Source organism: Cervus elaphus, chromosome 19 (assembly GCF_910594005.1).
Source record: "Cervus elaphus chromosome 19, mCerEla1.1, whole genome shotgun sequence".
Classification (NCBI taxonomy): Eukaryota; Metazoa; Chordata; class Mammalia; order Artiodactyla; family Cervidae; genus Cervus; species Cervus elaphus.
The window spans coordinates 14,465,725-14,537,813 of NC_057833.1; the positions used below are offsets into that span (position 1 = coordinate 14,465,725).

Sequence of the window (72,089 nt, forward strand, 5' to 3'; positions counted from 1 at the left end):
TGGAAGTTCTTTATGTCCAGTAGAAATCTCTCCTATTTTAAACCCACTTTTTCTCATTCGATCTTCTGTACTATAGACTTATTGGAAAAGACCCTGATGCTGGGAAAGATTGAAGGCGGGAGGAGAAGGGGACTACAGAGGATGAGATGGTTGGATAGCATCACCGATTCAATAGACATGAACTTGGGCAAATTCTGGAAGACAGTGAGGGAGAGGGAGGCCTGGAATGCTGCAGTCCATGAGCTTGCAAAGAGTTGGACACGACTTAGCAACTGAATAACCACAACACTATAGACAAAACAAAACAAAGCCAATTCTTTCAAAACCCCTTTAGCCTTTAAGAAATGGTAAAGGATCCTTTATCAAGGCATTTGAACACCGGTAACATCCAAACAACAGAACAGTGATGATGATTTCCTCTGCCAGTGTTGGCCCAGTGGTCCAGGTCACTCAGTGCAGACAGGACAGTGCTGATTATAACAGGAAGATAGAAAATAACCTTGTCAGTAGCTATTTCAGGTGAAAGAAGAGCATACATTTTACAAAATAAAGATCAGTTACTACTGAGAAAAAAAACACAACTACCGTTATAGAGGCTGAAACAGACGTTTGGAAATGAAAAGGACTGCAAAAGCAAGCAGACATTGATGAATCTGTCCCAATGAGTGTTGTTCATGTCTCTTTTAGTTTTGCCCAATTTCAATAAATCCTGTTAGCAATTTTCTCACACTTCTCTCTACAGATCATCAGAATTTCACAATAAGTAAATGTGATTTGCTTTTTTATTATTTCATACTGCTTTGGGAAGGACTATTTTAATAAAATTAACATGCATCACAAATTCTAGTTTTTTATAACGTGAGAATTGAAATGCATAACCTATTTGTTGTTTTTAAGATCATTAAATATTTAGACATTTTCACAATGTGCTACATTTCTGTTGTTATTACTTTCAGGTAAACCCAGATAGCTTTACTTGATAAAAAAATGACAATAAATCCTTAATCCATGCTTTGCTTGATTTACTTGTATTAGATTAAAATGTTTTATAATCATACAAGACTTTCAAACTTATATATTTATTTTGATCATTGAATATATCCCATTTTTGATACCACTGTGTATTAATCAGGTTTTGGTTAGGCTAGGCTATCTATGTCATAACAGCAAATTAACTCTCAAATCTCAGTGGCCTCACCTAATAATTTTATTTCTTGCTCATGTTAACTGTGCTCTCTGGGTCAGTGGTGGGCTCTCTTCCACACAGTCTTTTAAGCACCTGGACTGATGGAGAATCCAATATCTTATTGTTGCATCATTAGAACATGAGATTCCATGGCTGCTGCAGCAGAAGAGAGAGCTGCAGGTTCTCACACCAATTCTTAGATGCTCTGCCCAGAAATGCCATTCATGACTTTTATCTGCTGAAAAGGTCTTTTATTTGATCTCAATGTATTGTTTTGTTTTTGTTTTTGGTCGTTCTGTGTAGCATGTGGGATATTGGTTCCCTGACCAGGGATCAAACCTGTGCCCCCCTGCACAGGGAATAGGAGTCTTAACCAGTGGACCGCCAGGGAAGTCTGATCATAATGTTCTTTTGAAGTTCAGAATAATCTTGTCTTTAATTATGTCACCCCTCCTTATTCTTTTCTTGTGAACTCTATTTTTGTTAACCTCCTCTAACTGTTAGCATTCTTAAGTGTAGACAAAGAATTGAGTCTAGGTTATTAATGAGAAGGGATTTATGAAGGGAGATTAGAAAGCCCAGATAATCATCAGAAAGGCTGAAGGAACAGGTTTGAGGCCAAGTACCAGCAGTCCCAGAACCCAGCAGTCTTTTTTGCAATGGGGAAGACACTGTTCCCACTGCTGACCCCAGAGCCATGACGCTGAAGCCAACTGTGCCAGCAGAATGGATGTCTGGGCCCTGTCTGCTCTAAAGGTGTTTTCTAACCAGCACACGGAGAGGCAGAAATTAAGGTTTAGGACCTCACCTTAGAGTCAGAGGCTAGGGAGATTACAAAATGTTTAATTTAAGAATTTACTCTGGGATAATAGAATTCTGGGATAAAACAATGTGGGGAGCTGTTAATATAAGATGTAGGGTGGTTTTTCAGCAGATTTGAGGCTGCCATGTATAACAGATATTTACTATACTTTCTTTTACAGAACTCGTTTTCTTTGCCCTTGTAAATTTGTTTTCTGTTACAGAAATAATACAACTAGACAACTAGAAATAAGACAACTAGACATAAGAAAGAAGGACAGAGACGGCCTGACACCACCTTAACATAGACACTGTTATTATTTTGGCATATTTCCTTTTTGCTCCTTTTCTATGCAGAATTCTCTTCTATAAAATTATCTGACAATGAATACTGATTTCCTGGTGAAATATTAGAACACAAACATTTCCCCCCATGTTGTCACATTATCTTCAAGATCACGGATTCTAGTGGCTGTGCAATACTGCAAAGGTTGGAATGGCTTTTCTATGTAATTTACCACGTAAATATAATACTGTGATGCAAGTCAATAGGTATAACTTCTAGAACTGATTACAACTGTATGCTTATTTGTTCATTTATTCTGTGGTTGTATCAACATCTTGATGGTTTCCTTATTTTACAGTTTTCATCAAGATGCACGACCTCAGAGAGACACAAAGACTCAAAGCAGATAAGGAAGGAAATGTGAAATTTTTAGGCAATTGGTTAAGTACATAAAACATAATCTTCACTCTTTATTTATTTATTTCTGGCAGTACCGCAAGGCATGCGGGATCTTAGTCCTCTGACCTGGGGAACCTGTGCTCCATGCGCTGGAAGTATGGAATCTTAACCACTGGACTGCCAGGGAATTCCCAATCTTCATTCTTTAGAAAAAAGGGACTTTTAGTATCATCCATGCTAGTAGTGATACCGAAAGCTTGACCTCTGTATAGCAGCGCCAAATCAAATCTTGGAGACAGAGTTTTGGGTGAAGTACGAAAGAGTAAATTTATTGCTTTGCCAGGCAAAGGGGGAAATACAGAGGGCTCCTGTGTCCCTCAAAGCTCTGTGTCCCAAGCCAGGAGGATTTGATGAGGAGTTTTATAGTAACAGTTCAATGGTGGGGTTGCTGATAAAATTAAGATGTGTGTGCAGGGCCAGCATTCTCTCATCTCAGTTGGTCTCCTAATTTTGATGAGATTTTCTGAACCTCTGATGAGGTTCCTTTAATCTTGTCTCAGGTGGTTTCTTGGCTGCTCCTCCCTTGATTAACAACTGTTCAAATCTGACCTTTGGAATTGAAGGAAGATCATGAAGGCTAGAGTCCATTCCCTACAAACAAGGAATGGGGGACAGAAAGGCTTTCATGCCCAGGAGCCCCTCAGGGTCCTGCTTGGCTTCAGTAGCCAGGTAATTTTAAAAAATTCCAGACAACTGTTCCATTATTCATTTGCTTATGTCATCATAAATTTGATGTCATTTCTGACCATTATATACAGCAAATTCCAATTATGTTGAACTATCCCTCCCCTTCAAAAGAGAAAAAGTCACACACACTAATAACCTTAAGAAAGATCCACTAATTTTTTTTTTTTTAAGATCCATTAATTTTTGTATTGAGCACTCACTATTCCAAATAACTCTGCTAGGCCCAGTGTGAACACGAAGATGTATCACATATACTGCCTGCCAAGGAGACATTTAAAATCTCTGGGAACTTTAGTTTAAAAAGCAGCAGTGTGTTATATTAAATTTTATTTAAAGGCACTAAGCAAAAATTTTTTCTATTTCTTTACTTTCATGTCTATTTTTTGTCTATTTCTTTAATTTAATGTCTACATGACATGCTGGATTTTCACTAAACTTATTTGATAATAATTTTATGATGTGTGCAAGTCAAATTATTATACTGTATACCTCAATATAACTAGAAAAAAAAACCCAAGTGTTTATTTTGCCAATAGTTCTAGGTTTGGGAATATAAAGAATGATAAAATACTCCCTGAAAAGATTATAGAAAGTAGAGTAGTTTAGGAAGTAAAGAGACAAAAGAAAAAAAATCACTAAATATTATTTTATAATTAAGCACAGGGTGCCTCTTGGTATATAAAATCAAAACTAACTGAGTTTTGTTTTAGACAAAGAAAGATAGGGGAAAATAAGTTTACGGGCTGTGGGAGCATAGAAAAGACATAAATGAGAGATTCTGTGTCACTCTTTAGGAAACTATACATAGTTAGTACTAATAGAGCAAAATATTTATCCATCTATGCTGTATGTATATATATGTATGTGTATATATATAATAGATAATATAATCAAATTTCTGTTGACTTAAAAAAGATGCAGAACATGAGAGTTGCGAGTCAAGTTTTATTTGGGGCAAAATGAGGACTGCAGCCTGGGAGACAGCACCTCGGAGGGCTCTGAGAGACTGCCCCAAAAAGGTACTGGGGGAAGGCCTATACATGTGATTTTGGTGAAGGGGGAGTTCACATTCAACCAAGCACTAATCTTACAAAAGGTTTCCTGCTAGTCACGAGGAGCTGATGTCACCATGAAGGGATTGACTGGTTTTCTAGATATGAGGAGATGCAAGGATTGGGATCATGAAATCAGTTTCTAAAAATATCTAACTATCTAAAGACCTGTTCCCCCAGTTTTCCTGGAGCACAGAGTGCCTCACTCTCCACCCTAACTCCCTTCAGGGCATGTTGAAGGTCAATAGCTACAGCAACCCAGGATTCAATCTCCTCAGAGGCAGATGGCAAATGCCCTCCGCAAGCTACAATTTGTAGCTGACATTTCTAATTAAAATATATAATACAATATCATTTATCTTAAGAAGATGTAAGGTATTTGTTTGAGACTTTCCAATAGTTTTTGAGAGCTGACTGTGGGGAGTGAAATAGGGAGTGAAATAATGTATACTTACATTTTATTTTACATACACTATAACTTTAAAATTGTAAAAAAAAAGGAATTAATAATCATAAACATGCATTCTTTAATTACAAAATGCTAGAGGCTATGGCAAATAGTTTAAGGATGGTGAGTGGTATGTTTATGATTATATCTATTATGGTAGACATGTAGATTGTATGCATTTGTCAGAAGTCATCAATTTATATACTTAAAATTGGGGAATGATATATAAATCACATCTCAATAAGCATAAAAAAAAACTAAAAAATAAAGGCACTAGAAGAATTGGATTTATAGTCAAGGGATATGAGTTTTATTCCTAATTCTAGCACTGTGTTATTTTTGACAAGTTTTTCAAACTCTCTGGACCTCAGTTTCCTCATTGGTAAAGAGAAGTTGTTAGACTGGGTGAGAGTTCAAATGTCTCATCCCTAACATCCTGAAAATACAGGATATATCCTACAGGCTGTCAGTGGTTTTCTATCAAAAAAGAATAATAAACATATATATGTGTGTATTTATTATACGTGTATATATTTACATGTTCTTGTTCAGTTGCTAAGTTATGTCTGAATCTTTGCGACCCCATGGACCGCAGCACTCTAGGCCTCCTTGTCTCTCACCATCTCCCGGAGTTCACCCAAGTTTAGGTCTATTGAATCGGTGATGCTATCCAACAAAAGACTTTTGAGAATCCCTTGGACGGCAAGGAGATCAGACCAGTCAATCTTAAGGGAAATCAATCCTGAAAACTCACTGGAAGGACTGATGCTGAAGCTGAAACTCCAGTATCTTTGGTCAGCTGATATGAACAGCTGACTCTTTGGAAATGTTCCTGATGCTGGGAAGGATTGAAGGCAGAAGGAGAAGAGGGCAGCAGAGGACAGATGGCTGGATGGCATCACTGAAACAATGGGCATGGACTTGGGCAATCTTCAGGAGATGGTGAGGGACAGGAAGGCCAGGCATGCTGAAGCCCATGGGGTCACAGTCAGACATGACTGGGCAACTGAACAAAAGTAACTCTGCACATAAGTTAAATAAACAAGGTGACAGTATACAGTCTTGACACACCCCTTTCCCAATTTTGAACCAGTCAGCTGATCTGTGTAAGGTTCTAATTGTTGCTTCTTGACCTGCATACAGGTTTCTCAGGAGACAGATAAGATGGTTTGCTATTCCCACCTCTTTAAGAATTTTCCAGTTTGTTGTGATACACAGAGTCAAAGCCTTTTGTATAGTTAATGAAACAGAAGTAAATGTTTTTCTGGAATTCACATACAAATAACATTTGCTTTGAAAAACTTATAAAATGGGTATCCTGTATAAAATTCATTAAGTACTAGTAGAACCTTAAAATTGATCATGAAAAGAATAATTATCCCTTAAGAGTTTTCTATAGCACTTGGAGTTATGAAAATCTTGACCTGCTTCTGTCCTGTATAAGTGCTAATGAACCTCTGGACAAGACGATCTCAGACAGGATCATTTAGGTGCATGTTTAAGTATAGGATTCAAAACAAAAATTGTTATTGTTTACAAGTACATAATGGACAGGCAGGCTCTGAATATGTAAGGTGCTTTTCGAATGTAATCTCATCTAACCCTCACAGCAGCCCTAAGAAGGAGGTATTATTACAGCATTTGTTTTACAGACAAGGAAACTGAGATTCAGGAGGTTATGTAGTTTGTCCAAAGCTAGCAAGCAGCAGAGCCAGTTTTCCAACCCAGGTCTGCCTGACTCCAAAGTCCATGCTCCTTTCATCCCAACCTATCTTGTAGACCTTTCTCACTGATTTAATTAATATTGATATTCCTATTAGGATAATGATCCTAACTTAACTAATTTCTCATATCCCAATGTAGTCAAAACCAGCAAAATCTCTTAGAGAATGAAGGTGATTTTTCAGAAAAGTTTAAAAATACAGTCTTACTTAAAATATAGTCTTTTAAAAAATATATTTTTATATAAATATATATGAATATGCACTGGCATTAGTAGAAAGCATCACTATTGGGATATAAATAACTTCCTTTCCATTTTGTCTTTTCCAAGAATTCTCTAAAAATGGCTGAAGAAGAACTTCCTCCGCTGTGTCCCTGGCTGCTCAAGAACATTTGAGTCAAAGTTTCTTTCTGAATCTCCATCATTTTTGCGTGTGAGCATGTGTGCTAAGTCACTTCAGTCATGTCCTACTTTTTGTGACCCCATGGACTGTAGCCCCCCAGGATCCTCTGTCCATGGGCTTTTCCAGGCAAGAATATTGGAGTGGATTGCCATGCCCTCCTCCAGAGGATCTTCCTGACCCAGAGATCAAACTATCATTTTAGAGGAACCCCAAAGTAGTTTTGTTTATCCCTTAAATTTTTTTTGAAGGATACTTCATTCATAACCATTTTTACTTAACATGCAACCTGTATATCAGGATGGCAAAGCCTTTTACAATTACTAATACATTCTTCCAGCAACTTCTGGGGAAACCAACATTTTACAGAAAAGCAAAATGAGATGTAGATATCTACATTTACTTGGCCAGAGTGACGCAGTGACTTTCTATGCTTAGAGCCAAGGGAAACCCAGCTCCTTGAATGATAACATTTTACAGTTACACTGAAACTATAATCACAGAAAGCCCACTTTTTAAATGATTCAGTGATAGAGATGCCTTAAAAAAAATCTAGAGTTCCCAATTTACTTCTCGGAACTGATTCTCCTTTTGATCTTTCAGTTATCCTCCCTTGAGTTAATTGATAAAAGTTTTTAGCTCTTCATTTTTGCACTGATTTCAAAATGAAAAACACAATGCTATTTTATGTCCAACAGACTTCCTTGCCACCATTTGGCTTGCTCTTTTACATTTTTGTATTAGCATAAAGCTTGATGCTAAATAAGAGAAGTTGCAGCTCTCCCCATAAACAGAAGCCCTCCTATATTTGATTTCTAGCCATAGCCACCTGAACATTGGTCCTTGTTATTAAATCAATATTTTTTTGATTCATTATACTGTTCATTCTTGGCAAGAGGAACTTCCATCTTTTAACCTTTCTCATGACTAAGCTGAATGTGTCTTTGGTTTGAATGAAAAATATACCATTAAGAGAAGGTAGTAAATCTTTGTTATATGGCTAATAAATAAGACCATGGTATTTTATATTTGATTTCATAATACTTTGAATTTGTAGTTAATAAGCAGACTCTCCAGCATCATATTATACATGAAATGCCAACTTCATTTAAAATTTTATGTTAGGTCATATGATAACTTGACAATTATTTTGATAGCTACAAAGGAAATAAAACACCAGCAGAATATATTTAAGAAGCTGTGTCATCATGTACACTTAGAATCAGAAAAATAAAACTCCAATAACGGAAGCACTACTATGTTTTATTAAGTAAAATCTGAACAATAATCTTTAGATAGATTATTAATAATTTTATAGATATCTTTATATATAAATATAGATATATTTATTTTTCTGAAGTATAATTTAGAAATTATAATAGAGAGAAGTCAATTGAAGACTGAACAAATGAACACAATGACTGAACAAATGAACACAATTTCATTACTTGACAAAGACTGGCAGACCCGTTAGCAGTTGATTTTATTCTGAACCAAACTTTAAGGATGTTTTCTTAAAATTAACTATGGTTATATTTTAACTAGTTTTATCTGATGTTTTGAATTAAATTACCTCTTTAAAATATTTATGTAAAGTGAGGTTTCTTGAGAAATCCAGAATAAGTGGAAATAAACTTATGCAGCTGACAAACTTAACATATATATCTAATATATATATAAACTCAAACATTTCTATTGGATGAGTACAGTGTGATATAGTCTTTATAGAATTAATTGAGAAAATTTGAATTAGTAAAGATGTTTATGCCATCAGATTAATTAATTGACTCATCTCTTGGCAGCGAAAGCGAGGCTGTCCACATGAAGTAGTCACTGGCCTGGAGACCCAGATGACTGTACAAATCCTGGCTCTCTCGATGATGAGTCACTGATGTCTCTGTATCAGATCCTTACTCATAAAATATTATTAATGGTATTTTTAGACTTAGGTGGATGGTGAAAAGTATTTTATCAAGTGCTCATAAATGCTTTGAAGGTTAGAAGTCCGGAATGTTATTAGATCACAATATACAGAGTAGAAAGATATTAAAAATGGCTCACTCATTACTGTCATGTTTGAATGGATTTCTCAGGATTAAGAAACTTACTTAGCTAAATATAGAGCTCAGTTGCTGGTGTTTAGAGGGAAATGCTATGTTAGACTCACTTAGCAATGACAGGCTGTCAGTCTCTAATGAGTGTGGATATAGAATTACATACTCTAGTAGCTGACTTTACTTATTTTAGTGTTGTTCAAACTGGTCCTCTAGGGATTTCATAATTTTACCTTCAAATTTGTTATTTTAATATTGCTTTTGGTCCCATCCAATCCTTAAGGGCATATCTGCTTGAACTCAATCATTCTATTACATATGGGTCTAGCTATGACTCTCTTGTTGAGTTGCTACATCATGTCTGACTCTTTTGTGACCTATGGACTATAGCCTGCCAGCTCCTCTGCTCATGGGATTTCCCAGGCAAGAATAGTGGAGTGGGTTGCCATTTCCTTCTATAGGGGATCTTCCCAACCCAGGGATCAAACCCCAGTCTCTTGCGCCTCCTGCATTAGCAGGTGGATTCTTTACCACTGAGCCACCAGGGAAGCCCCTAACTCTCTTGTTACCAGTGCTCTGATTATTGTGTCACTTCTGGGAGCTCCAGATTTTGAGCTGACCCGGATTTTACTATCTTCTCAACAGGTGACAATCCTGGGAATGACTTTTCGTCTCTAAGCTACTTGTTACAAAAATACCTTAATTAATAGCCCTTTGAGAATTTCCAAAATAAAATGAACCAATAAACAAATATAAAGTCTCAAAATCCTGAATATTAGCAGGCACATAAAATTACATGATTGTTAAAGTCTCTTCTAGGTCCAAAATGCTGTAATTCTAAAAGGAAAAAACAGTGGGGTGATATATACCCACCCAGTGGGTGATATACAGGACTGACCGCCTGCTGCTTTGCGATTGCTTCACTGTTGCACAAGATGTGGGTGGAACGGAGACCTGGGGCACTGAGACGCCAACAGCAAGGCTGCCCACAAAGGCAGACCACAGGAGGGGCTGGGCAGGAAGCAGTTTTACTTCCTGGTAGGAGAAAGCCACAGGGCCTAGGCTGGGCCGAGGCAGCGAGGTACCTTGGGTGACAAGTTTAAGGAGGCCTCTGCTCTCATGGGCAGTGTAAGTAAGGGTGTATTTGGTACTCCAGGAGTCCAGCCCTGGGAAAAAGGCTTAACAAGATCTGTGCCAGGGAACAAAGACAGGGCCACAAACCTGGGAATCTGGAAGCCAGAGTTGGAGAAGCCAGTCAAATCCATTGACAGCTAAACTGTGAAGTCCTTTGTTTTCTGTTGTCTTCCCTCTCTGGCTCAGGGCAATAAATTCCAACAGTTTCACAGCCCTAACTTCCTGCTCTCCTAGGAACACCAACTTAGAGGAAGGGACAGTTAATTCTGGGGAATCAATACACGGGACAACAGGGAAGAAATAAGGTGTGGAAAAAAAAAAAAAAGAAAGATGATCAGAATAAAATACCTCCACAAAGTGACCTGGGGCTCCTCCTGAGCCTACACTCCCTCTGCTGGGCTGGGCTTGGGGCCTTGACAGAGGCCTCCCTGCTAGACGGCTTTAAAGCCCTGGTTGCGCTTTGAGGGACTCTTTCACCTTTTGGTAATTACTGCTCCCCTTTGCACAGAGGCTGGAGTAGCCAGGGCTATGTTTTCATTTCACAAAACTGAACGTAAAAAGTGATCACTGAACTTGCTATTTCAAGCTTCTCTTCTGCCTGATAGTGGAAATATAGCTCAGAAGATTGTAGATAAGTTGACTTCTGAGTTTTTTTCATCATGTCTGGTAAATCCCATGAATTCAGAACTCCAACCCCCATCTCCCCAGAGTGGCATCTAAGTTCTAGGTGCCACAAAGGTGAAGCACCCGGTTCACCAATGCCCCTTTAGGCTGACATTCACTGCTCACGTCCATGCTCCTGTGATCCCCAGTCATCAGTCCTGCTATAGCAGCTCCTTATCTTTTTTAAAAATTTCAATTTATCTATGCTCTCCTGTATGTTTATTTTTGATTTATTTTCATTTACCTATTTGGCTGCAGTAGGTCTTAGTTGTGACATGCGGGATCTTTAGTTGCAGCATATGAACTCTTGAGGCATGTGGGATCTAGTTCCCTCACCAGGGATCGAACCCGGGCCCCCTGCCTTGGGAGTGCAGAGTCTTAGCCCCTGGACCACTGGGGAAGTCCCAGAAGCTCCTCATCTTGACTGAGGTGATTCTTCTGAGTCATGTCTTCACTTCTCTTAGGGACTGGGAAACTTGGATGTCCTCCGGCGCCATCCTGGAGACTTGCGGGGCTGTCTTAGACACATCTGGTTGCTACTTCTACCCACTCCTGCTTACCTTGGTCTCACCTGAGAAGTGAACACAGGTCCCTCTGCTCTCAGATCCCCAAAACTTTCTGAGGATTCTAACAGTCATCCTGACTCCTCCCCACCTGACTGCCTCTGGGCCTCAGTCTTATCTTGAGTCACTCTCCCTTGCTCTCTTATATTTGACTCTCTCTCTCTCCTCCTTGGAGATTATGTAACACTACAGTATGTACTAGTCATGTGTAGCTACTGAGCTCTTACAATGTGGCTGCTCCAAAATGAGATGGACAGAATGCACACTAATTTTAAAGACTTATTTGAAAAGAATATTCTAAAATATCTCATTACTATTTTTTCCCCATTTATTTTTATTAGTTGGAGGCTAATTACTTTACAATATTGTAGTGGTTTTTGCCATACATTTCATTACTATTTTTAATATAGCTTACATGCATGTTGAAATGATAATACTTTGGGTATGTTGAATTAAATGTAAAATAGTATTACAATTCATTTCATTTTTTTTCTTTTTACTTGAAAAAATGTAGCTACTAGAAAATTTAAATTGCATTGTATTTCTTTAGGACAGAGCTCATCTAACAAATTTAAGGAAGTGTTGTGGACTGAATTGTGACTCTCCCCACTGCCAAACTCATATTTGTAGCCCTAACCCCCAATGTAACTGTATTGGAAGATAAGACCTTTAAGGGGGTAATTAGTGTTTAATGAGGTCATAAGGGTGGGGCCTACTGGATTAGAGCCATATAAAAAGGGAAGAGACACAGACAGAAGAAAGACCATGTGCAGACACAGTGAGAAGGCATCAGTTTACAGGCCAGGAAGAAAGGCCTCATCAGAAACTAACACTGCTGACACCTTGATCTTGGACTTTCAGCTTCCAGAACTGTGGGGATACCAGTTTCTGTCTTTAATATTCTGTTATCTGGTACCTAGTCCACGGTATTCTGTTATGGCTGCCCTTGCAGACTAATAGAGGAAGGACAACTCATTCTGACATCATGTCTTCTTTTAAAACCAAATGTCAGTGGCACTGGTTTTAGCTTTTGAGCCTTAAAAACCCTTCCTCTTAATCAACTGTCTGTGCCAGAAATTTTAAAAATCTGGTTTGAAACTCAAGAGTTGAGTGAAAATGGAGGCTTTGATTTTCTGTTATGACCTTCCTTCCCCAAGGTCTTAGAAGGAGTTACCCTCTGCTGCCTGAAGTTGAGGGAGAGATCATAGAACAAACAGGAAGTATGGGGGGAAATGGTTACTACCATAAGATTAGTCTGCTACAGCAGTTAGTTTCTCTCTTTCCCATTTTATCAAATTTCAGGAGCATCTGACTTTATTTATTTGGTCATCCATTAATTTGTTCCTTATTTGTGGCCTACAGATTGATATGTATATTTTAGTGTGGATAGCTTTCAGAGAGCATTTTCACTAAAAATTTCAGGTCTTTAATAATGAAAGATACTATAAGCTGTTAAAGAAATTGAAAATATCACAGTAAGTGCATGGTAATGGTAGAGAGAGATGGGTAAAGGTACTAAAATCCGGTTGTTCATGTCATTAGAGAGTTTTGTTAGCTATGGAGGAGATCTTGTTGTCCACCCTTAGCACAGATCTTACTTTGCTAGAAGTCCTACAATTCCTGATGTAATGCACAGGGCACACACAGGGTCAGTCTTGGCTTCCAACCATGGCAGCGGTCACTTGGAGACAGTGGAAGGCCAGAAAGCCAATTCTTGTGCTTGGATGGGCATGGGGAGGCTCTCCCATCTTTTGTACTTTTCTTATTCACTAAGCATAGCTAGGTCTTCCTGCTCACCTCACTGCACCATCAATCTGTATTTACTTCTCTGTGAACCCTGAATATTCCTTTACTCAATACCTAGTATATAGTTAATGTACAATGGAAGTTTGGGGAATGAAACTAAATGAATGCATGAATCCAACGAGTTCTGCCCTCAAATCCTCACTTCAGACTTTCTCTTACCTCTTTGATAGCCTGGACATGGATTAAGCATCTCCCTCCATCTTCTTTAACCTCAACCAACCTCTCCTTTATAAAAACAAATTATTTTTAAAAGTTGCCTAATTACCCAAGTACTCTATGAAGATATTATCAATATACCATGATAAAATAATACAAAGAGATTGAGAACTCCCTGGCAGTTCACTGGAGTGAGCCTGGGTTTGGGGAACTAAGATCCTGCAAGCCATAAGGCACAGCCAAAACAAACAAAAACACAAAAAAACAAACAAAAAAGAGATGGCAGAAGCCCATTACAACTCCATGGCAATCTCCTTCATTTCACAGCAGTGTGGGAATAGCTTCTACCCCCCTTTATATACGTGTTATGTACCTACTAAAATAGACATAAATGTGTATACTAATACATTATTGCCACCATATTATATATGTTAATATACATATTATACATATTTAACCTAAATAATTTTATGCTGCTGTGTACTGTTTAACAACTTGCTTTTTTTTCCCCGCTAAATTACTTGATACCCTTTTATGTCACTGTCCATTCATCTCCCTTGTTCTTGTTTTAGTTGCTGTAAGTATTCTGTAGCACAGAGGAAAGAAAATACATTTAAAATATATTTAACTTCATCTTTATTGATGACCCTATGGTAGCTCAGACGGTAAAACATCTGCCTGCAATGTGGGAGACCCAGGTTCAATCCCTGGGTTGGGAAGATCCCCTGGAGAAGGAAACGGCAACCCACTCCAGTACTCTTGCCTGGAAAATCCCATGGACAGAGAAGCTTTGTAGGCTATAGCCCATGGGGTCTCAGTCGATCACGACTGAGCAACCTCACTTATTGATGACACTATAGGCTGTTTGTAATTTTTCACTTTTATAAACAATGAACATCCATTTATTTACATGTTTCTTTAGACACATGTGCAAGTGCTTTTTTAAATGACAGATCCTTAGAGGCTGACTTGCTAGGTTAAAGGGTACATGCAAATTTTAGGGAATATTCTGAGAAGGAGGCTTGCTTGGCCATTTGCCATGCAATGTTCCCTTGCTTGTAAACCAAATAGGCTTGCTAAAATGTATGAGGGCAGAATGACATAGCAAGACTTAGACTACCCCAGGCCCAGGAGATAATTTATGTAAGTTGTACGACCACAGATAGAAATCACATGACGTCCTTAAACATCCCTTTGACATCCCATCCTATGCTTGTCTTTCTCCACAGCAGAGCAGTATGGAAAATATCCTTACGAGCCCTTTCCCATGCATTTGCATTATGTCTTGAAGATTTTGCATCCTGCTGCTTTGTGATACCTCTATAAAGGAACAGAGGAAGTGGCCTTTCATACTCCGAATGAGAAAGGAAATGTTGTTATTAGTTATTACTGTCTGTTATCTCGTTCAAGAAGGGGAAGCTGGGCCATATCAAGAGAATCAGAGTTACCAGGTCATAGGCAAGGTGATAGACCTCAAGACTTGTATCTGCTCCATGGACATGTTTCAACAGTTAATGTGGTAAACTTCACTATCTAAGTGGTGAGAAAACAAAGTGTGTATTATCTGAGCACTTAATATCATTTGGCAAAGGAAATAAAATGACTTTTCTGAAAAACTTTTCTGATATGTGTCTCTTGGAGTTCAGAATTTTCACTCACTGATTTATATAAACAAATTATTAATTACTGAGGATTTGTCAGGAATGGGTATATCCTCTAACCACTGGCTCAAAATCCCCCAAAATAATATATTTTAAATTTTAGTAGATATATTGCCAAACTACCATCCAAAAGACAGGTATCAATTTGTACTCCTTCTAATAGTGATTGAATCTAACATATTATCAATTGTTGTCTGATGGGTGAAAAATAGTATCTTACTATTTTAATATGCATTTCTCTAGTGACCAGTGATATCCAGCATATTTTCACATAATATCTGACCACCTGTAAATCCTCTTGTGAATTGTCTGTTCATATCCTCTGCTCATTTTCTAATTTGTTTGTGTGTCTTTTTTATCTTTGTTATTTATTCGTTTTTTGGCTGTGTTGTGTGGCTTGTGGGACGTTAGTTCCCTGACCAGGGATAGAACCCAGGCCCTCGGCCATGAGAGCATGGAGTCCTAACCACTGGATCACCAGGGAATTTCCTTTTTCTTTTAAGAATAGCTTTACTGCTTTGCCAGGCAGAGGGAGCCACAGCAGGCTAATGCTGTAAAACCATGTGTCCCCTCTTCTTTATTGACTTGTATGAATTTATTAGGTATTATATATATGAAATTTTCATTCTACATTGTTAATATTTCCTATAGCTCTTTTGGTCTTTTGATTTTAAGGTGTTTTAAGACAGAAATGCTGATTTAATTAAGTATAGCAATCAATATTAACTCTTTATAGGCTTTATAATTTTGGGAATTTTAGTTTAAGAAGGCTGTGTATCACCAATGTTACTAACATATTCTTCAGCATTTTCCTCTAATACTTTAAATGTCTTTAAAATTCTAAAATATGAGTACATTCTCACTAAAACTGTAAACAATTTCTAGTAATATGATGAACTAGGCCTTAAGTAAAATCCTTCCCAGTATAGCACATGTAAAAATCCCATATAAAATATCAAAACAAACAAAAATATTTTATGTATATTTGTCTGAGGCTGAACTGGTAAGAAATTAGGGAATTTTTTATAGGTTGTGTGAGAAGAAAGCAAAATCTATAGGGATAGCAAAGCCCTGAGTGTTTACGTGATCCTTAGTGGCCAACAGTCCAAGTTTTAATGGGCCCAGTGCTTCAAGGACAAAGAGAATACCAGGGTCCAAAGTAAGATGGGAGCTAGGATGGGGTATCTTCAAGGATGACTCTTCTGGTGACTGAACTAGAAAAATCCCACACAGCAGAGGGTTAGTGGTAATATTTGGCAATCTCACTTGGGCTCTGGGCAGAGCTGAACCAAAAAGAGAAAGGCCCAAGAATTCTTACTCATCAACCTACCCCCACGTGTGTTTAGAACTGTACATTCAAAAAAAGTGCCGCAAGCCAAAAAATGTAGTCGGGGCTTCCCTGGAGGCTCAGTGGTAAAGAATCCTCCTGCCAATGCGGGAGACAGAGGTTCAATCCCTGGTCCAGGAAGATTTCACATGCTGTGGAGCAACTAAGTCTGTGTGCCATAACTACTGAGCCCATGTATCGCAACTACTGAAGCCCGTGCACCCTAGAGTCTGCGCTCTGTAACAAAAGAAGCCACTGCAATGAGAAGCCTGCACACTGCAACTAGGGACCCAGCAACTGCAACTAGAGACTGCAGCGGTGAAGACCCAGCCCAGTCAAAAAGAAAGAAAGAAATAACAATTTTAAGAAATGTACTTGGGAGTATCCCTAATACCAACAGAAAGCAAATCCAAACCCTCCTCAAATGAACACTTGTTAAATTCAAATCTACATATACATTTTCAAGGCATATGATTTTAGATATGTGAGGAAATAGCAGAACTAGCACAATGCCAAGTCACGCATCAAAGTCTTCAAATAATGGAATGATCTGGTATAGAATAAAATATGTGTCAATATGCTTAATGTATATACAAGATTATTGAAAGAATACCAAACTATACATTATCAGAATTGGCCACACAGATTTGAAAAAGAACCAAAAAGAACTACTACATATTAAAGATGTAATAACTGAAATTAGAAACTCAGCGGAAGTCTTGAAGAGTCAATTAGGCTCAGTTGAGAAACTATATAATAGATTGGAGGATATTACAACAAATTCAGAAGACAAAGTGAATGAAACTACAAAAGAAATATTAAGAGGACACACAGAGAGAAGTTCTGAAATGTTTAATTGCAGTTTCAGGAGAAGATAACAAAGAAGGGAGAAATTATACTATTCCAAGAAATAATAGCTGAAAATCCCAAAATTTGAGGAGAGAATTCCTTCTTTTCATCTATTGATGAGACATACCAATACACAGACCAGGGAACAGAAAGAACTGCAGACAGTGTAAGTAAAAAGAAATTCACAACTAGTCATATTAGAGTGACATTTTAGAATACCATAAGGAAGAAGACTATATTAGAAGCATGAAGAGAAAGCCAGTGTTATCTATAAAAGAACTGTATTTAAACTGAAGGATTTTCCCACAGCAACAAAGGAAGCCAGAAGACAGCAGAATGGTACATTAAATGTGCTGAGAAGATAAATGTCAAAATATCTTATTATATGCAGCAAAATTATCTTTCAAACATGAGGTTAAAATAAAGTCGTTTCTGACTGAAAAAATTGAGAGTTTTTATTACAGCAAACCTTTATTCGAAGATCTAGAGAATGCACTTTAGGATGAGGGATAAAAAGCACAGAAAGAGAAAAGTGAAAAAGAAAAAATAGTGAGCAAAGAATATGGTAAACATGTAGATAAATCTAAGCAAACGTTTATTGAATGAACCAATGACAATGTTTACTTTGAGGGTTAAATAAGGTAAGCTAAACACACCAAGGCAACAACAGAATGTATAATGAAAGAGTGGTGAAAGGAGTTAAAACATTCTAAGGTTCTTTAATTTTCCTAAGCGTGGATAACTACATTGATTATTCTTCAGGCATTAAGTTAAATGTAAATTTAAAATTTCCAAGGTAACTATATTCATTCATATGCATTGCTACCTAGCAAATTTCCACAAAGTTAGCAGCTGAGAATAATATATATTTTTCTTCTCAGTTTCTGTGGTCAGGATCTCAGGCGTGGCAGAGCTGAATCCTTTGCTCGGGGTCTCTCTCACAAGGCTGCTGTCAAGGTGTTGGCCAGGCTGGGATTCTTACTGGGAACTCAGGGTCCTTTTCCAGTTCTTTCAGGTTATTGGCAGTATTCAGTTTCTTGTGGTTGTAGACCAGAGGCCTCAGCTACCAGAGGCTGCCCTCTAGGCAAGTCACAATATGACTCTTTGTGTCCCTCTAGGCCAGCAAGATAAGCCTGCTGCTTCAAACTTCCCTTTTCTGGAAGGGCCTACCCTTTCCTACAGGTTCTCCTGATTAGGTCAGGCTCACGCAGGATCATCTCCCTTTTAATCAGCTCAAAGTCAACAAAAGTGGAACCTTACTTGTATTTTCAAAATTCTTTCACCTTTGCCATATGATTTAATCAAGATGGTTATATCCATTATATTTACAGTCCCCACCTACACTCATGGAAAGGGAACTATACATGACAGGATGGGAATCAGCGGGAGCTATCTCGGAACTCTACCTATTTCAGTAACCATTAAAAAGTACAATTAGATTCTATGCTTTCTAAACCAATAACAGTGAAAAAAGAATAATAAAAAAAGAAAAAGAATAGTCAACTAAAACAAAAAGTGAAAACATTGAAAAGTGGGGTACATGGAAAATATAAAAATAAAATGATAAATAAATCACAATCTCAAGAAACTACATTCTTCTGATGCAGTCAAAGATTGGCAGTTGAATTTTTTAAAAGTTCAACTCTTTGCTATCAAGAAGATACACATCTCACCATAACAACACAGAAAGTTTGAAAGGAATGCAAGCAAACACTAACCAAAAGGAAACTTAGATGGCTATAGCAGAAACAGACAAACTCAATTTCAAGAAAAAAGTATTGCTAGAGATCAACTAGGTCATTACATATTGAAAAAAATTCAAACCATGAGCAAGATATAAAAATTTTAAATTTGTTAGCACAAAATATTTTCAACATATGGGGTGCAAAATTGTCAAAAGTTGAAGAAGAAATTATCATATCACTGTTAGCAATATTTTAACATTCTTCTTTCTTTGATCAATAGATCATGCAGACAAGGTCTGAGAAACAATTACAAAACTTGGCTTAACAGATATAGAATACTGTACCCAAATATTAGAGAATACACATCCCTTTCAAATGTATGTGGAACTTTTACAAAAAATTACCACATACTAGGACATAAAGTATTTCAATAAATGTCCAAGAACCAGTATTCTTGACCAGCATAAAATTAAACTAGAAAAAAATAATTAATAAAACTTCCACATATTTGTAAATTTAGAAAAATACTTCTAAATAACTGAAGAGTCAAAGGAAAAAACTACAATGGTAATTAGAAAATGAGTAAAAATGTGTGGCAAGCAGTTAAAATGTTACTTTGGGGGAATTTACAGATAAATGCTTATATGGAAAAGAAAAAATGAGAATAAATGAGAACTCACCTTCAGACATTATAAACAAACAAACAACAAAAACAAGAGACAAAACAGAGAAAGCAGAATGTGGGAAATAATGAAGATAAAAACAGAAATTAATAAAGTAGAAAATAAACTAAATGATTTATTACTTAGAAATATATATATTACTTTTTATACACTAGTAATATATAACAGGTCTTATTACTTAGTAAACAATATACAGCTTAAGTAATAATTATTACTTAATAGTTACAGTAAGCATTAAGTGTTATTTTTTATATGTTACTTATATAACACTGAATATTTTTTCTATAGAAGAAAACTAAAACCAAAAGCAAGGAGTGAGTAACACTAGCTACAGGTTAATCGTTATTTTTTGGGTGAGGAGGGGGAAGCAACCATTTAGGGGCCCCCAGAGGTCTTCACGGTATAGGTGATGTTCTATTTTCTTAACTGAGTGGGAGAGACCCTGGTAAGTAACCATTTACCCTTTTACTTCTTTCTCCCTCTTTCCCTGCCTCCTTTTCTTCCTTTCTTACTATTTCTTTTTGGCCATGCTGTGGAGCTTTCGAGATCTTAGTTCCCTGACCAGGAATCGAACCCGAGTCCTTGGCAGTGAAAGCGCTGAAGTCCTAACAACTGAACTGCCAGGGAATTCCCTTCCTCTTCTTTTCTTTTAATGTGTATATACAGTATATAATTTCTCTCATATTGTGACGTTTTACATTTTTTAGTTAAATTTTTTTTTTTACTGTATTTTTAAAATGCAGATACAGCAAAAATCTTCTTATAATCAAGCATCCCCCAGAGGAAGAGAAACTCTTCCCAGTTTCATCTGTCTTTTTCTAGATTTTTTTCCCCTTACATTAACATACATATATCTGAGAAACATATAGTTTGCTATTTTGTGGGAGTGGGGGTTAACATAAAGTGATATTTTACCAGCTGTACTATTGTAGAATTTGTTTCTTTCCCTTAATAATATCTCTTAGCAAACTTTCTTTATAAGTACACGGATACCTGTCTCATTTCTGCATGTGTGTGTTTTCACAGTATATCAACCAGAATAAGCTAGGCTGTGCAATAGTAATGAACAAACTTAGGTTCTTGGTAGCTTATAACAAGAATTGTATATTTTCATGCTTATGCTACCTGTCTCCTGTGAATTGACTTACATTGTGTGTACGCGTGTGTGTGTGTGTCAGAGTATTAGATACTTGTCTTTGCACCTCCCACTGTGTAATGTTTTTTAAACTGCTTATTATCAATGATTATTTGTGGTCGTTTTTTTTTTTTTTTTTTGCCTATTTTCTCTTCTATGCCAAATTTCAATCAGCTTGTCAAATTTTATTAAAGGACATACATTTTAACTATGGCTTTTCTTCTTAAAGCCCAGTTCTCCCTCTTCTCAGTAAATGGCATCATTATCCTCCTAGTTTAGTCAAAAAACTTAGGAGTTATTAATATCTTGAGTGCTCTCTCTCTCACTCATATCTCATTCATTAGCAAGTCCTGTGGCTACTGCCTCCAAATTGTATCTTGAATCTGATCACATACACAAATAAATTTACTAGTAACGGCAATATGTCCTTATTCTTAAAAAAAAAAAACAATCCCTGCATGCCATAGTCTCATTTTTTGAGTCTCATAGTCTCAAGCAGAAGTAGCCAGGAAAATGCTGGGCATCTGATGACATTAGAGGCACCATCTCTAGACTGCTTCCCTCTAGATTCTTTACATGTGAGCAAAAAAGAACCTCTAAGTTGTTGACCCACTGGGTTTTTTTCTGGTGTCTGTTATTTGAAACCAAACACAATTATTTAAAAATAGGGGTCTTTTAAATCTGCAGCATTGAAAAGATTTACTATACATTTGGAAATCAGATATACTGTTCATAATGAAATTCCAGACATTAAGAATCTAAACTTAAAAAGCAGAATGATTAAAAAAAAAATTCAGACCATCATTAGGATGAGGCAGTTATTCACACTATTTGCCAAACTGATCTGGTTTGCTCCCTTGCTGGGTGCACAGTGGGACAGCACTTCCTGCCTCCTTGTGGTCACATGAGGCCATGGAGCGCATTCTGGCTCGTGAATTGTGAGCAGAAGTGGGAGGGGCGCCTGTGGCCCAGAACATTTAATTGGCTATGTAAGATCACTCAGAGCTCCGTTTCCTCTGCACCACAGTGACCGGCAGCGTTCATGGCAGTGGCTGCTCCATAAGCCTGGGTCCCGGAATGAGGAAAGAAATCTTGCATCTTGTTTATTTGTTGATGTATTTATCTCCCCCCTCCCACCTTGCATTGGGCTTCCCTTGTAGAGCTGGTAAAGAATCAGCCTGCAATGCAGGAGACCTGGGTTCGATCCCTGGGTTGGGAAGATCCCCTGGAGAAGGGAAAGGCTACCCGCTGCAGTATTCTGGCCTGGAGAATTCCACAGACTGTGTATAGTCCATGGGGTCGCAAAGAGTTGGAAACGACTGAGCGACTTTCACTTTCACCCACCTTGGATTAGAATGTAAGCGTGAGATCGGAGATGCTGTCACTCATCACTGTACCTCCAATGCTTAATATAGTAACTGACTCATAATTAAATGTTCTACAAATATTTGTTACTGGTTGATTTCGACTGAGGCTGAATTTAACTTACAGATTACCTTAGGAGTGAGCTGGGCATTTTTACAATGTTATATCTCTTCCTTTATTTGGTCGATTTTTTAAAGACTAGCAGTAAAGATGTAATATTTTCTTCATACAGGCCTTGTGCACATATTACTGAGTTTACTGCTCCATATTTTACAGGTTTTATTGCTATTGAGAATGGGTTTTTTCTCAGTTATTGCTGGCTATGAGGAATGCTACTTATCTTTGTATGTTGATCTTGTGTCTTGGCCAGAATGTCTTGGTAGGCCATTCAGTTCTGAGTTTTGTAGGTATGCGGTCACACTGTCTACAAATTTCCTTGCCTTTCCCTGTGACTTGGGACTCTTGGGTGACTGGCTTATAATTTGGGGGCTCCATGAACATTATTTAAATTAGTATTTCATGATATTTCTATACTACAAATGTACTTATTTGGTATTCTGAGAGGTTCACAGATCACAGCTGAGAGGTTACATCCCTCCTCTTTCCTTATGAAACTGATGTTTGTTATTCATAGGCTGTGTCAGATACTGGATTACTGTGAGCCTGTAACAAGGATTCTGAAGACCATGTATATGTGGGTGGGAGCGAACATCATCAGTAAACATTTGAGGAAAAGCAAGAAGCTAATAACCCCAGCTGGGGACAAGCATGGTCAGGTCATCGAACTGGTTGATGTTGGCCAGCTAGCTCCAACACATGATCTCAGGAATGGAGGCATTTCTCCAACCTGAAATAGAAACTCTGGAGGGTAGCTGACATAGAGAAGGTATCAAGATTCTGTTCATGGCCTTTTTGCCCAGACCTCTAGGGAAGCAGCACTCCATAGGAGGAATATTTTGATGGAAAAGAAAGCTGTGACTTTCAAGAAAGGAAGCCCCCCACAAGCTGATCTCTCCAAGAAAGGTCTAAGTCTTGGAGAATATTGGGTTACCCTTTGCCTCTAACATGCATAACGCACTGGGTCTCAGACTCAGCACGATGCAGCAGCCCCAGGAAGGCTCCCTTGACCTGAGACAGAGTCACAGATTCTTCCACTAGGCTTCTTAATAGCTTCTGTGCCTGCTTCCCAGGTAAAGAATCTGCCTGCCAATGCAGGAAACACAAGAGATGCAGGTTCAATCCCAGGTTGGGAAGATCCCCTGGAGGAGGGCATGGCAACCTGCTCCAGTATTCTTGCCTGGAGAATCCCATGGACAGAGAAGCCTGCTGTCCGTGGGGTCGCAAAGAGTTGGACACAACCGAGCACACACGCATGTGCTTACTGCCTTCCCACTACCCGGCACAATGCTTTTTGCACATGGAAGTTAAGAAATATTTGTCTAATTCCTAGCATAAAGATACATGTATTTTGAATGAATAGGTTTGACTTTTGTCAACTTGAGAAATAAAAAAATAAAAATTTGTCCATATTACTCAAGAGAAAGCCAAATTTCCTATAATCTTTTGGCAAACCTTAAGAATTCCCTACTTCTGGATATATACATTTCATGATGAAATTTCTGCAAATATTTTTATGCAAACTTATGTGTTATATTTTTGACTTGACAAGTATTCAGTAAAGGTTGGTGGTGCAAGATGTCCCAACACATTGTTAGATAGAAAATTGATGGAGAGTATGGAGGTTTCCCAATGGGTAAAGAGAGCTTTATGCTGAAAGTTAGATTTCAAGGGTTAAGGATGCTAATTTGGAGACAGGGTAGCAAATGTGAGTCAGGATACCTATTTTAGGAAGAGACTGGAGTGCAGGAAACCTAGTTACCAGACCTGGGTTTAACAGTCAGGGACTTATTTAAAAAGGGAAAAAAATAAGATAAAATTAAAAAGGCATTTATCTAGTTGTTAAAATTAAGACCCTATGTTATGACTAGGTTAGTGGTTAGGATGACCCTGTGCTGGGTCTTCAGTTCAGTTCAGTCGCTCAGTCGTGTCCAATTCTTTGCGACCCCATGGACCACAGCGTGCCAGGCCTCCCTGTCAATCACCAACTCCCGGAGTCTACTCAAACTCATCTCCATTGAGTCAGTGATGCCATTCAACCATCTCATCCTCTGTCATCCCCTTCTCCTCCTGCCTTCAATCTTTCCCAGCATCAGGGTCTTTTCAAGTGAATCAGATCTTCGCATCAGGTGGCCAAAGTATTGGAGTTTCAGCTTTAACATCAGTCCTGAAGATTGGAGCTGTTCAAGTAGCTGATGTCTGAGATCAGGATTGAGACTACAATTAGCTTCTAAAAGAGGATCAAGTGGCCTCAACTTGGGGAGGAGGCAGTAAAGGCTTGGGCACCACGTTTGTCTGATAACAGCAATTAAGAATGGCAAATAGGGAAATATGTTCCTGCTATACTCATAACAGACTGCATTAGGGTTTTCCAGAGAAATAAAAGTTATAGATATAAATATACAGAAGGAGGTTTATTATGAGGGATTGACTCCTGCAATCATGGAAGATTGACTCCTGCGATCATGGAAGCTGTGAAGTCCCATGATCTGCTGTCTGGAGGCTGTTCCATTCCAAACCCAAAGGCCTGAGAAGTAAGGGAGAAAGTGGTGTAAGTCCCAAGGGCAGAAGATGAGCATCCCTGCTGATGCAGAGGGCATATTAACCCCTCTTCTTCCATTTTGTGGCCTTCTCAGGTAGTGGTAAAGAACCTACCTGCCAATGCAGAAGACACAAGATACCTGGGTTTGATCCCTAGGTCGGGAAGATCTCCTGGAGAAGGGAATGGCAGCCCACTCCAGTATTCTTGCCTGGAGAATCCCACGGACAGAGGAGGCTGGTGGGCTACAGCCTATTGGGTCACAAAGAGTCAGACATGACAGAAGTGACTCAGCAGCAGCAGCTGCTGCCTTTCTGTTCTTCTACCAAGCGCTTGATGGATTGGATGATACCCTCCTGCACTGGCGAGGACAAACTTCTTTACTCAGTTTACTGACTCAAATGCTAATCTCTTCCAGGAATACTCTCACTAACACACCCTGAAGTAATGTTTTGCCATCCTGGCTGGGCATCCCCCTTTAAATTGACACATAAAATTAATCATCACACAGATATTGGAAATGGAGCATAGTACTCTTTTGCAAGGAGCCATACAACTTTACATTACCTCTCAAAAAAGTTGCTAACAATAAATCTCATTGTTTTTTTGTTCAGTTGCTAAGTCATATACAACTCTTTGAGACCCCATGGACTGACTGTGGGATACCACAATTCCCTGTCCTTCACTATTTCCCAGAGTTTGCTCAAACTCATGTCGACTGAGTCGGTGATGCCATCCAACCATCTCACCCGCTGTTGTCTCCTTCTCCTCCTGCCCTCAATCTTTCCCAGTCTTTTCCAGTGAGTTATCAGAGTCTTTTCCAATGAGTCTGCATCAGGTGGCCAAAGTATTGAAGCTTCAGCTTCAGCATCAGTCCTTCCAATGAATATTCATTTGACCAAGCAAATATAAACCTATCTGCTATCCCCATGACCAATAATAAAACAATCTTCAGTTCCAGGGACCATTTGTTTCCATTTCTTTGAGGCCAATTCTCAGAACTGTGGCAGCTCATATCCTGGGTACAGTCTGGTCATCAGAGAGCTCACTTTTTCACCCTGGGTTTCAGTGTCTATAAGATGCTCACAGAATATGGCCCAGAATATTATCTATAGTCCTTGAGAAAGAACTAAAGGCCCTTGACTAGGTTTAATGACTACATTATCATTATTGTCTTCTTTGACTGTTTTCCTTTGTTTCCGCATTTCTCGCTTCTCTGATTAAACTTATTCTTTGATTAAAATTTTTCACAGACAAAAAGCGGGCAGAGGACACGGGGGTCGGGGAAGGCAAGGACCATAGGGTCCTGCTCCATTTCACTTGGAAGCAGCATGAAGTCATAACAACTTCATCATGTAGATGTTATTATCCCACCCTGTCCTCTTACAACTTTGATTTCTTTTTAACTGCAATGAGAGATAATGTGCATTGCCAAAGTGCTCATGAAATAACTGAACAATTACCTCAAGTAGCTTATGAGTATGGCATTAATAGAATTTGATAAACAAAACATTTTTGGAATTACATATTTTGATTTAGGAGAGAGAAGCTTATTATTTATTTCAAAATACTAGAAAAAGAAACTTTGACAAAACTGGATGTGGCAGAAGAAAGCAGTGATTTATAGTAGGTGTCATAAAGATTCCCCAAGATGAATATCTGTATTTATTGTTTATCAATAAGGGCCATGGGCTCTACAAGGTTGAGACCCATTTCTCTATATTTGCTTCCTGAGAAATCTCATCCATTAATCTGGCCTCAAATACACGTGGTTCAAATCTAACTATTTCCTTGGCTTCAGTGTCTTTGAATGAGTCCCCATTGCTTATGCATTATATGGCAGAACAAAAACCAAATTGTTAATTTAGTATTCAAGCATCCTCCAACAAGGTGCTCTTCACACATGACCAGATTCGATCCCCATCCCACACCCACACGTCCTCTTTACTCAGCTATATCAAACCTCAGCTATTCTCAGAACACACTGCATTTTTCCTCTCCTCTGATTTCAATTTCATTGTCCATCTGGGAAGGCCCTTCCCTTTCCTCCTCTTTCATTATGCAAATGAAATATCATTCGAAGGCCACTCATCCTGAAAAGGACTTCTGGTCAGAATAAGCAGTCCTTTTGCATTCCTATGGTACTTCCGAGTGGACCTCTTTTTTTTATGACACCTCACATTCCAGTTATCATTGCTATCTTTTACCCATCTCTAAAGAAGCAGTCAAAATGTCTGAGCACCAAAGTAGGCAATCAAAAGCATGTCCAGAAAGACATTAACCAAGAGGCATCTTTGTTTTCATAAGTATTTTAAACTAAAATTTTACTTCATTCATATAAGGGATTTCTAATTATGTTATCTCCAGACGCCTTATTCTATCCTCTGCTCTGTAATGCTGTGACTAGGGGCCTGAAATTCAACATTTCCTAAGTGTTTTTTTGCCAGTTGGCTTCCAGTTAGATTCTGCTAGTAAGACACACCATAGGAAACTCACATGGCAGGGACAGGGGAGAAGGCAGTGTTTGTTTTCTCTACACCTCTCTCCTTCCTTTGCAGAGAAGCATTCCTGGGGTCTGTGTCCATCCCAAGTAAGGTTGCTAGATTCAGCAAATAAAAATAAACAACAACCAATTAAATTTGAATTTAAGATAAGCAATGAATGCGCCTTTATTTTAGGTATATCCCATTTAATATTTGGAACAATACCTACACTAAAAAATTCTTCATTGTTCATTTGAAATTCACACTTATCTGGTGTCCTGTATTTTACCTGTCATTTGTACTGAGGAGGCCTCAGCATTTTGTTTTAATTATCTTCCCTTACCCTAGCTTCTGGCTTGATTCTGTCTATTTCTGAGTCTTTAAGGACTGACTCTGCTGCATGAAGTAGGTTTCCCAATTTAGTTTCCCTCATTGACAGCTTAGGATTCAGCTTCTTCTAGTGTACAACTCTGATTTCTTAGTTTATCCTCTAGAAAGACTGGAAAGGAGAATGTCAGTGAATGGCAGTAGAAGTATGTGAGAAGCAGCTATGCAGACCTGGCCCTCTGATTTTTTTATCCTGAAGCTGACTCCAGTATCCTCTCATGAAGCCGGGCAAGACCATATAGTTCAGTTATTCAAGGGCTATCTTTGTTTACACCTGTTTTCTGGAATTTTCATTATTGGCAACCTTTCCACTTTCAAAACTGTCCGAGTGTGGATGATAAATGATGTGGGTGCCCCAAGCATGAACCACGCTTCCTGGACACTGACCTGTAGACCCTCTCCTCTCACTCCACGGCCCTCACACTTCTCAGCTTCAGTTAAGAACTGCTTCCAGTTCCCTGGATACAATGTGCTATTTCACCCTTCTTTTTGATGGCTCCTGTGCTTCCTTAAGGTTCTGCTACCTTATTTACAACAATATTCACACCACATATTTATCTCCTTCATTAGACTACTTGAAAATGGAGGCTGTTTTGATTGAACTGTATGTATTGCAAACATCTTGCATTCAATCTAGATATATTATGTTCTCAACATAAGTTTGATCAATAAAGTATATCAAAATTAAATTATATATGTATATAAACAAAGATAGAAAATAGACAAAAGTAAATTCATAATCAGATTTGTAAATGTTTCAGATGATTTTTAAAAATATTAATATTGTTTTTATAAGAAAATATTTTATAAATAGCAAGGCTGATCATAGAGTATTCTTAAACAATATTTTTAAAAATAGTTCAATCCTCAATTCCTTCTTAAAGGGTGAGCTCTCAGTTATTCTGTTTGTAGCAGATATACAGTGCTTGCCATTTTGTGTGTACCCAATAAATATTGAATGAATAATCACAGATTCATTGTGAGTTTGAAGAGAATGAGTGGCTATAAAGAGTGGAGATCTTAAAATAATTTTTAAAAGAATTTGCTGACCTATGCAAACCTATGATTGGGATGATTGACATGAAAAGGGAGTCAGTTCGGTTCATGGTGGTCAGGTTGCATGGCCCAGTTCTTCGGGTTCTGCTTGCTGCTGGCTGGGCAGACATTCAGAGGATACTGAGAGCTTCGCATGTAGCTGGGGCCAAAGATATTTGAGTCATCTGTTCTTGTATAAATGCCCATCTTTATAAAGGTGAAGAGTGACTGTCCTTCCCTAGTTCCAGACACAACCCTCAGACTGTCCCTCTGCTCATTTTAATCACATTGTATTGAACCCTTGTTCATTTTCATCTTATTTGGGAAGGGGGATGACAATGTTGGGGTGCTGGGGAAGGGGTTCAGCACACAACGCTTTATTCTGCCAAGGGGATACAGGACTCTGAAAGGACTCTGAACTTGTTCCTTGTCTGGAAAAGGTTAAAAGTTGGAGATGCTTTTTTTCCTTCCAGTTTTACTGAGATATAACCTACAGCACTGTGTAAGTTTCAGGCGTACAGCATCATGATTTGACTTAACATACATCATGGAATGACTATCATGATAAGCAAGATTACAGGTCTTTTAAAATGTTAGCTGATAAACACAACTTGTCAGAGGAGAGGAAGAAAATTTCATCCACCATGTGCCATGTTCTGTGATATGTTTTCACATTTATAAAATGTAATATAATAAACTATCACAACACCCCTGCTTTTGGCATCATTCAGCACTGAGTAAGTGCCAGGGGCTGGATATGAGCTCAGATCCGGTGGTCTACCCATGTGAGAGAAAAGCTTTCCTCCTTTGGTGATATGAATGAAAGTGCAGGTTCTTTCCTGGAGAAAATGGCCCTTGGAAGAGTTTCATGGTTGGAATATCATTTTTTGCAGCATCAAAGAATCTCAACTGGGATAATAAATACCTGTTGTTCTCACGACATCTTTTTGAGAACAGAGCATATTTCTGACAGCTCAGTGCAGAAATGCTTGAGGTCTGGACTTTTTACTTGCAATGAAAATGGAAAATTAAAATTTAAGTCTGGTCTCACTGGTAGATATATGGATGTTTTCAATTTGTGACTCATTGAGCTGTAGGTTTATGATTTTTGCATGTTTCTATCTGTATGCTATAATTCAGTTTTCCAAAAGTTCATTTTTAAAAAGACCAAACAAAAAGTTACCACGGGAAAACTAGGGATGTTCCAAGTCTGCATAAACTAAGCAAGTCACATAACCACATCCCAATTCTTCTTTATCTGTAAAAAATAAAGTTAACAGAATAAGCTGCCACTGTCTTCTAAGAGATGAGCTTCTATTATCTTTACTTGGTCAGACCACGACTGAGTTTCTAAAGTCAGACCTCCCACCTCCACAGTAAGAAATTTTTTAAAAAGTTCCCTTCAATCCTGAATTTTAAAACAAATTTCTTGGTGATACAACAGAGCTTGCCAGTAACACACTGGCAATCCTATCTTTATTTGCATAATCTCAGAATGATTCACAGAAAACAAATACCTTGCCTTTCCTCAGGTTTGGCCAGGACATATGAATCCTTAAGTGTTGTAGGACAGTAAGAAAGAATGTTGAAACATTTGTAAATTTTTCCATGAAAATTAACATTGAGAAAGAAATTACTCCCTTTTACTCTGAATATTCATCCAGAATTTAACCCCTTATCTGGTTGACTACCCTGAAAATAAGGTACAGTTGGTCAAATGAGAAACAGAATAAAGGCATTTATGTATGATTATCCTCATTATAGGCAAAAATAAAAGTTTTACCCCAGTACTAACATCAGGTCTCATAAGGAACATATCAAGTTTAATATGAAATGTATGTTACACTTTTTCTTTTAAAATTTAATTTATTGAAAGTACAGAGATGGGAGAAGAGCTGGTACTGCAGAGTCCTTAAATTCATCTTGGGAAATATGGTCTGACCACATGTGTAAGCTGAATTATTCTTTACATTACTGCAGACTGCAGCCTTATTTGATTAGCTTATTTCAATTACATTCTTTTTTTCCTACATGTTATTTTGATTTTCAAAACTAAAGGAGAGTTTTAAAATAGTACAATGAACACCCAAAACTCCTCACCTAAACTACCAGTTACTGATTTTTGCCGTATTTCTTCTCTCTGAGTGTGTATGTGCTTGTGTGTGCTGAGCACTTGAAATTAACTTGCTGGTATCACCCCTGAGTACATTGGCATGTATCTCTTTAGAACAAGGACATCCTCTTACATAACTATAATATCATAATTTCTCTCAAGAAATTTAACACTGATAACTAATACCATCTAATACACAATTTATAGATATAACAATATATTAAGGATATTCATCATCAAATGCCCCCAACTATAATAATAATAGTTTTTTTGGACAAAGGATCAAATCAAAGATCACACAGTGCACTTAGGGATCATGTATCTTAAGTGTATCTTAACTTAGATCATTCTTCTGCTCCTTTTTTTTTTTTCCTTCTGTCTTTCATGACACGGAGATATTTTGAACTCCAGGTGTGTTTTTTTGTAGCATGTCATACAATCTAGATTTGCCTGATGGTTTTCTCATGATAGTCAAACATGTTTTAGGAACAAAAACACTATATATGCATGCTTGCGTCCTGTTGTTTTTCCATATACATCCTATGTTTTCCCATTTCTGAGACTTTGCTCATACAGACCATCTCTTTAATACACTTCTCCTACACCATCTCTAGGAGACCTGGTTTGAGGTTGAACCTCCTCTAGAGTGATTTCCCTAATGTCTTCCATCCTGAAGTAATCTTTAAATTTCCAGACTATATTAGCTTTTCTCTTCTTACAGCATTTACATTTTTAAAAACTTTGCATTATTATTTTTATGCACATCTTTTAACTTTTCCCCAAAGAAAGCCACCTAGGGCAGGTCTAATTTATCTTTGTGTCCTCCCTGAAATCTAGCACATCGTAGTTCACACAGTAGGCAATCAGTATATACATTTGTTGAAAAAATGGATGGATGGATGAATAAATGAATGAAAATAGTACCTCTGGTTTCAGAGATACAGTGAGTTAGTTAAGAATTTAATAGTTTTTTAAAAGTTTAATTTCATCACAAGTGCATTTTCTACACCTAGAATAGTCTACTTAATTAAAAAATAAAATTTTAGTTTTAATGAAAACAAAACATGTATATTATATGCCTTAGTATGTGTGAGCGTGCTCACTCACTTCAGTCGTGTCAGACTCTCTGCAACCCCATGGACTGTAGCCTGCCAGGATCCTCTGTGCATGGGATTCTCCAGGCAAGAATACTGGAGTGGGTTGCCATTTCTTCCCCCAGGGGATCTTCCTGACCCAGGGATCGAGCCCGCATCTCCTGCATCTTCTGCATCGCAGGCAGATTCTTTACCACTGAGCCACTGGAGAAGCTCCATGCCTTAGTACAGCTCTTTTAAAAGGCACTGAGGGAAGCCTTTCAACCTTTTTAAATTTTGGAAACCATGTTCTTAATTTCCAAGAGTGCTGTTTTTGTTTTTTTGAGTAGCCTTTTAAATAGCATCCATTTCCTGTTTTATGGGTACAATACTTTTGCAAATCTCTATGGAAATACTGGCTCAGATGGTAAAGAATTCTCCTGCGGTGCAGGAGACCTGGGTTCAATCCCTGGATTGATAAGATCCCCTGGAGGAGGGAATGGAAACTCACTCTAATATTCTTGCCTGGAAAATCCCATGAACAGGGAGCTTAGCAGGCTACAATCCATGGGATCACAAAGAGTTGGATACAACTGAGTGGTTAACACTTTCTGTTTTTTTTTCATGGAAATATTAGAACTTACTGAAAATTTTCTTCTGTTCCCTGCATTACCTCTGTTAAAGCTTTCTTAAAACCTTCTTATTTTTATCTTGGTCTTTCCCTCATTAGACATGTTATATATTAAGCATGAAAACCTCTGTGCACTGAAGGTAACTCTATGTCTCTATGTACATGAGCCAGGTTTGCCAACTGCCAGATTGGCTATAGGTTAATTAAATTTTGAGTTAGGTATTATGGTGTGGAAACTCCCAACTGTCAAAACATAAAGGTCTCTTCTCTGACATCATACAGTTTCTATAGAAAAGCCTTTTTTTTTTTTTTTGGCCTGGGGAGTAACATCTCATTCTGGATGGTCACCCAGCAGAGGGGTGTGTGTTTGCGTGTTTTCTGTTCCTTATTCAGATTTTTAGTTAACCCTCTGTTTTCAGTTATGCATTTCGCCCCTTCCCTCTGTATCCTCTGCATCAGCCCGCTAAGCCTCAGCTTTATCCTACTGCATCAGTTACTATTCATCTTCTATCTACATGTCACCTTCCAGAGAGATGTGGAAATCTCTCAACCTCCGATGGACTCTCCTGCTCTTGGTATGAGTTTACATTTTCGTTATACTTGTTTACCATCATTTTGGTGGAGTCTTGCGAAGGAGAGGAGACAAATACGCGTATTCAATTTGCCACCTTTAATTGGACTGCTTAATTTTAAAAATGTTTGTGTTACAAACTTCCCTCTCCTATAAATCTGGTCTTGTGAATAATGTAAATTTCCTACCAAGAAGATTAAGGAAGTGATTCTCTATATGATTATGGGAGTAAGGTTCAGGTAACTCTGGGTGGTTTAAAGTTTCTTATTGAGTAATCTGGAAAGTACTAAAGATACTGCTCAGAGCAGAATGAGATAAACTCTCCCTTCATGACTTCAAAAGTCTGGTTACTTATTTACAACTGGGATAAGACAAACAGTCAAACAACTAGAGAACTGCTACAAACCACTTGTACAGTTAACTTTTTATCCTGCTACCAAAACCATGCTCTGTCCAAATCTTTGATGACCCTAGCTCTCCAACATTGGGAGGAGAACAAGCCGCAGCGTCACACAGGCATGCCCCTCCCAAGTCCTACTCACTCACAAAGAACTTCCCCTTTGAGCTTCTATGACACTGGCTGGTTACTCACACCATAGATTCCTCAGGATTGGCTGGGACTGAAAATAAAACACTGTTTGCCCATAATCAAGTCGATAAGCTACAACGTAAGTGCACGTAAGTTCCTATTCTAAGACTATATCATGAAGCATTTGCTCTCTTCTTTCTTAACATTTTCATGCAAGACCTGGAAAGGAAACACTGGCTCTGGCCATTAGCAAAGGTCTTTAAAGAAAAATTTAAAAAGCCTAAAATGGGTCTGTTGAATTCTAAAAAGCCCAAAGCCAAGCAAGCCCGAATTCTGCTTCTGGGACTTGAGTCTGCTGGGAAGTCTACGCTCCTTTACAAATTGAAGCTTGATACGGATATTGTGACTATGCCAACAGTAGGTTTCAACGTGGAGATGCTTGAGTTGGCAAAGGGTGTCTCGCTCACCGTCTGGGACATTGGAGGACAAGAGAAGATGAGAACCATGTGGGACCTCTACTGTGAAAACACTGATGGGCTAGTGTATGTTGTGGACAGTACGGACACACAGCGGCTGGAAGACTCCAGGCAAGCGTTTGAGCACATCTTGAAGAATGAGCACATTAAAAACGTGCCTGTGGTCTTGTTAGCCAACAAACAAGATGTGCCTGGAGCTCTAAGTGCCAAGGACATCACCAGGATGTTCAAAGTGAAGCAACTCTGCAGCGACCGGAACTGGTACGTGCAGCCCTGCTGTGCCGTCACTGGGGACGGGCTAATGGAGGGGTTCCAGAAGTTAACTGGATTTTTGAAAAGTCGCATGAAATCAAGAGGAGATGCTTTAGCATTTTTCAAGCAGCACTGAGGTCCAAGTGGAGGAAGAGATGCTGATGAAGTTGAAAGGGTAATTTTTTTTTCCAGGCCAAGTAAGAAAAGCAAATTGCCAAGTTGACAAACTTTTCCTGAAATGTTATTTCACCTAAATTCCATTAAACAACTCGGAATAATATCTGGAAAACTGTTATTTTGGGCCAAACACTTTAGCAAACGATGTGGTAATGATAATTGTGAATGAAAATGTTACAATTTTGTGCATGTTTGATGATTCCAAATAATCATATTTGGGAACAAACAAATTCTTGCCTTATTATTTTTATGTGACTGCTAGAACCAAGTTTAAGCTGCCAATAGAGTCAGACTTCTTTCAGACTGTTTCCAGCTGTTACAGGTATTCAATTTCCACCAGGCTCCTGTGTAATAGCTGGATGGTATAAAAAAATGAACTTTAAATTATGAAGAGGAAAATGTTTGCTGTTAATATTTTATGAACCCCTATTCCCTAAATAAAGGGATTTTGTTTTGTTCTGTTTTACTGTATTCCTGCTAGGTTTTTGAAATCTATTGCTAGAAACTTCTTACAGTGAGTCAACCCTGAATCCCAGGCTGCCAAGTGCCCAGTGGCTGTGTTCTATAGGGAGCAGAAGTTTGTATCTTAGAGCTCTGGGGATCAAGAGAGCATGTTAGAGTTTAGGGCAAGGTCTGGACTTATCGTCCAGCTGGAGGCTGCAATTCCAAGACTGGCTTCGGTAGAATTCAATATAACAGTTATTACTTGGGAACGTATGTGCAGCTCACTGTACTGATCAAACAGGAACCAGAGCCATACTTTGCTCTCAGAGACCTGACAATTCACAGGGAAGACAAACAAAATACAGGCAGCAGATAGAATAAACCAGTAAGGACTAAGTGCTGTAATAGGAGAGCCTCATTCTGACCTGGGGAAACAAGAAGTGCTTCATGCAGGAGGTGGTGTTAAGTACCCAACTCTGGGGGACCCTGTGGAAGGTACAGGTTAGCCACTGGAAGGTCTCATCACTTGGGAGATTCTCCAGAGACATTGCTGGGGAGGGGAAGAAGGGAGAAAGAACTGGAGATTGAACTGGAATTCCCCTGAGAGGCTCAGAAGTCCCAGAGAGGCCCTGGAACTAACAGAAGACACTTTCCCTCTGCCCTACCACCAACAAGGCTCATTTGGGTTAGAAGCAGGCCTCAGGCCACCACTGCAGCCCCTGGGACTCCAAACTGTAAGGTCACAAAGGAAAATAAAGGTACAGTAAAGCAAGGGTGCTTGCTCCTGGATTCCTGCTGTAGTTTTTTTCTCTCACCCTAGCCCTGATTTGTTGTTTGGCCACAAATCCTTCTGTGTTGCGTGGCAGGGATTCAAGTAATAAAGTAGACATATCTTTAATCACAGTTACCATTGGTTGAATACTGTGTGTGCCAGGAACTGTGTTAAACACTTTCATACATCTACTCATTTAATGTTCATAACTGCCTGGAGGGAAAGAGGCACCTCAAGGCGTACTCTGTTAATTGCCATGATGTTATTTTGTAAATAAGGTATGGCCTCTGTCTTCAATGAGCTCAGTGAAGGATAAATTCAGGACTTCCCTGGTGGCACAGTGAATAAGACTCTGCCAGCCAAGGGAGGGAACATGGTTTGATCCCTGGTCCTAGGAGATTCTACAGGCTGCGGAGTAACTGAGCCCGTGGCCCAGAACCACTGAGCCACACTCTAGAGCCCACGAGCCACAACCACTGAAGCCCGTGTGCTCTAGGGCCCTTGAACTACAACTACGGAGCCTGTGTGCCACGATTACTGATGCCTGCGTGCCTAGAGCCTGTGTTCTGCAATGAGAGAAGCCACTGCAATGCGAAGCCCACACCCTGCAATGCAGAGTAACCCCCGCTTACCTCAACTAGAGAAAGCCTGTGCTCGGCAATGAAGACAGTGCAGCCAAAAATAAAAACATTTTTTAAAAAAGGATAATTTCAAGATAAATATTACTCGGCCATAAAAAAGGTTATTGATGTTTCTCCCGGCAATCTTGATTCCAGCTTGTGCTTCCTCCAGCCCAGCGTTTCTCATGATGTACTCTGTATATAAATTAAATAAGCAGGGTGACAATATATAGCTTTGACATATTCCTTTTCCTATTTGGAACCAGTTCCTTGCCCAGTTCTAACTGTTGCTTCCTGACCTGCATACAGGTTTCTCAAGAGGCAGGTCAGGTGGTCTGATATTCCCATCTCCTTCAGAATTTTCCATAGTTTATTGTGATCCACACAGTCAAATGCTTTGGCACAGTCAATAAAGCAGAAATAGATGTTTTTCTGGTCTCTCTTGCTTTTTTGATGATCCAGTGGATGTTGGTAATTTGATCTCTGGTTCCTCTGCCTTTTCTAAAACCAGCTTGAACACATGGAAGTTCACAGTTCACATATTGTTGAAGCCTGGTTTGCAGAATTTTGAGCATTACTTTACTAGCATGTGAGATGAGTGTAATTGAGCAGTAGCTTGAGCATTCTTTGGCATTGTCTTTCTTTGGGATTGGAATGAAAACTGACCTTTTCCAGTCCTGTGGCCAGTGCTGACTTTTCCAAATTTGCTGACATATTGAGTGCAGCACTTTCACAGCATCATCTTTTAGGATTTGAAATAGCTCAACTGGAATTCCATCACCTCCACTAGCTTTGTTCATAGTGATGCTTCCTAAGGCCCATTTGACCTCACATTCCAGGATGTCTGGCTCTAGGTGAGTGATCACACCATTGTGATTATCTGGGTCGTGAAGATCTTTTTTGTACAGTTCTTCTGTGTATTCTTGCCACCTCTTCTTAATATCTTCTGATTCTGTTAGGTCCATACAATTTCTGTCCTTTATTGAGCCCATCTTTGTGTGAAATATTCCCTTGGTATCTCTCATTTTCTTAAAGAGATCTCTAGTCTTTCCCGTTCTATTGTTTCCCTTTATTTCTTTGCATTGATCACTGAGGAAGGCTTTCTTATCTCTCCTTGCTATTCTTTGGAACTCTGCATTCAAATGGGTATATCTTTCCCTTTCTCCTTTGCTTTTCGCTTCTCTTCTTTTCATGGCTATTTGTAAGGCCTCCTCAGACAGCCGTTTTGCTTTTTTGCATTTTTCTTGGGGGTGGTCTTGATCCCTGTCTCCTGTACAATGTCATGAACCACCATCCATAGTTCATCAGGCACTCTGTCTATCAGATCTAGTCCCTTAAATCTATTTTTCATTTCCAGTGTATAGTCTTAAGGGATTTGATTTAGGGCATATCTGAATGGTCTCGTGGTTTTTCCCTACTTTCTTCAATTGAAGTCTGAATTTGGTAATAAGGAGTTCATGATCTGAGCCACAGTCAGCTCCCAGTCTTGTTTTTGCTGACTGTATAGAATGGGGAGTGGGGAGGAGTAACTGGAGAAAGGTAGTCAAAAGCTACAAATGTCCAGTTAAAAGATAAATAAGTAGTAGCGACATAATGTAAAACACAATAACTATAGCTAGCATTGCTATATATTATATACAGGAAAGTTGTTAAGATGGTCCTAAGAATTCGCATCACAAGCAGAATTTTTTTGTTTTCTTCTTCCTTTTCTGTTTGTTATATGTATATGAGATGATGGATGTTAGCTGAACCACTGTGGTAATCATTTCATAATATTATATAAATCAATCATCATGCTGTGTGCCTTAAACTTATGCAGTGATATATGTTAATTATTTCTCAATAAAACTGGGAGGGGGCTAAAAAAAAAAACCCTTCCTAATAATCTATAAAAAATTGTCAGAATAGAAAATGTTTCCTGGTGTTCCTGCATATTTTGGTAGTTTGAATTAAGTTTAGCCCTTTGAGGCCTCGTCAAAGCATAATGTAAGATGCAGAGAAAACAGACTGAAAAATAATGAAAAGCAATTAAAATCTTTATTTCAGAAAACCAGGTTGACTGTGGAGGATGTGGTGAGAAGATACATCCTTAGTGTAGAGCAAAACTCATAAAGTGGTTTTTTACTATCTTTCAACATCCCTCTCCCATAAGCAGCTGTTTCCCAAAATCTCTACTAGTATTCTCTAAGAAACTTCAACACTCTCATGCTTTATTCTTGCTTCCTTGAGATTCAATCTATCTTCCATCAGTCACTTGCTTGCCTTTCAATATAAATTTTATCACTCTTCCTTTCCTTTAGCACTTCCCTTCTGCTCTTCCCGGCAAGCTCTTCTATACCTTCCAAAACACAAACATACACACACAGTACACTCCTCATTCTGATCTACCTAGTAAAGCCCAGACTTGAAGTAAAGGAAAGGGGTTAGATGGACAACACCAAAACACTCCTTAGCAAGTGAGAGGAAACAGTCTGTGAATATTCATGCCTTGATATTTATTATTGTCATACATTTTATTCTCTATGTGCAACAAGGCAAAACTTTCATCAAAATAGCATGCTGCCATGGATCTGTAGCAACCAAAATCACACTTTTGAAATGTTATTTGGTTCAAGAGGTAGAGACTGAAAGGTAAATATCAGTTAAATATTTTTATCTGATTTTCTAGGAACTCCCAGGGGGAAAAAACGAAAAGGCTACAGGGCATAAGAACAAAGAATGGCAACTAAACAAACTTGCAGCAGTAACTGATACACAATAAAATTCATTTGTCCTTTTAAAAAGCTAAACATTTGTTATGTTCTGATGATGACCAAACTGGGTTCTGCCAAACCAAGAAGACAGGGAATTTCAGATGGAGTGTCCTGAAGTGCTTGTCCCTTGTGATGTCGCACCAAGGGACAATCTGCAGAGGCATCAGTGTGTTGAGAATGTAGGAAAAAAATGTTAAAGTGTTAGTCTCTCAGTTGTGTCTGACTCTTTGCAAGCCTGTGGATTGTAGCCCGCCAGGTTCCTCTGTCCTTGGGATTCTCCAGGCAAGAATACTGGAGTGGGTAGCCATTCCCTTCTGGGGATCTTGCCGACCCAGGAATCCAACCTGGGTCTCCTGTGTTGCAGGTGGGATTCTTTACCACTGAGCCACCAGTGAAGCCCCTGAGGAACAACCCCCAAAACAGCATCTGTCAGGCTTCTGTAAGCCCTGAGGTTGGCCTGCTCTTGTCTGCATGAGCTATTTTCCGGAGAGAGACAGACAGACAGACAGAGACTGGGAAGCAGAAAGAAACCAGAGAGATGTCTCCTTTGGCAGTGTTAGTATTTTAACATAATTTGGGATATAGTGTCCACCAGATTTTTAGCATAGTGTTACCTATTAGCAGACTAGAAAGCACATTAGAAAATTAGCACAAGAAAGCACATTTTGCTTTGAAAATATCACACAAATAACACAAGTTGGTTATTAGATGATACAAGCATTACCTCATTTTGTTCTCACAAAGTCTTAAGGGGAAGCATAACACATACTATCAATACCACTTTAAAGAAATAAGGAACTGATTAAGCACTTACTAAACCTAGTCCTCCAGTTTCCAAGACTTAAAAAAGAAAACCACATGTAAGTATTATACAATAAATTGAACAATAATGTGGCACATACAATTTTTACCATTAAATTTCTGTCTCTGTAAACCTAAGGGACTATGTATCAAGAGTATTTCTTGGGCTAAAAACGTAGAAGGCATCTTTCTTTCCATCTCATATTCCACATCTATGCCAAATTCTGTCAGCTTTTTCTTCAAAATATATCTCTTCTGGCCACTTCCCAGTTCCCATCACTACTATCAGGCCATCATCAATTCTCACCCAAATAGCTGCATCATCCATACAGAATTCTGCAGGAGAGGTCTTAAGATGAAAATCAGATCACATCACTGCCCTGTCTCAATGCTTCTGTTCACTTCTTACCCTACCTGGGCCTGCCTTCTGCTTCTCTCCTCTCCCTGTCCCTCTCCAGCCACAATTGCCTTAATGTTCCTCTATTGCTGCTAATTTTTTACAGTCTTAGGACCCCTAAACTTGCTATTTCCTGAGCTGAGGATACACTTTTCTCAGGTCCAACTGATGTGCAGAGGCATTCCCTGAATCCTTATCTAAATGATGCTCTTCTTCCCTCCACTCTTTTCCTCTCACCGTGTTTTACTATTTCTCATAGCCTTTACTCAAGTTGTATCATTTACTCATTTACTCAGTTATTGTTCCTTTCTCTCCCTAGAAGGTAAGTTCAAGGAAGCAGGGACTTTGTTCACTGTTGTATCCTAGATTAGTGCTTAGGACATAAAAGGTATTTCCAAAGATACCTGTGGAAGGAATGAATGAATGGTCCGAGTCCTCAAGGGAGGTCTTGCCAGGGCCTGAGGCTGCCTCTAAGGGATGGAACATGGATCCAGTGCACGCGTGCTGGAAGGTAAAAAGAATGGCAGATGTGGACCTAGGCCAGTTTCACTAACATCAGGGGCTGTGTGCTGCGCTGAAACCAACATACAGGCTTGGAGCGACATCTGGGTGGGAATTCCGGTTTGTCTCTTGCTGGCTCTTAAGCAGGTTGCTTCACCTTTGTGAGCCTCAGTTTTCTCAGCGAGAGCAGTGACTTGAACAAGAAACAAACCTTCATTGTGTTGGAGATTTGGAGGTTGTTACAGCCCGGCTCTTCATTACCTAATACAGGAGGGTCATACTTCTTGATCCTCTCATGTGTTTCAAAACACTCCTTTTCTCGGTCTTCTTTTCCACACAAATCCCCTCTTCCCTGTCCCCTTACCCATTTTAGAAGCCCTGTTTGAACCACCCCAAAACAGGAAGGGAAAGGGATTTAATTTTTCCTCGATGTTTTATTTTTAAAAACTTCAAACCTTCAGAAAACTTGAAAGTAAAATTAACACAGGTATATGTTTCACTTTAATAATTATAACAATTTTGCCATATTTGTGCTCTTTCTTTCTACACAGCCATGCATACATACAATTGCAATCATCTTGACACCTCACGCCTAATACTTTATCATCTGACTCCTTAAAATGGATATTCTCTTCTGTAACCATAGTACATTATACATAGAATTTTAAGCACTAATTAAATATCATCTAATAGTCCATAGTCAAATTTCCTCAAACAGATCTTATTTATTGAATTTTAAAAATCTAAGATCTATAGCACTTGGTTGTCACTTTCAATTTAGAATATTTCTCCTATCCTTTCCTATTTCTCCATGACCTAGAAATTTTTGAAGAGTCCAATCCAGATAATTTAAAGAATGTCCCACAGTCTGGATTTGTTTGATTATTTCTTCATGACTAAATTCAAGTAAACATTTTTGACAAGAATAAATATCAACAACCTCAGAAATGCAGCTGATACCACTCTCATGGTAGAAAGTGAACAGGAACTAAAGAGCCTCTTGATGAGGGTGAAAGAGGAGAGTGAAAAAGCTAGCTTAAAACTCAACAATAAAAAAAAACTAAGATCATGGTATCCAGACCCATTACTTCATGGCAAATAGAAGGGGAAAAAGTGGAAGTAGTAATAGATTTTATTTCTTGGGCTCCAAGATCACTGTGGACAGTGGTTGCAGCCGTGAAATTAGAAGACACTTGCTCCTGGAAGGCCATGACAAACCTAGACAGCACATTGAAAAGCAGAGACGTCACTTGCTGACAAAGGTCTGTATAGTCAAAGTTATGGTTTTTCCAGTAGTCACGTACGGATGTGAATGTTGACCCTAGAGAAAGCTGAGTGCCAAAGAATGATGCTTTCAAATTGTGGTGCTGGAGAAGACTCTTAAAATTCCCTTGGACTGTGAGGAGATCAAACCAGTCAATCCTAAAGGAAATCAACCCTGAATACTCATTGGAAGAACTGATGCTGAAGCTGAAGCACTAATACTTTGGCCAACTGACACAAAGAGTTGACTCAATTGGAAAGACCCTGAAGATAGGAAAGACTGAAAGATTGATGGGGCGGCAGAGGATGATATGGTTAGATAGCATCACGGACTCGATAGACATGAACTTTAGCAAACTCTGGAAGATAGCGGAGGACAGAGGAACCTGGCATGCTATATAGTCCATGGGGTCCAAAGAGTTGGACATAACTTATTAACTGAACAACATCCCATAGATGCTGTTGTAGTTCCCACTAAATCCAGGAGTAGGCACACAGTGTCACACTGTTTCTGATGATGCTATATTTGGTCACTTCCTTTATGATAGTGCCCACTAGATTTCCCCAAGGTAAAAATATAACTTTCCCCTCTGTTCTTAATAAGTAATTTAATATGATAAGTATGATATTTTGAGACTGTATGAACATTCTGTTCCCCTAAAGCCTTTCTCTTAATGGCTTTATCATCCACTGACAAGCCTTTCCTGAGTCAGTTATTACACTAGGAACTGCAAAATGGTGATTTGCTAACCCTGTTTTTCCTTTTACATTTATCAGATGGTATTCTTCTGTAAAAAAGAGCTTTTTTTTTTTTTTTTAATCCCCTTCTCCCTACTCTTTTGTTATAGACTCATACATACTTTTCAAATTCAAACTTTTATAATCCAGTGCTACTCAGACTGAGGTCCATAATCTACAGCAGCACCCGCAAACTGCTTAGAAAAGTATTAGTAAGTTCTCGAGACTTCCCTGGCGATCCACAGGTAAAGACTCTGCACTTCCAATGCAGGGGCTAAGGATTTGATCCCTGGTCAGGGAACTAAGATCCTATATGCAGCATGATAGGCTCCCTGCCCCCCTGCCAAATGTAAATTCTCAAATTTGACCCCAGACCTATTAGTCAGAATATTTGGGGTAAGTAGGGTGGAGGTGTTATGTGAAGGAAGTTCCTGGAATTTGTGTTGTTACTGAGACTACTATCATTCATTTCTGTCACAATGCTTTTTAATGTTCAAACTGTCCTGACTTTGCCCAGGAGAAGCTCTTTGAAGCAGCCTCTGTGTTCTGTTGACATATCCCTGTTTGTCTTTGAGTAATTCCTTGTTTGGGAGGACACTGAGCCATCTTATACTTTCCCTACTCTGCTGCCTCAGACCTGGAATTAACCATTTCTCCCAGGAAATGGTTAATTTACTGGTTCCTTCCATTGCAGAATGGTACTTAGAAGTTGAATAGTGTTGCTAGCTGTTTTCACTGTTCCTGGATGTCACTGCTTATAGGCCCATTTAATAGAAAAAGCAAGGAAATATCTATACATAATGTACAGATATACATATAATATTGATACCTCCAGACTGAATGCACATCATAGGATTTTTCCGTACCTTCCTCATTTCTATTTGCATCCCTCTTCTCCTCCACAGAACTCTGGTTCTAAAAAGCATTAGCACCGTTACACATTTGCCCTATGCTACAATACAACAAAATACTTTCAGAATCACTATTCCAAACTGCCATCTCTAATAAACCCACTCAGGAAAGTTCAAGGCTTCCCAGGTGGCGCTAGTGGTAAAGAATCCGCCTGCCAAAGCAGGAGACACAAGAGACGTGAGTTCGATCCTTGGGATGGGAAAATCCCCTAGAGAAGGAAATGGCAACCTGCTCTAGTATTCTTGCCTGGAGAATCCCATAGACAGAGAAGCCTAGTGGGCTATTGTCCACTGGGTTGCAAAGAATTGGACACGACTGAAGCAATTTAGCATGCATACGCACAACACAAGAAAATACTTTCAGAATCACTATGCCAAACTGTCATCTCTAATAAACCCACTCAGGAAAGTTCAAGACTTTTTAGTTCTTTCTGCTTTTATTCAGAGTGCTGTGTTCAAAAGTTAATTTTTTTCTGTCCCTATGTTATAAACACCATACTGGTTTTAGGTTGACTTTTGCTATTTCCATTCAATTTTAAGTTTTGACACTTCTTTATCTTTTGGGTTAATATTAATCTCAATTTTCAAATTCATAGAATATCTACATGCCTCAAAAATGACAATTATATGAAAACCTATATTCAGAGAAGTCTGGCTCACATTTTAACCTTTTCCACTTGGCCATAACCTGTAACTATTTTCATTGCTGCTGTTCCCTTGCTACATCATGTCTGACTCTGCAACCTCATGAACTGCAGCTCGCCACCTTCCCTGTCTTTCACTATTTTCATTAGTTTCTTTTTTAGCCTTCCTTCGCTTTTTCATTATCAGGATAATCAAATAGATATAATTACATTCTTATTTTCTCCTAATTCTTACACAAAATGTCACATTTTATACACAGAGAAGAAATACTTTTAAAATAGAGATTTGCTACCAACTCATTATTAATTAAAGAAGAGGGACTTCCCTGGTGGTGCAGCAGTTAAACTCCCCCCACCTCCATCCCACTTCCAATGCAGGGGAAGCGGGTTCAATCCATGGTCACGGAACTAAGATTCCACATGCTGCCAGGCACAAGCGAAAAATAAAAAATTAATTAAAAATAAATTTTTAAAAAAGAAGAGGGGAGCCTCTTTAGCATAACAAACTGATTCTCATACATTCCTCCTCAAGTTATTTATAAGTGTTAGTTGTATCTGACTCTTTGCGACCCCATGGACTTGTAGCCCGCCAGGATCCCCTGTTCATGGGATTCTCCAGGCAAGAATATTGGAGTTGGTTGCCATTCCCTTCAAAATCACATTTTATTTTCTTTCACTGCAAAGCATTTTTAAGGCATCTTTCCAGTCTAGTTCAATGCACCTATGGTAGCTGCCCATTAATGGGAAACATGAGAGACTGGTGATAATGAGAGGCAATCCTCTGTTTACCATGGGAGAGCCACCATTATCTACAGAGTTACCTGTCTGTTCTTGTTTTAAAGTAAAAGACCTTCACTTCCTGGAGGAAAACAAGATTGACATCAGCTAGGCAACAGGAGAACACACACTGAAGGAACCGTGCAGACAGTGATTTCTCTAGAACTGTACCTCTTTTGTCTTTTTTTTTAAAACTCCCCCCCACCTCCTCCAGTTTTCTTCCTGATGCACAAATAATGCTCACAGTTGTGATCACAACCTTAGGCACATCCTACAATTACAATGTTGCTATGCTCCTTTACAAAAACAAACAAAAAGAGAGGGGAAAAAAACCCAACAAAAAAATCATATTAAAATCAATACAGACTAGCATTTTTTTTTTTTGTGGGGGAAGAAGTAGGTCTTGCAAAGAAAGTTTTGTTACTTGCAACAAACTATATCCATAACACCTTTGTACAACCTAGAGTAACTGTTTCCAGACTGTCACCTATTTCAAGCTGTAATGTACTGAACCACTGTGGAGAAGACAATTGTTTCCCCTGTTTGGGAGGTGAGATGGGGGAAATGTATACCTCTGCTGTGACTGTATGTGAGTAAATGGACAAGGTCTGTCATTTATTCAGGGACCTGTTCTGCATTCTCCCAACTCTGTACCCATTTTTCTTTTGTTTTATGAGTGTACGTTTTTTGCAAACCAAAGTTAAAAAACTCCAATTTTTTTCCAGCCTTGGAACATGAAGTAGAGTGCCCTCAAGTGGACGGATTAGTCCTTTGTCAGTGTGTGTGTTGCTGCTTGGCTTCCCAGGTGGCACAGTGGTAAAGAATTCGCCTGCCAATGCAGGAGGCGCAAGAGATGCAGGTTCGATCTCTGGGTCAGGAAGATCCCCTGGAAGAGGAAATGGCAACCCACTCTAGTATTCTTGCCTGAAAAATTCCATGGACAGAGGAGCCTTGTGGGCTACAGTTCACGGGGTCACAAAGAGTTGGACACAACTGAACACACACACACCCTTGGAACCCCAAGAATGCCGACATCTTCCCTATACCTTCCAGATGCTTCCTTCTTCCTAAAACCAGGAAGGGTGAACACCTGAGCAGGGAATTGCAGGTGACAAAATTTAGTTCACCAGTTTCTACTCTGTTGAAGAGCTAAGTTCCCATTCTTGAAGAAACAAGCTCATGGAGGGGGTGTGTTTTCTTATTATATACTAACTTCTTATACTAATTTGTACCAAAATTTCCTTGACTGACATGCCAAGTAATTATGAAGGTTTTTTTTTTTTTTCCTGAGTATTGCATGAAGGCTACCAAGTTGGAACAGGCAAGCCCTGGATGTTAAAGATTTAATTCATCTACTTCATTCATGTGTTATTTTTGCAGCTATAGTGTCTATTTTCCTATTTGATGACCACTGAAGTGTTCCCAGGCCCTGTCGTAAACCTAGGAGTTGATGTATTGGTGGGAGCAGCTGGAAGTTCAAGATCTTATTGTGATTCTTTTTTTCTTTAATCTCCCTTTTATACATGTAATATTCCTGGAGAAAGAAATGGCGACCCACTTCAGTATTCTTGCCTGGAAAATTTCATGGACAGAAGAGCCTGGCGAACTATAGTCCATGGAGTCACAAAGAATTGGCCACAACTGAGTGACTGAGCACATATGTGATATTAAGCAGATGATGAAGCATAGCTCTTGAGGATTTAACAAGGAGAAAGACTCACACTTCTGGGTGGAGAAGTCATTGGCCCCTGTTTGAAGAACAGTGGATGGTGAATGTTCTCAAGTCTATCTCTCTGTAATTGCAGCCCCAAAATGTTTTCTGTTTTGCCGAGATGTGCCTTTCCTTCTGGAATGGCAAGTGAATACAATAAGAGTACTGTTTACACCGTGAAGTGGATATTGTCACAGAAATTACACCAGAGGCATTCTCACTTGTTAAGCTAATAATATCTTGTGAATGTATGATCTACAGAGAAACCCCTGTAGTTTTTAACCTGCTGATGCTGTCTGTCTGTTGGGGAATAAATTTTGGATGGTTCTTTTTTTCACCAAAAAAAGGTAAAAGATACATTTTACATTAATTTTAAAATTTAACCCTATGTAAAAAAGGAAACATATGTATATATATATATATATATATACACACACACACACACACACATATATATACATATTTACATAGAACATATAAAACACATCAAAATGTTTGAGCAGTTACATTATAGATGGCTATAATTCCTTACAGTTCTAGTATTTTCCAAATTTTATATAGTGAGCATGTGTCACTTTCATAGTCAGGAGATAAAATATTATTTTCAAAAAAGCTGTTTAATCTTCAGCATCTATATAAAACATGAGTAGACAATGCATGGACCTAGAACTGTCATTTCAAATGCACTGATCTCAAGTAATATGAAATCTTTTTAATGACCAGAAATATTGCAAAGCACAGACACATGGGGGCATTGTAACCAAATTTTTATAATCTCGGGGAAAAAAACCCAGAAACCAAAATCCAAAACAGCAAACATACTATGTACTCACTGTCAGCCAGGTTCTGTGATAAGCATCTATATGTATTATCTCATTTCATCCTTACATTAACTCTACGGGATAGTACCATTATTATTCTCTCTTAAGAGATCTGAGACTCCTAGCCACACAGCCACCTAAAATTGTGAAAGCATTTACCATGATCTTTTGTATATAATCAAGCTCCTAATGACAGTTGTTTGGTGATAATTCTATAGTGCGCCTCTGTGTGTGCCTCTACTAAAGCCTACTTTACATTCTCAAATGATTTCCCCACGGCTGCACTCCGGGTCTAAGAACAGTTAGAGAGTAGAGAATGAATATTTAAACTTTTTTAGTTTTTTTTTTTTTAATCAGAAATAGGAAGTTTGGAAAATAGGAAAATCCCACTCTCTGTTAGCATTTTGCGACATTTTCTTCCAGTCTTTTTCTTCAATGTGTATATATGTTCAAAACATATTTTTTGATAATTGGGTAATTTGCTTTTTTCATCTATTATCACATCCATGTATTATGCATCTTTATCATATTACTACATATCTTTCAGAACCACCATTTCAGTGCTACATCATTTTCAATGAAGTAGGTATACCACAGATTATTCAATCATTTCTCTACTATTGTCTTTTCTAGGTTACAGCAAATTCTTCATGTAAGTAATTCAGCAACAAACATGTTCATATGTAAATTTCCCCTCCCTCATGTTTATGGCCCTATTCTGCAACTATCACCTGAACACCTAATGAAAACCAAGCATTATATTAGGTTCTGGGTTTAGGACATTTTCCTCTAGGATAGTATTTCAAGGCTGCAAAGTCTTATGCCTCAATACATACTGTCAAACTGCTTTCTAAAAGGTTAAAATCAGGTTATTCTAGATGGATTCTTTAAGAGAAAAAACAGATGTAAAAACTTTTAGCTATTAGGTGATTGATGATTACAGCCTTATGTGTTAAAGAATCAATATGAGTAGTTACAGTAGTTAGATTTGTAGATTTCAAATCACTTATGAAGTCCATGGGGTCGCGGAGAGTCGGACACAACTGAGCGACTTCACTTTCACTTTTCACTTTCACGCATTGGAGAAGGAAATGGCAACCCACTCCAGTGTTCTTGCCTGGAGAATCCCAGGGACAGGGAGCCTGGTGGGCTGCCGTCTATGGGGTCGCACAGAGTCGGACACGACTGAAGTGACTTAGCAGCAGCAGCAGCATGACAGGAAAAAAATTAATGCCAAGATTTATAATAGTTTTCACTAATTGCGACTCAAAATCCAGACACAATAAAAAAGAACACTGATAAATTCAACTACATAAAAATGGAAGTTATGATGAACATCATGTGCTGTGCTGTGTTTAGTCACTTAGTCATGTCCAACTCTTAGTGACCCCATGGACTGTAGCCAACGAGGCTCCTTTGTCCATGGGGATTCTTCAGGCAAGAATACTGGAGTGGGTTGCCATGCCCCGCTCCAGGGGATCTTTCCAACCCAGGAATAGAACCAGGGTCTCCTGAATTGCAGGCGGATTCTTTACCAGTTGAGCTGCCAGGGAAGCCTGGCAAACATCATAAATAAAGTCAAAATACAACTATCAAACTGGCTGTTAATATTTGCAATATATATCATAGATAAACATGTTCATAAGAGAACACTTAACAATCAAGAAAAAAGAAACCAAAACTCTGTAGAAAAATGTACAAAAGACACACACAGTGTTGACAATGATATTTCAATCATCTTTAAACAAATGAAAAATATCTCTAGCTTCACTATTAGAGAAATGCAAATTAACACTACATTTAAATACCATTTCTCACCTATCATGTTTGCAAAAATCTAAAAGTTTGATAACATTTTGTAATTCTGTTGGTTGAAACTAGGAAAACGAATAATCTCTTCCAGTGCTAGTGGAGATAGAAAGTAATATGACTTCTGTAGAGAATCTGGCATTTTCCAATAATGCTACATTTACACTTACCTTTTCAATTTAATCAAATGATTTACTGAAGTTCTACTTACGTTAAATCTTTCGAATTAGACATTTCCTTTCAAACACAGCAGACCATTGATCAAAACAGCTAATTTCATCCAATTGGGTGTACTTACGTTTTAATCTAGCAGTCTCACTTGTAGGAATCTTCCCCGAATATACACAACCGTAAATCTGAAACAACATATATGGAAGGTTATTGATTGTGACATTATTTGTAATAGCAAAATAAAAATACACTTCATGATCTTCCATTAGAGACTGGTTAAAAAAAAAAAAAAAGGTATATTCCCAGAGTGAAATACTACTCAGCCAAACAAAAGAATGAAAAAGGGAATGCCAAAAAGGAATGCCAAAGGGAAATTAAAAGGGCTAAGTACCAACTAGTGCACTTGAGGTCCAGATCTTGTTTGTAAACATAATACCTCACTGAAGGGAACCAGAGCTCCTTGGAAAAATGGCTGTTCAGATCTGGGACAGGTAAAGCAGAGGTAGGCCTGAAATACCTCATGCCAGAGAGTAAAAAAAGAACTCAAAAGCTGATGGAGATAGGTCAAAAGGTTACAGTAGTGGCTTAAAGGGACTCACTGACCAATTCAGAGACAATCTGGGCAGCAAAAAAGAATACAGATGACAAAGGATTATAATACACTGAATAAACAAAAATAAAATTCTAAGTCCATAGTGATATTACAAATATAAGAAGGTGAAAAGGAAAGTAAAGGTGTGGAATGGGGGAAGTTCTCTTACAGAGAAAAATGTCAAGGGCATAGTAGAATTGGAAAGCCAGAAAAAAAAAGAAGAAAAAAAAAAAAAAGAATTGGAAAGCCACTATTTTACAACTGCAAAGTTGTAACTATTATACTACACTCAACTTATGTGTATAGTAAGATCATAAGATGATTTCCTGAAATATATTCTGGCTTCATTTGTGATTTAGGATTAAAAGACTTTGAAATGGAAAACCTTGACCAGATAAGGGAAAGCTATGGAATCCCTACTTTCGCATGCTTTTTCCTTCTCCCCAAAGCTGAAAACTGCTTACAAGTACAGTCCTCAGTGTCCTGACCTTGAATTCTTTTCATCTTTTCTTATGTGGCTACAAGGTGTAATGGAACTACAAACTAAAAGAGGCTTCATCAGTAATGAAATTGAAAGACAAATGTCAAATTGTAAGTTTGATATATACTTGCACATATAATTGATGTATATATAAGCAATAAACATCATAAAGTCTCATGTTCCTGATATAAGTACTATGTTGTTTATATATTGTTATTTATGTGTCGTTAAAGCTGTAGAGGGAAAAGATTCTGTTTAGCCTGCTGAGCCAAATAAAGCATCCCATTTCCAGTCTAAAGCATGGATCTTCTGAGGGAAGTAAAACCTCCCAACATCTACCTGATTTCTAACAGACCAGGCTGCAAGGAGAAGTCTATAATAATGTTGCTTCAATTCAGGGTAGGGTCTCCACAGGCCACACATCCATTTCATTCTATTGTGTCTGGTCAGACCAGTGTACACCTGTTGACCTCGTGTAAATGTTTATGGTACTCCCTTTCAGTCTTAAAAGTGTCTAAGTTTGGATCATATTTGGTTGCCCTACTTCAAGGAGACTCCCGACACTCCTTAGGGAAAACTTCACTTGGCTGATGTTGAAAGGTAAATGTCAAGTGAGAGAGACAGAGATGCAAGTAAAGACTCTGCAATGTGGTAGGCAGAATAATGGCCCCCCACAGATACCCTGGTGCTAGTACCTGGAACTGTGAATATGTTACTTTACAGGATAAAATGGAAAATATGATTAAATTAAGTATGCTGAGATGAGGAGATTATCTTGGATTATCCAGGTGAGCCTAATCTAATTACAAGGATCTTTACAATTGGAGGAATTCCCCGCTGAATTCATAGTTAGAAGATGTGACTATAGAGGAATGCTCAGAGGTGCAACATTTCCTGGCTTTGAAGATGACATAAGGGGACCACAATACAAGGAATGTGGGCAGCCTCTAGTGGCTAGAAAAAGCAAGGAAACAGATTCTTCCCTAGAACCTGGAAAGAAATACAGACCTGCCTAAAGAACTATAAAACAATAAATTTATATTGTTTTCAGCCATTAATTGTGTGGTAATTTGTTACCATAGCAATAGGAAACTAATACACAGAACTGACAGCATTTCTAGTGAGGACTGAAGGATCCAACAAGCCATTCATTCATTTAACACATGTTTAAATCCTTATATATGCCTGACCCAATGTTGAATAAGATGGACTTCTTAAAGAGTTTACAGCTCTGGAGGAAGACAATCACTGAAACATGTAACTAAGATTGGTATGAGCTAGTGGTAAAGAATCCACTGCCAACGCAGGAGATACAAGCAACATGGATTTGATCTCTGGGTCAGGAAGATCCCCCGGAGGAGGGCACGGCAACCCACTCTAGTATTCTTTAACCCACTCCAGTATTCTTTAACCCACTTCAATATTCTTTAACCCACTCCAGTATTCTTGCGTGGAGAATCCCATGGAGCCTTGGGGGCTACAGTCCATAGGGTCACAGAAAGTCGGACACGGCAGAAGCGACTTAACACATACACACAAGTGTTCTGAAAGGGTTAGCAGGGGGTGGCGTGAAACTTAGTGAGCACAGGCGAGTAAACCAGGATATACAAACATGGGTGCAAGGCAGCCCAGTTTGAAGATACGGCATGTTTGGCCTGGGTGAAAGTCCAGGCAGGGGTTTCAAAGCATACGGATTAACGCAGTAAATAGCCAGCAGTATAGTTTGGCTGGACCATAAATAGATGGGAAAGGGTAACAGAGGTGCAATCTGGGTTAACTGGTAAAGGGCCATTCAGACTAAGAGTTTGGACTTAATCCTTCAAGCAATGGGAAGATATTTTTAAATACAGTTTTAAAGCAGGGAAGGGGACATAGTCAGATTTGTATTTTATAGAGATACATCTGGTATAAGCTCCACTAGTCCAGAGAACAAATTTGTTTTTGTTCACTCCCACAGGCATTTGTATCAATCAGAACATGCTAAGTTAAGCTGTGGTGACAAATACCCCCAAAGTCTCAGCGCCTTAAAACAAAAGTTTATTTCTTTCCCATGCTACATAGATCAGTGTTGGTCTCTGCTTATCTTAGCCATTCAGGGGTGCAGGTCAATGCAGTTACCACGATTTCAAATGTTGCCTGCTGCTAAGCAAGAGGGAAAAAGAGTTCTGGAGCACCTCAAAGCAGCAATTAAAGGCTGTGTCTGAGAGTGACAGGGGTCACCTCTATTCACACCTCATGGATTAGGACCAGGAAGTATAATCCTACTATCAACTGGGGAGGGTTAAAATTGGCAGCATTCACTGATAATTTTTATAAATGATTAAAGCTATGATTTTTCCAGTAGTTATGTACAGATGTGAGAAATGGACCATAAAGAAGGCTGAGCAACGAAGAACTGATGCTTTCAAATTGTGGTGCTGTAGAAGACTCTTGAGAGCCCCTTGGGCTGCAAGGAGATCAAACCAGTCAATCCAAAAGGAATCAACCCTGAAAATTCATTGGAAGGACTTATGCTGAAGCTGAAGCTGCAATACTTTGGCCACCTAATGGGAAGAGCCAACTCATTGGAAAAGACCTTGATACTCAGAAAGATTGAAGGCAGGAGGAGAAGGGGAGGACAGAGGATGAGATGTTTAGATAGCATCACTGATTCAATGGATATGAATTTGACCAAATTCCAGGAGACAGCGGTGGACAGAGGAGCCTGGTGTGCTACAGTCCATGGGGGTCATAGAATTGGACACAACTTAGCCACTGAACAACAAAATATTTATTAATTGAACAAATAAATCAATTCAAAAGACTAAGAGGTCATCTGATGAAGTCTCATCTAGTAGAAAGAGAACAGGGACGCAGCAGGAGAGGAGAGTCACTGAGTAATCAGATGTGCAGGGGAGCAGTCTGACTACCAGATTTTCAGTCTGGGTCAGTGGAGGAAGGGTGTTGCCAATTAAAAAGAAAAAAGTGAGATGAGGTGTAAATTTGGATTCGTGCCTACGTGTGTGATTGGTAGAGCACAGCTGAGACGCCTACATTTTGACCTTACCTTTTGCAGTCTTGGCTTCAGGCCTTTAGCTCAGGATACTAGGCTCTTGGTATCGAGGCAGTAGAGCCCTAGCTAGAAAGCAAAATTGGTCCCTGCCCTGAAGAGGATGGTTAGTCCCCACCATAGGTAAAGAGCATGTAAGGAACTTTACACGAATTCCCTCAAAACATTGCAGGAGGAAGCTATGATTAGGTTCCTTTTACAGTGAGGAGATTAGAAGACCACCTAGAATCCAACTCTGATGTGATATCCTGTGCAAGTTCACCTCTCCAAGCCTTGGGTCCTTCAGCTTTAAAATACTACTTACACCGAGAGTGGTAAGGATTGGAGGCTGGTAGGAGGACCAAAGAGTTGGAAGAAGGCCGGAGCAACCAAACACAGTGCCCAACCTCCCCCGTCACACCTGCCGGGGCGACGAACCAACGGTGGGGCCGGGGACTAAGCCCAGCTCTAGGTCTTGCAGTGAGAAGACATGGAGATGACACCATGCCACAGACACCTGGAGCCGCCCAGGCGCCGAGGGAAAACTAGGCCCCGCCCCCGGGCCGCGCGATGCACTGACGTCACACAATTCCCCGCCCCCGCCGGCTCTGACTTTACTCCGCTGGGGTTCTCTGCTCCGAAGATCTCCGAAGCCAGTTTGCAAGAGAAACAGGCGGGATATTTGCATGGAGTCAGTGTGACATCAGTTTGTAGTAATCCATGGCTTTGACCTTATCCGGACATATCTGGACCGAGGAACATCTTGTCTGGTGGTTGCATTGAGACAGCACGCTGTAATGATTGGGTAGTTCCCCAGAGCAATTGTAGGTGCAGCCGCTCTTGGGGGTAATGGAAGAACAAGACCTGTAATCCAAACTTCTTTGAGTTGTAGACAGGTGTTATCTCTTCTCCTCATTTCCCATTCACTCTTCAACTCATTTCATCTGTTAAAGATTATGTTTGATAGGGGAAGTGAATGAAAGTCGCTCAGTCGTGTCTGACTCTTTGCGACCCGATGGACTGTATACATGGCATTCTCCAGGCCAGAATACTAGAGTGGGTGGCTGTTTCCTTCTCCAGGGGGTCTTCCCAACCCAGGGATTGAACCCAGGTCTCCCACATTGCAGGCGGATTCTTTACCAGCTGAGCTACCAAGGGAAGCCAGAATGAAACCCTCAAGGTGTGGCCCTGGTGGAACGTGAAAGCCCACAAATGTATTTGCATGCAAATATATAAATATAAAATGAAAATGTGTCAGGAGTTTAATTCCTTAGGGAGGAAGACGCCAGACGTTGCAAAGCATCCTAAAGAACATAAATAGTCTATATTCTGAAGTGAATTTACAGCTCTCCCTCCCCGTCTTCCCCTTCATCCAGTGGATCAGCAAGTTCTTTTGACTCCATTTACAAAACTGCATTCAACTCTCGGTTTTCACAAACACCATTTTAGTCTGAGCCGAAATTATCTGTGGATCACCTTCCAATGGGCCTCACTCCCTCTCCGATCTGCTCTCTACAGGCTTCTAAAGGGATCGTTTAAAAAAGCAAACAAAAATGACAAAAAGTATAATCTAGATTATCTTGCTCCCTTTTTTACAATCTACTAATGGCTTCTTTGCTTGGAGATTTAAATTCACCTATGCTTGCTTACAAAGAACTGCATGATCTATGGGTGCCTGTTCACCTACCTCATCTGCCACTTTCTGTCTCCCTTGCTGTGCTGCGGAGCCCCCTGGCTGGAACGATCTTTCTTCTAAATTTCACTTTATTGCCTCATAAAAAAATCTTCAGGTCTCAGTTTGAGAATAGCCTACACAGAGAAGCCTTCCTAGGCCCTCCATTCTAAAGTGGCCACTCAATCATATATCTAAGATTTTAAATCTCTATGGAGCCTTAATCACTTTGATACATGACACTCATTTTTTATTGTTCATCTCCCCACTCCCCAGTTAAGATCCAAGCATGTAAATTCAGTCCAAAAAGCACTTATCTATACTGGGTACTGATGTATTTTCAGCTTGCAGAACACAATGAGTTCAGCATGTTATTCATACCCTGGTTGGAGTTTAATCATTTAAGTGGTTAATTGTCATAACAGAAATTTCAGAAATTATTTAAAAACAAGTGTTTCATGAGATGTTTACAAAATGTATCTGGTTATGTTAGGTGAAAAATACTTTGGATTAAAGAAAAATGGTGTCAAAAATACTTTCTGGGCTTGATGTCCAAAGAATTATTATCAAAGATTTTCTTTTCAAGAATACTAGCAGTTTTTTGTTTTTTAAATGGCTAGATGAATTGCAATTTAGTGAAAGAAATTTGATTTAATAATTCAATCTAAGATACTTGGAATGAAACTAAAAAAAAAGACTTTTTTTGCACATATCTTTGGGCAAACTCTCTGTAGGATACTTGTTCTTCAGTTGCTAAGTCATATCCAACTCTTTGCGCCCCCATGGACTGCAGCCCGCCAGGTTCCTCTGTCCATGGGATTTTCCGGGCAAAAAATATCAGAGTGGGTTACCATTTCTTTCTCCAGGGGATCTTCCCAACCTGGGAATCGAAACTGCATCTCCTGCATTGGCAGGCAGATTCCTTTACCAGAGTCATCAGGGAAGCCTATGTAGGATACTGTAGAATTTCAAACAAAACCTGAAGAGGTGACACTTGAGTCTGGACTTTCAATATGAGTAGACTGAGAATATGAGTAGGTGACAAGGAGTAGGTGACAAGCACTTAAGGCAGAGGTGTAAATTTCTAACTGAGTAGGACCCTATGGGGCCTTCCAAGGACACACCCCTTCTCCATTTTGTCTGCTTTAGTTCCTTTCTGCTTTAGTACCTAGGTAATAGTATCTGATGCACATTTCCTGTGTTGTTTTTACCGACATGAAAACCCCCACCAAGTGGAAGAAACTACTTGATTATCATAAGAACATGGCCCCCAGGCCTACCAGAGCCTAAGGATCATAATAGTAACCTCTGTGACACCACCCTGCTACTTCACTATCAACCAATCAGAGAATTGTGCATGAGTTGAACACAGGAGATGGCCCTCCCTCACCAGGCTTTTGAAAGTGTTTTGCTGAAACCTATGGGGAATTGTGACTTTTTGAGCACTAGCTGCCCTGGACTGCTTGACCAGCACCCTACAATAAGTGCTGCAGTTCCCTTCAACACAACCTAGTGTCAGTAGATTGGCCCATGGACTCAAATTTGGTTTGATAACAAGTTCTGTTTGGAAGCAGAATATAAATGAAATTAGCTGAAAGGATAGCCAGGAGTCATAGTATCAAGGAACTTAAAATGTGGGTCTTATTCTATGGGGAAGCCAACAGAGATTTTAAATGGAGTTGTGACATGGTCCTCTGTTGTTTAGTCAGTTACTTCAATTCAATCACTTAGTCGTGTCCAACTCTTTGCAACGCCATGGACTGCAGCACATCAGGCTTCCCTGTCCATCACCAACTCCCAGAGCTTGCTCAAACTCATGTCCATCGAGTCAGTGATGCCATCCAACCATCTCATTGTCTGTCGTCCCCTTCTCCTCCTGCCTTCAATCTTTCCCAGCATCAGGGTCTTTTTCAATGAGTCTGTTCTTCGCATCAGGTGGCCAAAGTATTGGAGTTTCAGCTTCAGCATCATTCCTTCCAATGAATATTCAGGACTGATCTTCTTTAGGATGTACTGGTTGGATCTCCTTGCAGTCCAAGGGACTCTCAAGAGTCTTCTCCAACACCACAGTTCAAAAGCATCAATTCTTCAATACTTAGCTTACTGTATGGTCCAACTCTCACATCCATACATGACTACTGGAAAAACCATAGCTTTAACTACTCGGACCTTTGTTGGGAAAGTAATATCTCTGCTTTTTAATATGCTGTCTAGGTTAGTCATAGCTTTTCTTCCAAGGAGTAAGCGTTTTTTAATTTCATGGTTGCAGTCACCATCTGCAGTGATTTTGGAGCCCAAGAAAATAAAGTCTGTCACTGTTTCCATTGTTTCCCCATCTATTTGCCATGAAGTGATGGGACTGGATGCCATGATCTTAGTTTTCTGAATGTTGAGTTTTAAGCCAGCTTTTAAACTTTCCTCTTTCACTGTCATCAAGAAGCTCTTTAGATCTTCTCCACTTCTGCCATAAAGGTGGTGTCATCTGCATATCTGAGGTTATTGATATTTCTCCCGGCAATTTTGATTCCAGCTTCTGCTTCATCCAGCCTGGCATTTTGTCTGATGTACTCTGCATAGCACTTAAAGGTGACAATATACAACCTTGACGTACTCCTTTCCCAATTTGGAACCAGTCTGTTGTTCCATGTCCAGTTCTAATTGTTGCTTCCTGACCTGCATACAGATTTCTTAGGAGGCAGGTCAGGTGGTCTGGTATTCCCATCTCCTTCAGAGTTTTCCACAGTTTGTAGTGATCCACACAGTCAAAGTCTTTGGCATAGTCAATAAAGCAGAAGTAGATGTTTTTCTGGAACTCTTTTGCTTTTTTGATGATCCAATGGATGTTGGCAATTTGATCTCTGGTTCCTCTGCCTTTTCTAAATCCAGCTAGAACATCTGGAAATTCACGGTTCACATACTGTTGAAGCCTGGCTTGGGGAATTCTGGGCATTACTTTGCTAGCGTGTGAGATGAGTGAAATTATGCAGTAGTTTGAGCATTCTTTGGCATTGTCTTTCTTTGGGATTGGAATGAAAACTGACCATAGCACTTTCACAACATCATTTTTTAGGATTGAAATAGCTCAACTGGAATTCCATCACCTCCACTAGCTTTGTTCATAGTGATGCTTCCTAAGGCCCATTTGACTTCCAGGATGTCAGGCTCTAGGTGAGTGATCACACTGTTGTGGTTATCTGGGTCATTAAGATCGTTTTTATAGAGTTCTTCTGTGTATTCTTGCCATCTCTTCTTAATATCTTCTGCTTCTGTTAGGTCCATACCATTTCTGTCCTTTATTGTACTCATCTTTGCATGAAATAGTCCCTTGGTATATCTAATTTTCTTGAAGAGATCTCTAGTCTTTCCCACTCTATTGTTTTCCTCTATTTCTTTGCATTGATTGCTGAGGAAGGCTTTCTTATCTCTCCTTGCTATCCTTTGGAACTCTGCATTCAAATGGATATATCTTTCCTTTTCTCCCTTGCCTTTAGCTTCTCTTCTTCTCTCAGCTATTTGTAAAGCCTCCTCAGACAACCATTTTGCCTTTTTGCATTTCTTTTTCTTGGGGATGGTCTTGATCCCTGCCTCCTGCACAATGTCACAAACAATGTCCACAGTTCTTCAGGCACTCTTTCTATCAGATCTAATCCCTTGACTCTGTTTGTCACTTCCACTGTATAATGGTAAGGGATTTAATTCAGGTTGTACCTGAATGATCTAGTGGTTTTCCCTACTTTCTTCAATTTCAGTCTGAATTTGGAAATAAGGAGTTCATTATCTGAGCCACATCCAGCTCATGGTCTTGGTTTGCTGATTTCTCCATCTTCTCCATCTTTGGCTGCAAAGAACATAATCAATCTGATGTCAGTATTGACCATCTGGTGATGTCCATGTGTAGGGTCTTCTCCTCTGTGGTTAGCATAGTTGTAATAGGTAACATCATGACTCATTGGACAACATTAGCTATGTAAATGGGCCAAAATAAACCTTACATACTTAAAATCTATATATTCCAGGTAATAGTAGATGATTATGAACTAAAAGAGCTTCTAGTAGACCTCAGAATTGCACATTAGAGCCAAATGAGATATTAAAGAAGATATATTTATTTTTTAGCAATAACTTATAGGGTACCACTCATGATCAGGCAGGGTCTTCCCTGGTGGCTGAGCTGGTAAAGAACCCACCTGCCAATGCAGGAGGTGCAAGAGACGCATGTTTGACCCTTGGGTTGGGAAGATCCACTGGAGAAGGAAATGGCAACCTGTTCCAGTATTCTTGCCTGGAACATGACCAAGTGGGCACACATGCATGATCAGGCAAGTATAGGGGAGGGGGAGAAGGGAACCTTGAAGCTCTTTTCATTATGTCAAAAGACCTAACAGGAAACTGAATTTCCTCTCAATGAGGCTGAATAGGGTGATTAAAATTCCATGTTTATTTTCTTTGGATTGGAATTTAAAAGAACTCATTATGAGAACACTGATCATCTCAGGCTGATCAAAAGCTCTGATTAGATGATACAGGTACCTGGTTTTTTTCCTTAAAGAGAAAATGAGCTGAAATTTAATGTAATTTGCTAAGTAAAATTATCCAAAATGTGGAAATACCATTGAATGGAAGGAAAATGTGCAAAACAGTTAAGTATGAAACTCAAATCTCACCTTTACAGTCTCTTTTACATAAAAGCCAAACCTGCTGCTCCTTGATTTTCCATTTTAGTGATGGCCTCACCATGGGAGGGAAGCCTCATTCAGGCTTCCCTTGTGGCTCAGCTGGTAGAGAATCTGCCTGCAATGCGGGAGACCTGGGTTTGATCCCTGGGTTGGGAATATCCTGTGGAGAAGGGAAAAACTACCCCCTCCAGTATTCTGGTCTGAAGAATTCCATGGACTGTATAGTCCATGGGGTTGCAAAGAATTGGACAGGACTGAGTAACTTTCACCATGTCTTCAGCTACAAAACCCAGAAGCCTGGGCAGCATTTTCCACTCCTGCCTCAATTTATTTCTCCTATTTAATCACACAGCAAATTATTAACTCTACCTCTAAAACTTGTCTAGAATTTTATCCTCTTCTTTATTCAACTTATATGACCTTGCTTGATGTTAGCTTTTTGCTTTGTTTTGCTGAGTAGGTAGAATTAACACACTTGAGGAGACCAAGGTCTGTGTGACCTTGTCCTGAAAGATAAATTATGATAATACAATAAGGTAGAAAACATGTCATATTTGTCAAATTTCTGTAAGGTGTTCTGCATCCAAGAGTTATGCTTGCTTAGCTACTTAGTTTTTATTAGAAAAGAGGGAGGAATGTGTCCTTTGGTGTCTCGAATGAGCTAGAAAGTTGTGATGACTCGTCATAATGGAAACTCTCTCGAGTGATGTAAGCAGGGTGTGATGGGCTGTCACTGCAGGCTCACCATTCCAGCCTCAGAAAAAGTTATCATGTGGTCAGATCACTCCCCTCCTGGGCAGTTGGGTTGGGTGGTGTTCATGCAGAAATGCAAGTCATAACTATTGCTTAGTGGAGTGTTAGATGAGGTTCAGGATGTGCAGGATGGCACCTTGGCATAATGAATATTGTAAGCTGAGAAGTTAGGGAAAAGAGCAAAAGCAGGAAGTTCACTTTGGATCTCCTCCCCCAACTTCTTCCCTGAAACAGGCCATCTCACCCTCCTGTGAGGGGCTCTCTCCCTTGGCTGGGAAAAGGGCATTCTTCTCTCTGTAGACAAAGGGCTAGAGAAGAATCCAAATGAACTGTTTGCCCCAGTTTACTACACTTACCTCAGACTCTTTGACCTATTATATTTCTCCAAGACTGTCTACTCTTCATCAATTTATCATAAAAAGATGTCCGATGAACCATTTCTTTGGGTCATCATTTCCTTATGAAGACTCCCGTGTCATGTAAAAATTGTATTAAATAAACATTTATTTTTTTCTCCCATTAATCTGTCTTTGTCAGTTTAATTTCCAGACCAGCCAGGGACCCTAAAAAGGTTGAGGAAAACTTTGTCTTCCCCTATAATAGGTAATAAAAGTTAAGTTTAAAAATAAATTGCAGCGACTTCTCTGGTGGTCCAATGTTTAAAACTCCTTGCTTCGACTACAAGGTGTTCAGGTTCAATCCTTGGTTGGGGAACTAAAATCCTGCATGCTATGCGGCCTCACCAATAATAAGAATAATATAATAAAATTTAAAAAGTGCAGCTTATTTTATGTCCTGGTACTACCATCATTTTTACAACTAGGAAAATCAAAGCAAAACCTAGCTTAGTGAGATAGACAGTGGACAGTGAGCTGTCCACTCAACAGCCATGTTTCCTCTTTTTCTTTTGATATTTGACATATACTTACAATAAAACAATATTAATTCTGTATTTTTCTTGGCCACCCTACCATTGTTATATCCAATAGTCATATTCCTTAGTAGCATACATGAACACAGTCAGATTAGCAAAAAAATAAGTTTTTACAGTGATAACTACTTTTTTCAGGAAAAGAATTTTATAGATAATGAATTGCGCCCATCAATACAAAACTAAGACTCCTGTCCTCATAATTTTTAATAAGTAATAAAAAGCCATACCAGATTTTTTTTTTAAACAAATATAAACTGCATACTATGGGCAGAGAATTAAGTACCCTGACAACATGCAGTAAAATTTGTGCAAGACTTTGAAACGGCAACAAAAGGTAACTGAGTGTTCTGTTTCATGCATCCCCCCTGGATTATCTCTTCTGAGTTTCTTTGAACTACTTACAACTCTGTAAATGGTAGACACTGAGGACAATGCAAATGACTCTTGTCCAAAAATGTGCAAATGAATTCTGTCCAGTGGAGAGACAATTGATTTCTCTCCCCACCCTCATGGAGAAAGTGAGTTTATATCGTTGTTAATTCATGTCAGCATTCCTTATCTATCACTTCGCCTTTGAACCAGTTATAATATCTTACTGGTTTCTCCTTAATTATTGAATAACACACTGAAAGAAGAACTTTGATGCATATTCATTTTATATTTGTATGAGAATCATGATTTTTACATTTAAAAAATACATATCCTTTAGCAATACATTTTAAAAGATAAATGAGTTCACTGATACTTGGTCATTTAGGACTAGGATACATTCTCAGTCATTTCAGGATGACTTTTGTTTTAGCAAAAATCAAATTTCCAAAGCAAGTGACCAACACACCATTTTTGCTTTGTTTTACCTCTTTCTGTTATTTCCTCTTCAAAAATATCTGCCTCCTCAAGAATATACAATGGGGCAAAGATAGCCTCTTCAATAAGTGGTGCTGGGAAAACTGGACAGCTACGTTCAAAAGAATGAAATTAGAATACTTCCTAATGCCATACACAAAGATAAACTCAAAATGGATTAGAGACCTAAATGCAAGACCAAAAACTAAAATTCTTAGAGGAAAACATAGGCAGAACACTCGATGACATAAATCGAAGCAAGATCTTCTATGACCCACCTCCCAGTGTAATGGAAAGAAAAACAAAAATAAACAAGTAAGACAAAATTAAACTTAAAGTTTTTACACAGCAAAGGAAACTGCAAACAAGGTGAAAAGACAACCCTCAGAATGCAAGAAAATAATAGCAAAGGAAAAAACTGACAAAGAATTAATTTTCAAAATATACAAGCAGCTCATATAAATCAATACCAGAAAAACAAACAATCCAATCAAAAAGTGGGAAAAAGACCTAAACAGACATTTCTCCAAAGAAGACATACTGATGACTGACAAACACATGAAAAGATGCTAATATCACTCATTCAGTTCAGTTCAGTCGCTCAGTCGTGTCCGACTCTTTGCGACCCCATGAATCGCAGCATGCCAGGCCTCCCTCTCCGTCACCAACTCCTGGAGTTGACTCAGACTCATGCCCATCGAGTCGGTGATGCCATCCAACCATCTCATCCTCTGTTGTCCCCTTCTCCTCCTGCCCCCAATCCCTCCCAGCATCAGGGTCTTTTCCAATGAGTCAGCTATTCGCATGAGGTGGCCAAAGTACTGGAATTTCAGCTTCAGCATCAGTCCTTCCAGTGAACACCCAGGACTGATCTCCTTTAGAATGGACTGGTTGGATCTCCTTGCAGTCCAAGGGACTCTCAAGAGTCTTCTCCAACACCATAGTTCAAAAGCATCAATTTTTCAGCGCTCAGCTTTCTTCACAGTCCAACTCTCACATCCATACATAACCACTGGAAAAACCATAGCCTTGATCAGACAGACCTTTGATGGCAAAGTAATATCTCTGCTTTTTAGTATGCTATCCAGGTTGGTCATAACTTTCCTTTCAAGGAGTAAGCGTCTTTTAATTTCATGGCTGCAGTCACCATCTGCAGTGATTTTGGAGCCCCAAAAAATAAAGTCTGACACTGTTTCCACTCTCTCCCCATCTATTTCCCATGAGGTGATGGCACCAGATGCCATGATCTTTGTTTTCTGAATGTTAAGCTTTAAGCCAACTTTTTCACTCTCCTCTTTCACTTTCATCAAGAGGCTTTTTAGTTCCTCTTCACTTTCTGTCATAAGGGTGGTGTCATCTGGATATCTGAGGTTATTGATATTTCTCCATTGCTGCCCTGCAAATAAATTCTTCAGTACCATCTTTTTAGATTCCATATATACGCAGCAGTGTATGATATTTATCTTTCTCTTTCTGACTTACTTCACTCTGTATAATAGGCTCTAGGTTCATCCACCTCATTAGCACTGACTCAAATGTATTCCTTTTTATGGCTGAGTAGTATATAGTATATATGTACCACAACTTCTTTATCCATTCACCTGTTGATGGACATCTAGGTTGCTTCCAGTTCTAGCTATTGGAAATAGTGCTGCAATGAACATTGGGGTACACGTGTGTTTTTCAATTTTGTTTTCCTCAGGGTATATGCCTAGGAAAGGGATTGCTGGGTCATATGGTGGTTTTATTCCTAGCTTTTTAAGGAAACTCCATACCGTCTTCCATAGTGGCTGTATATACAGTTTGCAATAAAGGGTGACTTTAATAAGGTTACATTGTACAAATTTCTTGGCTCCAAATTCCCATCATAATAATAAGAATGTCTTCGCTCCTCTTAGGGTACCTTTCACACAGCAGTTTTATGACCTATTTCAGGGAAGTAGGGGAAACGGGTAAGTCAGAGTGAACTTGCTGCATCTACTTTCCTTAAAAATTTTTTTCAGCCAAAGCCATTTAATATGCCAGGTTGCCATAGTTTGGGGGAGTATGTCCTGCACCTCATCAATGCCTTAATTATATGTAGGGGCTATGTAGAGATGGTAGTATAAGAAATATTTCCAGAAGAGCACATACGAGAATCAGCAAGCTGGATGGTGGGCAATTCTGGGGTGGATCCAGCAGGAGAGATGAGCTGGAAGGAGGGAACAGCTACAGAGACACGGGGCGGGTGTAGGGCTCTCTCTTAGCTATTTAGTCACTAAGTCACTACGTCATGGGTGACTGATTTGCAGCCCCATGGACTGTAGCCTACCAGGCTCCTCTGTCCACAGGATTTCCCAGGCAAGAATACTGGAGTGGGTTGCCATTTTATTCTCCAGGGGATCTTGCCAACCCAGGGATCAAACCTGAGTCTTCTGCATTGGCAGGTGGATTCTTCACCACCAAGTCACCTAGGAAGGCCCTCTTTCTGAGTACCGAGCACAGTTTTATCAAGCTCCTCAGAGATGGCCATTTATGGCTGCACACCAATACTTTCTTTAAAAAAATTTTTTTTTTTTTGCTGCACTGCAGGCAGCCTATGGGATCTTAGTTCCCCCACCAGAGATCAAACCCAGGATCTTAGCTCCCCATTAAGGGTCAAACTCAAGCCCACTGCATTGTAAGTGTGGAGTCTTAACCATCGGACCATCAGGGAAGTCCCGCACAGTAGTACTTTCTCTCCCTCTCTCCAGGGCCCAGCCCTCCAGCCCCTCATCAGCAGCCAGGTAAGAGCAGTCCCAGGGTAGAAGGCAGAGGTATGCAAAGTCCTGAACACCAATTATGAGGACAGGGTGTTGAGGGGTGAGGGCGTTGTGGTGTGAGTACAGAACTATGATCTGACAACAACAGTAGCAGGATTCTAGCACTAAACTTGTAAATTTGGTGAGGACAGGGCCATTCCCCAATTTCTGGGCTATTCTCATAGCTTCCAGAGCCCTCAAAGGCCCTGCTACCACACCCACAACTGTAGGCAAATAGGGTAGGGGGTCTGGAAGCAAAAGAATTTTTTGCTTGACATAATTTTCTTGACATAAGAGAAGCCATGTTAGGCCTAAGTCATTTTGGGATCTAAGCCTGGCCACAGTGCTTGCTTTTGCAGGAGAATGGATCTCAATAGTTAATAAGGAAAGAAAGTTAAGGAAACAAAAGAATTGTAAGAATAAACAATTGCTATTAGGCCAGGGAAATAATTTAACCGTGTGTGTGTGCTCAGTCATGTCCAACTCTTTGTGACTCCTTGGACTGTAGCTGCTTCAGGCAAGAATACTGGAGTGGGTTGCCACTTCCTTCTCCAGGAATTTAACCATATTGAAGACAATTTATCAGTTGCAAAGAGGCCTAGTTCTGTTTTGAAGTTAGAGATTAGCCTGAAACACATTCTTGAACTGTTTTGCAGGATCTAAACCTCCTTGAACATGCAACCACCAGACTAACTGGAACCTAAGGAATGATGATGCTGACTTTGCTGACCCTGGTGACTTTAACTAGAGCCTGGATTCTATTAACGTTTGCCTTAATACTATGCTGAATTCTCCCCTGTTTAAGCCCCTTCATCAGTATGAATAAACCAACCAAACCCCTTCATGAATATACATGTACCCTTAGCTTAAAACTTCCCCAGTTTTGCTGCTTGGGGAGACACTGCTTTGGAAAGATCCCGGTGTACTCCCTACTTACTGGGAGTAATAAATCCTCCTTTCTCCCACTCTTTGGCTTGACACCCACAAAAGAGGCAAAACCAAGTTTGGGGGTAACACAACCCTAATGAGAGATGTGGGTTCCAAAAATGCCTCTCACTCTAAATGATTTTTTTAAATTTTGTGTTAATTGTTGGGCACAGTATTGCCCTTCCACCACTCATGGTTGCTATTTCTATTCCAGATTGAAATAACTGTAGTAACTTTTTCTCATTATATACTTTATTAAATACTGCAGCATATCTATTTTTATAATCTCTAGTTTTCCAAATAACTCTGCAGGACAGCTATTATTAAAAGCTGGGACTTGAGTAGAATAAGCAGCTAAAGAGGGGGTTAGCCAAGCTGTGAGGCTGCCTGGATCCTACAGAGCATAAGGATCCACAGTAGTGTGTGCTGCCAAGTCTGGGGTCTCCAGCATCCCCTGTTCCCTGGGTACCTTCAGAATATGTCCTCTTCCAGCTAGCAGAGGCTGCTACAGGAAGAGATACTGCCTTCACCCTCACATCTAAACATCCTTCCTGAGTCTTGGTTCAGGAGAAGGCAAAGTCCCTGACTCCTGCCAGGGAAAAATTAAGCCACAGCCCTGATGAATGTGGCCATAGTTGATCTGGTTTTAGCCCAAGCCAGTCACTCTTACACGGCACACTAAAGGAGCTCCTGAATATCAGACTGTCCTGGAAATCAGGCTCAGATCTGATTAGAAGGGTGGCAGAGCTCCAAGAAGGCAGACTAGATGCACAGCTTCACTAGATCTCCTATGTCAAAGTCAGGGCCCTGATAGGAAAGAAAGGGACCCTGAGACCCGGGATTGGGTGGATGAGCCCAAGACCCTTAAATCTCAGATTTCCCTGAACCTTACTATCAGAAACAGCTGTGTCCCTAGTCAGGCCCTGCAAATAGGTTTATCTGTACCATTTTTCTAGATTCCATGTCTATGCATTAATATATAATATTTGTTTTTCTCTTTCTGACTTTCTTTATTCTATATGACAGACTAGGTCCGTCCACATCTCTACAAATGACCCAATTTCATTCCTTTTTATGACTAATATTCCATTTTATATGTGTACCACATCTTCTTTCCCCATTCATCTATTGATGGACATTTAGGTTGCTTCCATGCAGATGTAGACAATGGCCATGTGGACATGGGGCGGGGGTCGGGAAGCGGGGGGTGGGATGAACTGTGAGAGTAGCATTGACATAGATACACTACGACGTGTAAAACAGACAGCTAGTGGGACCTGCTGGATCGCACAAGAAGCTAGCTTAGAGTTCTGCAGTGACCTACGGGGCGGGATGGGAGACAAAGGAGGCAGGTACAATAGGGAGGGGATATATGCATACACAGAGCTGATTTACTTTGTTGTACAACAGAAACTATCACAGCACTGTAAAGCAATTATACTTCAATAATAATAATAATGAAATGAGACAGCTCTTTCTCTTGCCTAGAGGCGGGCAATGACCCTATGTGATGCCCGTGTCTCACAAGACGATGCTGGTTGTCCTCAAGGCCTTCGGCTACAACCCCTTATTATCTCCAGGCTTGTAACCAGAGTCAGTTCTAGGCCCAGCCTTAGAAGTGAAACATGAGCTTTATTCTAGGGACAAATAAATAAACCACCAAAGGAATTGCAGAGCTTTGCTAATGTAATAAGAAAAGAATGAGGGGAAAGATATGTGAGTGGATCTTATTATTACCATTGAACTCCGGAGAAAGGGGATTTGTTGGCATGGAGGTACTTACTGATGACTCAAGACTTAACCTCTGGCAGAGACACTGGAATCGGTTTGAAGTGTTGTGATGGTGCTTTGAAACCTGAACATGATGAAAGCTTACCGTAATTGAAGTGGAGTTTCTAGAACTTCCTTGCCATGGAATTGAGTTGGATCTTGGCACAGGAAATATCAGAACAGATTTACTATGGAAAGTCTAAGAACTCTTAACGTGTGCTCCCCAGGAGGGCCAGACGCACTTGCTTTACTTAGATAATAAGAAATGTGCTGGTGGGAAGCCACTGACATTTACCTGAAAAGTTTGGTCATTGCTGTTTTCTGCAAGTTGTATAGTTGGTGTCTTGAAATGGAACTCCTAGATATCAATGGGGATGTTGGGGTTCTAGAATGGTAAAGGTAGATAGCACTTGAGTATCAGAGGCAACACTGTGTAGTTACTGCAGCAAGGCCAGAGTGCTGTGGGGGCCTTAGTCTACAGTATCTGCAACGATGTCTGAAAGATGACGATGTTCCTACATGTGAGATGGCTGAGTGTCCAAGTGAGGTGGTGCTTAATTTTGGGACATTAACTTTATCAGTTTTGTTAAAATGATACATAGTAATTGTAAAAAATTACCATTTTGGGGACCATTCATCCAGATTTCTCTCTGTGCTTTTGTTTATCATTTTTCATGTGTAGGATCTGGTTGTATGTGCTATTCTGTAACTATATTTTTAGGCCAATATTCTGTAGGCATCTTTCCTTATCAATAAAGATAAACATAAAAAAATAAATAAAGATAAACATGCAAGAGAGTTTTGAAGATATAATGGCAGCATGACATAGCTCTCAGCACCTAGACATTGAACCAGACTGCTTGAATTCAAATGCTAGTTCCACTAATTTCTAGCTTTGTGAAATTAAATTGAATCCTATGTCTCAGTTTCCTCATCTCTAAATTGGGTAAAATAGTACTATCTTGTTTTTAAGATTATTGCAACAATTAAATGAGTTAATATATACTTAGATCAATGCTTGACAAGTGTTCTTATTATTAGTTATTGGTTTATAGTCTCCCAATAATGGGCATTTACATTATTGGTCTCTTTTAACTTGTGTGAGAAATACTGCAGTGAACTTTTTGCCCTTATATCTTCTTATATCTGTGTGATTATCTTCTTAAGAATATTCCTAGAAAAATTGGATTTCTAGAGCAACAGTCATGGCCCTTTTCCTGAATGATACCTTTTATATTTTCTAGACTTTACCACAAGTTTCTAGCATGAGAACTGTGTACTCCCTAGTCTATATTTGTAAGTATGGATGTGTCCTTTAATCTCTTTTTAATATTTAAATAGGAATTTGAACTCAAGCAAGAGGAAATTAGAAAACATGGGCTCAGATGAGATTTGGTGCTTTGTGACTGAAATTGCTTTTAATTCTATCCTCTGCATGTTTTAGCCTGAATACAGCAGCACTGGATCTCAACCAAGGGTCTCATTTTCAGAACAAGTCAGTTAAATCAGTGACCTCGTACTGCGATCTTACACGGCCCATGTAAAGGCCATGCTCCTTTGAAAAAGGATTTCTGCAACATGACCCCACAGTTGAATGGATAATACCCGAGACTTAAGAAAAATATTTCACTGATCCCCCCACCTCTGCACCCAGATGCTTCCATTTCTCTCATGTCTATACCTTATCTGATCCTCACGGCGATGGTTGCTGCCCAGACACTGTAACTCCCACGTGGCTGCTGCTGCCGGGGCAGGAGCGGAGAAGGCAGACGTGGTCCAGGGCAAAGACAAGTGCCGGCAGCGGCTGGGGTCGTTGCCCCTGTCCCACATCCGAGCCCTCATAAAGAGCTCCCCGTGAGGTGTCCAGGAAGCCCTGGTGCTCACTGCCAAGGTCACGCAACACTGTTCACTATCTCACCAACTATTCCTGTAGCAGCTGGAGTGGAAAAGAAAAAAGCACTCACAGTGATTTATCAAACGCTGCAGAGGAATCGGACACCTTTCAGCCTCTTGCAGATACATCATCAAAGACGATTTTAGCTAGTAAATGTCTGAAAATGTTGAAGAGGGAAGAGGAGGAGAATGGCAACAGCGATGAGAGTGAGGACGACCATGTGGAATTCTAACCCAAAGGTGCTCTGAAGCTCAGCGGGTGAGCGCCCGCGAATAGTAACGCCTGTGCTCTCAGGCAGGCGCTAGTCTGTTCACTTTTCAGAAACTTGGCGGACATTGTATTCTTTCCTGGCTGAGGTCGAGCATCATGTACCTCTGCCTTAAACAGCCCAAAGGAGAGAAACCCAGACAGCAGCTGCTTCCCCAGACCCGCACTGCAGCTCGAGTGGGAAGGAGGGACGGATAGAGGGCTCCAAACCCTGGGGCACCGCCAGCCTGCAGCGGTAAGCTCTAGCGGCAAAGACTTTTCTTCACTTCTAGTGTACAGATGAGCTTCCCTGGTGGTTCAGTGGTAAGGAATCCACGTGCCGATGCGGGAGACCAGGGTTCAATCCCTAGGTTGGCAAGACGCCCTGGAGAAGGAAATGGCAAGCCGCTCCAGTATTCCTGCCTGGAAAATCCCATGGACAGAGAAGTCTGGCGGATTACAGTCCATGGGGTCTCAAAAGAGGGGTCTCAAGAGTCAAACACGACTTACTGACTAAACAACAACTAGATTATACATAGATTTTGAAGAACTTCTAAATATGTGTAAACCTGTATGTTTATTTTGTATGTATATACATATACATACATATACATAATCCTGTATGTATATTTTGAGATTCTCGTAACAACTGGATTCTGTTTTAGTATGTTTAATATGTTTAAACTACATGTTTTCAATATGTAGTCTGTGGGTAGTACCTTACTTTTAAATTTTTGTACTTCAAGAAAATTTGTTTGAGGCTCTTTCCCTAGGAGTGCTTAAAATAGACAATATTCACATCACCTAGATCAATTTGTGGAGATTTTATCTGAAGGCAGAGGAATGAGCTACCTAGAATTTTCATGCATTTTATTCCTTTGATGATTCACTGATATGGCTCAGTCATCCTTGAAACAGTATTCCAATGCTAGACTTTGATCCCAAGTCACATGTGATCACCTTTAAAGTGTTGTTTATATCCATTCTACATTTTGTTTCCTAAAAGTTTCATTCTGTAATGAGTTAATTATGCAATGTCATTCAACTTCAAAGTTGTTCTAGTTGTTTCATTAAAAATGTAGATGCTCTTCAAAAAAAAAAAAAAAGAAGAAGAAAATAGTCACTGGCTTGCTTCACATCCCATGGCTCCTTGTCTCTGAGTCTCTGAACTGTTTAATTTCCTTCTAGGACAAAGGAGCTTAATCCTTTCACTCTGTGTTTTCTGCCCCTCTAAGGATATCTTTACCTTTACCCTCTGCCCTTTTAAAAGTTAACTTATTTTTTTCTTGAAACTTTTTTTCCTAACCTAAGCTCTGAGTGCATCTCTCTAAACTCTGTTTCTGTGTAATAGTCCTGCTTTAGGGAAAAGTTCATCGGTCCTTCTCTTTGCAGTGTTCAGGCAGATGGAAGCATGGGAGGTGGTGAAGTCAAGCATTCAGAGAGATTCAAACTGGGCTTGATTCATGTTTGTATGAGTTCATTCTTCATTTACACTTCCATTCATGTTTTCACATACATATCATTCATTTGCTTAGTCATTGTTCACTTACTCCTGCATGAAATATTAATACATTCTACACATCTGCATTCAATTCTCACACATTCATCTCTGCGCTCATTCATTCATTCATGCCTTTATTCATTCAGTTATTGGATTAATTTACATGCCATTTATTTAAAGATTTTTAAAATGTGGACCATTTTTAGCCTTTATTGAATTTGTTACAATATCGCTTCTGCTTTATGTTTTGGTTTTTTGGCCAAGAGGCATGTGGAATCTTAGCTCCCCAACCAGGCATTGAACCTGCACCCCCTGCAAGGGAAGGCAAAGTCTAAACCACTGGATCACCA

At 39.4% G+C, this 72,089-nt stretch overlaps 1 protein-coding gene, 1 long non-coding RNA gene and 1 pseudogene across 2 annotated transcripts; 2 read left to right on the forward strand and 1 right to left on the reverse strand.

Moving 5' to 3' along the window:
* Nucleotides 1-401: 401 nt before the first annotated feature.
* On the reverse strand, nt 402-54,254 carry LOC122675934. Its single transcript, XR_006335371.1, has 3 exons — nt 54,066-54,254; nt 49,767-49,824; nt 402-470 (listed from the first exon to the last, which is right to left on the reverse strand). It is a non-coding gene; the product is annotated as an uncharacterized LOC122675934 (long non-coding RNA).
* ARL14 (ADP ribosylation factor like GTPase 14) lies at nt 33,735-34,927 on the forward strand. The gene has a single exon (XM_043875138.1). It carries the CDS (start codon nt 33,812-33,814, stop codon nt 34,463-34,465), a length of 654 nt encoding a protein of 217 aa, XP_043731073.1. The 5' UTR covers nt 33,735-33,811; the 3' UTR covers nt 34,466-34,927.
* A 13,241-nt stretch (nt 54,255-67,495) lies between the features above and the next one.
* On the forward strand, nt 67,496-70,224 carry LOC122675894 (annotated as a pseudogene).
* The last annotated feature ends 1,865 nt before the right edge of the window (nt 70,225-72,089 follow it).

Coding starts and splice junctions, on each gene's coding strand:
- ARL14 (XM_043875138.1), top strand. CDS start 33,812: ATGCAAGACCTGGAAAGGAAACACTGGCTCTGGCCATTAGCAAAGGTC.